Genomic DNA, 72,089 nt, shown 5'->3' with positions numbered 1-72,089 from the left:
ACTTTAATACTCAAAAATGATGATGAGGATGATGGTGGTGATGATGGTGATGATGATGGTGATGGTGGTGATGATGATGATGGTGGTGATGGTGATGATGGTGATGGTGGTGATGGTAGCGATGATGATGATGGTGGTGATGGTGATGGTGGTGATGGTGATGGTGGTGATGATGATGGTGATGGTGGTGATGATGATGGTGATGGTGGTGATGGTGATGGTGGTGATGACAATGATGATGGTGGTGATGGTGATGATGGTGATGGTGATGATGATGATGGTGGCGATGGTGATGATGGTGATGATGATGATGGTGATGGTGATGGTGATGATGTGGTGGTGGTAGTCGTGGTCACAATCTTTGTGTAAAAGAAAAACAGGCTGTATTTTTAGTACTGTTTCTACTAGCAGGAGAAAGTGATCCAGACGTTCTTGCATTGAACTGACCAGCATGAGTCAAATAGCTGGGAGAGTTAGCCCAATAAGAAAACACTTGTAAGGAATAAGATTTCTTTATCCTCAGATACCAATGCACATCAAAGTTTAAAAAAAATTTTTTAATGTTTATTTTTGAGAGAGAAAGAGAGACAGAACATGAGCAGGGGAGGGGCAGCAAGAGAGGGAGACACAGAATTTGGAGCAGGCTATAGGCTCTGAGCTGTCAGCACAGAGCCTGACACGAGACTTGAATTGACGAACTGTGAGATCATGACCTGAGGCTGAGCTGAAGTCAGACATTTAACCAACTGAGCCACCCAGGTGTCCTTTTTAAAATTTGTTTAATGTTTATTTATTTTTGAGAGAGAGAAAGAGACAGAGACAGTGCATGAGCAGGAGAGGGGCAGACTGAGGGGAGACACAGAATCTGAAGCAGTCTCTAGGCTCTGAGCTGTCACTACAGAGACCAACACGGGGCTTGAACTCAGGAACCATGAGATCATGACCTAAGCCAAAGTCATATACTTAACCAACTGAGCCACCCAAGTGCCCCTCATCAAAGTTTTTATCATAAGCAATTGAAGGACATAAAATACCCAACTACAACTACAGTGGTCAAGACCCATAGTTTTTTAAAGTGTAACATTAATTCCCTCAAAGTTTTAGTAGAGGTTAGCCACAAAATGAAGATAGGCAGGGCATTATGAAAGAAAATACACATGGAAAGTGTTAAGGTAAAGTTAAAGGGACTTTTAAATTATAGTACATATAGGAATCTTTAATATGCTAATATGCTTTGTGATTTTCCAAGAAAGAGATCTGTGTATACAGCCCTTTAACTAGAGCCCTTGACTAGAACTTCTAGTCAAGGCAATCCAGGAAAAGTGGCAAAACTAGCATTATATGAGGGACAAGCCTGAAGAAATGTTACAAGAATTTGATGACATGAAGAATAGATTCAAATGAATTGTAATATGTTACTATTTAAATTTGTGTTTTTGTGTATAGAATTATCATTGCTATCCAATGACTTAAAAGAGCCTCACAGCACCAAGTAATATAATAAGGGATTACTGAGCTGGTTATGAGGAGATTGAATTTTAATTCCTATTTTAATCATCTTCTTGATCTAATCACAGAACACCTCTGAGGTCTCACTGATTCATTCATTTCTTCAGGGAACACTGAATGTCTCTGTTATAAGAAACATTGTTCTAGCTGCTAGGGATATAGCAATGAACAAGAAAGATCAAGTCCTTAACATCATAGAACTTACATTTTAGTATGGAAGACAGACAGTAAATATATATTTATAATTTATATTATATTTATTTATTGTATACATTTATATTATATATATATATATATATATATATACTGTTTACAGGCGGTAAATATTTCAGCTGATTTTAGACAACATGAAGAATAATGTTGGATAAGGTGTTACAAAGTGAAAGAGGGGAGTAAGGGTTAGTTACTTTCTCTACAAAATGAGGAGGCTGAACTCCACTAGTAATTTTCACAGTTTTTAAGTAATTACATGTAACAAAGACCAAACAAATTAACTTTTCAACTTTCCCAAATAAAGTTTATCATTCTTATTTAACAAGAAGGTAAGAGGGAGGCAGTTTAGGACTGGTAGAATGTTTAAGGATGTCACTACAGTTCTGGGTACTTTCAGTGTTTCACTCACTGTGCTTAGGGTATAGCTTTTATGCTCATGGCCATTATGCAAAACAGCTGTTTCACATTCATGTTCCAGGCATAGCAAAGAAAGAAGAAGGAATAAAGAGTAGTGTCTGCATTAGGAAAGTGACTTCCTTAGAAATCCCCAGGAGAAACCCCTTTCATCTTTAGGGAGGCTGGGAAACATGAATATTTTTCAGCTGACTGAGTGCCTCTGCTGAAAAATATTCAGCTACCCTGAACAGGACTGAGTAGAAATTGAATAAGCAACTAGTATGCTGTATTGCTTAGGGGACAAATGTATGTCTACTTCAGCATCCAAAGTACTCTTGTAATAATAATAATATTGAATATTGCAAAACAATATTCATACTGTTATTCAGCATAAAACTAGTGGAAATATTAATAATAATATAATAAATCCAGAGATGGGTAAATCCTTCTCATCTATAACTCCTAAGAAACTCCTAAGGAACACAAAAAGCAGTATTCATTCTTCAGCTGTCTGTACACATTCTAATCTCACAGACAGCTGGAGAATACAAAACTCATCTACAAGGGATTATATGTATTATTAGTTAGATATACTGCTTAGTTATGCTAGGATATATTTTAATTATGTTTATAGAAGCATTCTAAAATATAGTTTATACAAAATGCTTTTTTTATTTTATCAATTTATGAATATTCAATTACTTCTTCTAAGATTTAAATCTTATCATGCCTAAATCTTCTACAAACTATCTTTCAAAAGACAAAGACATTACCTATTGACTTGATAATTTCATTTTTTTTTAAATTTTTTTAACGTTTTATTTATTTTTGAGACAGGGAGAGACAGAGCATGAACAGGGGAGGGTCAGAGAGAGGGAGACACAGAATCCGAAACAGGGTCCAGGCTCTGAGCTGTCAGCACAGAGCCCGACACGGGGCTCGAACTCACGACCGCGAGATCATGACCTGAGCTGAAGTCCGCTGCTTAACCGACTGAGCCACCCAGGCACCCCGATAATTTCATTTCTAAGGAAATACCTTAAAGAAATAGTCCTCATAATAGAAAAGGCTTTATTCATGAAAATTTTCACTGGATAATTATACCTATTTAATTTGGAAGCGTTATAATTATCACTATAATACAGTGCAGAACAGAGTGAAAAATAAACATTAAATAATAAAGGATTATAAGGGTGTGGATTATATTGGGCATTTTTAAATGTAGTCAAGTTTTAACTAACTTTTATTTTAGAACAGCTTTAGATTTAGAAAATTGAGATCATACAAACAGTTCTCGTATGTAATTTGTCTGATGTTTTTCTCACGATTAGACTAGAGTTATGGGTTTTGAGAGAAAAATCAGAGGTACAATGTCAATTTCATCACAGCATATCAGACGTACATACATACTATCAATCTGATTTATGACTGGTGATGTTGAATTTGATCATTTGGCTCAAATAATGTTTATTAGTTTACTGTAAGGTTACTTACCTCTCACTTTTTAAGTATTCTTTGTAAGAATGTGACTACTATGCACAGCCATACTTAAGGAATAATCACACTGCCTCTCCTTTAGGGTGGAACATCTTCATAAATTATTTATAAAATTTCTGCATTAGAGATTTTTCTTTTTTTCTCCCCATTTAATTTATTCAATTATTTACTTATATCAGTATAAACTCATAGATATTTTCTTTATACTTTGAGTTATAATCAAATAATACTATATTTTGTTGTCAATTTTTTCTAGCTTTGCCCATTTAGGAGATCTTTCAGTTGGCTCCCATGCCCCTCTGCCATTCCCCCATCAATGTGGGTTTGGGTTTGCTAATTTTTTGTCTCTTTGTGTGTGTGTCTTCAAGCACTCCCTTACTTTCTAGAATATAAAGATGAACTTCAAACTCATCTTGAATGTTTCCTTCTCTAGTTCTAGAAACACCTATGTCTCCAAGGAGCTTTGGTATTAGAAAATATCAAGTATTGAATGGCATTAGAAATCAAGATTGGGAGCGCCTGAGTGGCTCAGTCAGTTAAGCTTGGCTCAGATCACGATCTCACAGCTGGTGGGTTCAAGCCCTTGTCAGGTTTCTGTGCTGACAGCTCAGAAGCCTGCTTCAGATTCTGTGTCTCCTTCTCTCCCCCCCGCCCCCACCCCGTTCACACTCTCTCTCTCAATCTCTCTCAAAAATAAAATAAAACGTTAAAAAGAAAAAAGAATAAATCAAGATTGGGTGTTAGATGTACTAATTAGTGCTAAGCTGTCTTTTCTGTTTTTAGGCCCTGTCAGCTGACAGAGCAAATATATGTATATACACAGATCTACAATGTTTCCATACATAATTGCCTACACATGAATGCTTACTAATGTCTCCAACTCTTATCCATTACCATACGGATCATTCTAGCCTCCTGTCCTCAGTAATCTATAAGTTGCCAATCCACCAGTGAGAAACTTGGCTTCTCTCCCTTATAATTCATTCACATATCATTCAATTCCAATATACAGATACAGAAATATCATATTGCTTAACAGACAGAGTCACCCAGGCGCCCCCAGACTCAGACATTCTTAATGTCTTTGCACCTTACAGGAACCCTATCTTTGTTAAAGATATTAACGTTAAACAATATATTAACATTAATCTTAGCTTATGCTTTCAATGCTCATTAAAGAACAGTGATTTCTCAAACCTTTTAAGAACTTGGACTGCACAAATTCTTAACGTGAATTTGATGGGGAAAAAAGAAACTTTATTGATGAGAGTCCAGTGCTTATGTATTTTTCCTTGTGTCTTTGGTATTAGAATCCACTAATTTCCAAATTTACTTGTATTAGCACCTTTTTCCAATCCCTATCAGAGAGACTGTTTCATACAATTATGGTAAATTTCTATTCTTTTGTCACAGTCTACATTGCTTCCTGAAATCCCATGATCTTCTAAATGATTTGTTAATAAAAATAATTTGCCTATATATTAAAGTGCACTCTTGGTGTTATAAAGATCTATAGGTTTTGACAGATCTATAATCTCACAACTCCATCATTACAGCATCACACATGAATAGTACTGTGGTTTAAAAACAAACAAACAAACAAACAAACAAACACCAACTAACTTCACCTACTTATCCCGACTCTGTCTCTTCCTGAACTCCTGGCAACCACTGATCTTTTTTTCTATAGTTTTTCAGAATGCAATATAATTGTGATCTTACAGTATATAAACTGTTAAAATTAGCTTATTTCACTTAGAATTGCATTAAAAGTTTATCCATATCTTTTCATGGCTTGATAGCTTACCAATTTTTATTGGTAAGTAATATTTTATCATAGGAATATAGCAGAATTTCTTTATACATTCATCAAATTGAAGGATATCTTGATTGTTGCCAATTTTTGGTGATTATTCATAAAGCTGCCGTAAACATTTGCCTGTAGGTTTTTGTGTGGACATAAGTTTTCAATTCAGTTGGAGAAGTACCTAGGAGCACAATAACTGGGTTATATGATAACACTATGTTTAGCTTTGTAAGAAACTGCCTGTCTTTTTTTTAATGTTTATTTATATTTGAGAGAGAGAGAGAGAGAGCACACAAGCAGGTGGGGGGCAGAGAGAATGAGACAGAATTTGAAGCAGGCTCCAGGCTCCAAGCTATCAGCACAAAACCTGATGTGGGGCTCAAACTCATGAGGTGTGAGAACATGACCTGGGCCAAAGTCAGACACTCAACCAGGTGCCCCTGAAACGGCCTGTCTTCTGAAGTAGCTGTATCATTTTTGCATTCCTACTGGCAATGGATGAGAGTTCCTGTTTGTCTGCAACCTTACTAGCATTTGATATTGTCAGTTTGGGGAATTTAGCCATTTTAATAGGTGCTTAGTGATATCTGTTGCTGTTTTAATTTATATTCACTAGTGAGGAGTGATGTTGATAGTCTTTTTCTATGCTTACTTGCTATCTGTATATCTTCTTTGGTGAGATGTTTATTGAGATCTTTTAGATGTTTAATTGGGTTGTTTTTTGGTTTGTTTTGTTTTTTGAGTTTTAGAAATTCTTTGTATGTTTTGGATATAACTTCTTCATAAGATGTATGTCTTAAAATATTTTATCATAGTCCATGACTTATTAGTTTAATTTGTTAGTAGTGTCTTTTCACAGAGCAGAATTTCTGAATTATAATAATATTCAACTTACCAATATTTTTCTTTCATGGATTGTGCTTTTGGTGCTGTATCTAAAAAACCATCACCAAACTCAAGGTCATCTAATTTTCTGACATATGGTCTTCTGTTGATCTTTGTGTCTATTGTTATCCTGAAACTACACTGTCTTGATTACTGCAGTGTAGTCTTGGGATAAGTATTAAAGTCAGGTAACATCAGTCTGCCAACTTCATTCTTCCTCAGTCTTCTGTTGGCTATTCTGGGCCTTTTGCCTTTCTGTAAAAACTTAAATATCAATTTGTAAATATCCACAAAATAGCTTGTTGGTATTTTGATTGGGATTGTGCTGAATCCATAGATCAAGTTGGGAAAAACTGACATTTCCAATACCTGAAAATAAAAATCTATTCATTTACTTAGATCTTCTTTGATTTCTTTCATCAGAATTTTGAGTTTTTTCTACATATAGACCCTTCACATATTTTGTTGGATTTATAGTTAAGTATGTCCATTTTTTTGGTGCTAATAAAAATAGTATATTTTTGACTTAAACATGCAACTTTTCATTGCTGACATATAGAAAAGCAATTGGCTTTTGTATATCAGCCTTATATCCTGTGATATTGCCAATAATTGTTACTTAGTTCAAAGATGCTTTGTTTTGTTAGTCGTACGACGTTCTTTGTTACATCTTGTAATCTGCAAACAAAGACAGTTTTGTTTCTTCCTCCTCAATCCGTATATTTTTTATGATGTTGTGATTTATATATTTTGGCTCTTGTCCATGTTTTCTGGCTCACAGCCCCCAAAACCTTTGGAATTTCCTAACTCATAAGAGCAATGGGAACATCTTTTGTTATAGTTGGTCTCTTGTCCTTAGTTCTTAGATACTCTGTTCTGGGCTTTTCTCTTTATATTTTAGTTGTGTACGTTTCTATTCACGTATCTTCAAGCTCATTGATTCTTGCCTTGACTTTGTCCATTCTACTGATGAGCCCATCAAGACATTCTGAATTTGTTTTTAATTTCTAGCATTTCCTTTGGTTCTTTCTTACAGTTCCCATTTATCTGCTTACATTACCCATCTATTAAGGTGTACTTTTTCTTTTTTTTTAATTAGAACCTGTGACATATGAATGATAGTTATTTTAAATGCCTTATCTGATAATTCCAAAATCTGTGTCATCTCTGAGTTTGGTTTTGATACTTGCTTTATCTCTTCAGTCTGTGAAGTTTCTTGCCTTTTAATATGCCTTGAAGTATTTTAGTGAATATCAGACATAACACATTGGATAATAGAATATAATATAAATGTGCCTTTATCATGACTGCTAGGTACTAAATTGTGCCCCGCACCCCAAATTTATATGTTGAAACTCTAACCTCCGATCTGACTGTATTTGGGAATAGGGGCTTTAAGGAGGCAATTAATGTTAAATGAGGTCATAGGGTAATGTTTTAATCTGATAGGATTGAGGCTTACTGTCCTTATGAGATATCTCTCTTTGTCTCTGTCTGTCTCCCTCCCTTACGGTCGGCCCCTCCCCCTCCCTCTACCCTTCCCTGTTTCTCTCTCCCTCCACTTGCACTTCTGTGCACACACAGAGGAAAGACCAAGTGAGGGCACAGCAATAAGGCAGCCCTCTACAGGCCAAGAAAATAACTCTCATCAGAAACTAAACATGGACCGTGCTGGCACTCACATCTTAGACTTTCCAGCCTCCAGAACTGTGCAGAAAGAAATTTTTGTTGTTTAAGTCACTCTTAAGGTATTTTGTTATGGCAGCCCAAGCAGACTAATACAATGATGTTTCCTGTTAATCTGGATAGGAGTTGGTCTGTGTTTAATGTTGCTAGAGGTGCCAGAGGCTTCTGTTTGGTCTGGTGACTGTTTTTGTCTCTTCTGTTGATTTCATTTCCCTAATAACTCCTTCTTAAACAGCATCTGCATCTTGCAGCTCTCAGTTGTAATCCACTGCTGTTATACTGGAGCCCTGTTGATGCAGTGTTAAGGTGCCGGGGAGGAAGGGTTTTCTGTAGTCTTAGGACTCAATCTCAGACTTTTAATGGGCCTGTGTCCTTGGGCTGTGACCTTGACAAGTGTTTCTTACCTCTGGTTATACTTCAAAATGGTTACTTTCTCCCTCAGAAACAAGAGAGGACTTTTCTTGGATCTTCACCAGGAGAAACTGGTAGGGTATACGTTTATGGCTCCAGTGGCTTCTGCCCCAGATAAACTGAATGTTTCTGTGATTTTCTGTTTTCACCTGCACCTACATATTTCAAGGTGTGGTGTGCCCTGTAAACTAAATTATCTGATGGATCCAAAAATAGTCATTTATTTTTTACTGCGTTCAACTTTTCTCTTGTGAACATGGGGAGTGATGACTTCCAAACTTTTCATATGTCAAAGTGAAGACCAGAACTTGATCACTCACTTACCAAACAGAGCATTACAGCACCTGAGCTTTATCAAATTTCACTACTTTTTCTAGCCACAATTCCTAAATAGGTCTCTTAAACCTTATTTGGGATGCATTTAAATCAATATGCCAACTTTTTGTTGCTGTAATTTTAAAATCTTGGCATGTATGGCATATACTTAAATAAGATTAATGCCTATATTTTAACTTTTCTCAAAAATCATTAGATCCTTAAGGTTTCTTGAAGCCTACAAAATACCAACTATCCTAAAAATAATAAGATATAAAATTAGATGTGTTTACTGGCAAATTTTATTCACAAATTCAAAAGCTATTTACCAAATATTTTAGTCACTAGTAATATTCCTAACTTCAGTACAGAAATCTTGCTTGAGCCTAACAGAGATTGTATTTAAAAAAAATCTTTTACACTGCAAATGAAAATTTTTACTCAAAAAATGAATTTGTTCACCTTAACATAGTTATTATAAACAAATTGTTAGTCAACACAATAAAAACTTCAAAAGAAATTCATTTCTGCATATTACTCATATTGTCCTTAGGGAACACTGACTTCATAAATAAAGAAATTTAATGTTCTATGTGAAGTACCGTGAGCAGAGGCAAAAATAAACATATATTCTTACACTGGCCATCAGAGAGTCCAAGAGGATGTTTCATTGTATAATTCCTTTGAAAAACAAAATTACTTATTGTTATGAAAGGTCATCTCAAAAAAATAGACAACCATTCGTAAATTTTTGTAAACAGTGGTATAATTTATGATCAGAATAAAGGTCTTACCATTCAGGCTATTTGCCAATACTATCATGTTTGTGAATAAATTACACAAATTAAAGCTTGTAGCTATGCACTTACCTAACAATTTATATTTTTCATTCTCTACTAAATTTTTAAAAAATTTTTTTTAATGTTTTATTTATTTTTGAGACAGGGAGAGACAGAGCATGAACAGGGGAGGGTCAGAGAGAGGGAGACATAGAATCTGAAACAGGCTCCAGGCTCTGAGCTGTCAGCACAGAGCCCGACGCGGGGCTCGAACTCACGGACCGCGAGATCATGACCTGAGCCGAAGTCGGCCGCCCAACCGACTGAGCCACCCAGGCACCCCTCTACTAAATTTAAGTTAGGCAGGTGGTATCCTGGAGACAACATCCTTATAAATCTCTGATTTGATCATGGACAATTGGACAATTATGCCACATCATTTCACAGAATTAGAAAAGCCCTCCTACATTGGTCAATTCTCCAAACACTATGCTTATCCATAATTTGAATAATTAAGACACTTACACTGTTCTAAATCTTATTTATCTCTTAAAAATATACCATGGAAATTCTCCCAAGCCCACATTACTGAAAGAGGAAAGGAGCTTGTGCATTGGTGGATACTTTGAGATACAACTCAAGTAAAAGAAGGATGGTAATCCCAAGTACTAAATCTTATCATAATGGTTACCAATTGTGAGCTAACTTCAGTTCAATTTAACCCAATAAATATTTACTGAGCACCTGCTTATGTGCAGTACACTTGTTTGAGTTGTTCTCTCAATGGGAAAGTACCTGGCAGGTTCAAGTCAGAAGGTTAAGTGGAAGAGTCAGAATGAGAGAGGGGAGGAAGTCAGAGAGATGATGGGGCAGGATTGGGAGTGGTTATAGGGGGAGGAGGCAGATCATATAGAGCCTTGTAGACACTTGTAAACCCTCTGGCTTTCTCTCTGAGGGAAATGGAGAACCATGGTAAAGTTTTCAGCAGAAGAGCAAGATGATTTGACTCGTGTTTTAAGAGTGTCATTTTGACTACTCTTTGAAAATGGAAAATAAAAGAAAAAGAAGAGAAGCAAGGAGAATTTTTTGGAGGTCAATGCAGTATTGTAGATAAGAGGTAATGGTAGTCTGAGCCACAGTGAGAGAAGTGGAAGTAAAGGTAAACTCAAAAGAGAATTTCTGACTGATTGGATGTGGAGTGTGAAAACAAGACCCAGCAGTGATCCTATGCATTTTGACCTGTTCTGTTGTAATGATGAAGTTGCCATTAGTTGACATGAAGAAGGTTTTGAGGGGGAGCAAATCACCAGTTCAGTTTTTGATATGTGCATCTTAAGATCCCTAAAACAGATTGTATGTTGAACTGGATAGGCACAAAAAACCCAATACCTATAAATTTTTTCCACATAAATCTCTACTGTAGGCAAAAAAAAAGGGGGGGACCCATAACTGAATGGCAACAAACCCATTCTTTCTAAATATTGTTTTCTAAATAATAAAAATATGAATAAAAAGAAAAACAAAATTGGGGTGCCTGGGTGGCTCAGTTGGCTGAGCATCTGACTTCAGGTCAGGTCATGATCTCGTGGTTTGTGGGTTTGAGCCCTGCATCGGGCTCTGTGCTGACAGCTCAGAGCCTGGGGCCTCCTTCGGATCCTGTGTCTCCCCCCCCCCCCCCTCTCTCTCTCTCTGCCCCTCCCCCACTCACACTCTGTCTCTCTCTCCTTCAAAAATAAATAAACATTAAAAAAATTAAAAAAAAAGAAAAACAAAGATCACTGGCTTTGAAACTCTTCAGAAAAAAAAATGCTTCTATTCACATAACATTCTAAATGCTTTTGAAAATTTGAGAACTAATTAGCTTTATCACTATAAAGAGATAGAGCTTGTTTGGAAAAAAAAAAAAACTAAAGGAAAAAATGGAGAGTATTCAGATAGAGTGGACTGACTGGTCACAAATTATATTCTATACTATAAAAACCTCCTTGGGATCTGAAAAATTAATGGTTGCTGAGTGTCCAAAAGCCATACAAGTACTTCTGCAACATTTGAAAATAAATTAATAATATAAATTAAACTATATGAAATTGTCAATATTTTCAACTTTCATCAATTTTGAACTACAAAATAGCAATTAAATATGGTCCAATCTAACATATAATAAAGTTGCAAAGAAACAATCACACATTAGACAAAGGGCATGTTTTGCTCATTCTTTTCTGTTCAGAAAATAAATATTAACTTTCCACTGCCCATACAGTGGTACCAAACAGTAACTCAATAATTCATTTCAGCCAATATTTGTTGAGTTTTCATTCTCATCAAGGTCCCTGATAGATGCTGCTGGATAAACAAAGATGAGGGAATATAGAGCTTGACAAGCTTACAATATAATGAAGATGAATAGAATGAGCACCAAAGTAATTGCACTGGAAGTTAGAGCGAGTGGGATTCCAAAAAGGAAATTTCCAAATTTCCAAGTTAAAGAATGTTTTCATGCAAAAAGTGACATTCAGCGGGAGGGATGAAGGAGCTGGAATACTTCCAATGAGACATAAAGAAATCTGAGGGAGATTAACACTGAGCTTTAAAGCTGTGTTTTAAGGGTCTTTGAATAGAAAAGGAAAGAAAGAAAAGAAAAGAAAATTTCTCAGGGCTGAGAAATGCTTCCATAACTATGCTAAAGTATCCCCAGTGCTTTATTTATTTGTTTCTTCTCATTCATTAATTACTCTGTGTTTCTGCAATCACTGTGGGGACCTAGAAGGCAAGAATTAACACTTCCACTCCAATTTCTTTTGGAACAAATTCAGGAGGATAAGCCCACATAATACACAGCAACACTAAATAAACCAGTAAGTATCTCATTAAAACTTGGAAGAATAAAATCCTAAAACGAGTTTCTTTGAGCAAGGAGTGGTACATTGTCCATTACTACTAATTTAAAATATTTAAACTATTACTTTCTCTTTATTTAAAAGGCTGCTTTTACCCTGTTATTTTAATAAGCATAAAATATATTAATAAATACTTTCATAATTCACAAGTAACCTCAATTACCTATCTCATTTTTTCCATAACTTATCAAATTCCTTAAATACAAAATAGAGGTTTTTAAAATTCGAATCCTCATCAGTGGGACATTGATACTCTTGAAAACAAAGTATAAGATACAGAACCCAGTAGATGAGTATATTATTTCTCTCTTTTTGGAAACCTTAAACTATGTACGTAACATGTCATATATATTTTTTCTTATAAAGATTCTTATAAACATATAAAAAGCTTATTTTTAAAATCATATTCTTATTTGAAGATTAGGAAAAATACAGAAGTCCTTCAAAAAGGGAGAATTATGAATAAAGAAGATGTGGTATGTGTATGATGGAACACTACTCAACAATGAGAAAGAACGAAATCCTGCCATTTGCAACAATGTGGATGTAACTGGAGGGTATGATGCTGAGTGAAATAAGTCAGTCCAAGAAAGAGAGATATCATATGTTTTCACTCATATGTAGAATTTGAGAAACTTAACAGAAGACTACAGGGGAAGGGAAGGAGAAAAAAAATAGTTTCAAACAGAGAAGGAGGCAAACCATGAGAGACTTTAAAAAAAAATTTTTAATGTTTATTTATTTTTGAGAGACAGAGAGACAGACAGCATGAGAGTGGGAGGGGCAGAGGAAGAGAGAGGGAGACACAGAATCTGAAACGGACTCCAGGCTCTGAGCTCTCAGCACAGAGCTCGACGCTGGGCTCGAATTCTGAACAGTAAGATCATGACCTGAGCTGAAGTGGGGCACTTAACCAACAGAGCCACCCAGGCACCCCAAGAGACTCTTAAATAGGGAAAAAACTAAGGGCTGATGGGGGAGGGGGAGGGGAAAATGGGTGACGGGCATTGAGGAGGGCACTTGTTGGGATGAGCACTGAGTGTTTTATGTAAGCAATGAATCATGGGAATCTACTCCCAAAGCCAAGAGCACACAATATACACTGCATGTTAGCTAATTTGACAATAAATTATATTTAAATAAAAGTTAAAATTAAAAAAAATAAAATAAAATTACTCCAGACTTTTCTTTCTACAAAACTTGCTCCTTGGTGAGGCTGTATCCCTAGAATGAAAGCATAGCAACCATCACAGGCTTGCACATGACTGGCACTAGAAAAACATTTGTTGAATTGAATATGGTCTGATGAAATCTGTAACAAGTATGGACAGAACCAGTCTTAGTTGGGGAGTCAGGGAAAATTGGGGACAGAAACCCCTGCCTAGTAAGACCCTAAAGACAGAGGGAGAGTAAAGTAGTGGGTGACTGAGAAACAAATAAGGGAACTATAGAAAGAATGAGATGTGAATAAGGAGGGGGTGGAAAGAAGGAGGCTCTGCCCTGATAGAATTGGAGAGAAATGGCAACAAATCCCTGCCTCATAGTGCTGGACAGAAGTCACCTGTGGCTTGTGAGGGCCATTACTAAAACCTTATGCAGGATAATTAAAAAATGCTCATTAAGATTCATTCATTTTATGGGGCATGTGGGTGGCTCAGTCCGTTAAACGTCTGACCAGCTCAGAATTCATGGGTTCGAGCGCTGCATCGAGCTCTGTGCTGACAGCTTAGAGCCTGGAGTCTGCTTCAGATTCTGTGTCTCCCTCTTCTCTCTGCCTCTCCCCCACTCATGGCCTCTCTCTCTCTCTCTCTCTCTCTCTCTCTCTCTCAAAAATAAATAAATATCACAAAAAGAAAGACAGCACTACTTATTAAAAAAAAAGATTGATTCATTTTAACCAGTTTGACATTGAATCTTAAAATATTTTCAGTTTAATCTCCTTGTTTTTCAGAAAAAAACAAATTCAAGTTTAGAAAGGTGACCTGAATTTTAACAATAAAATTACATAAATAATCTGTCTTCAGCCTCATAGGAAGGAATGTCTTTTAAAAAGAAGACTGAGTGCATACTGGCCATGTATTCAGCCAAGATGTTGCTGAGTTGGGTAGAGCTGGCCATAGGAGATGAAAGCATGAGCGGCTGGGGAAGAGGGGAGAGAGAGAGACAGGGAGAGTGTGAGAAAGAGAAAAGAAAGAAAGAAAGAAAAAGAGCAAGCAAGTGAGTGCACAATGGTTAGGAATAGATTCACTTTCTTTTCAAGTTCAGGTTTGTAGTTATCAATCCAGAAAAAGAAGGATTTGACAGCTACACTAGTCAGTTGGATTCTTCTCCATTAGGGACTCAACATATACACAAAACAGATATTACCTTGGTTTTTCATCAAACCATCAGGTGGAAGAATGTGCTGGGTCTTTGCCAAGGCAGAAGGGGCACGCTGCAATAAGGAGTATCATTCTTCACCAAGAACTGTCCAGTGACTGAGTGGGGTGGGGAAAATGAGAATGATAGAGTTGTAATTTAGTCTCTGTGTAACAATGTAAATTGTCGTTCTTTGATGAATGGAAATCAAAATTTCAAAGATTAGTGAAGATTCGTATTAGGATTTCCGAAGCCAGGGTCCCCATCTAACCCACATAGAGTGAGAGTAATGGTGGATAGGATGACAGGAGCCTGGGGCCCAGCTTCTGGAGTATTTAGGGTAGCCTTGTAATATACATAAAGTTAGTCTCATCTAGCTTCAAATGCCAATGATACCCATTTCTAGTTATGTGAGCCTAAATAAGACTTTTAATGTCTGTCTAAAATGTGAATAAATTCCATCCTTCATACACTTATCGTAGGGATCAATTGGTAATACATGTGAAAATTTATGGCATACTTTTATGCACCTAATAAGCACTCAGTGAATATTTTCCCCTCCTTTGTATTCATGCAGTATTGTATCCTCCCTGGAAATACTTAATGTAAGGGTATCACATGAGAGCCTTCTAAGCATCTTTAAATCTAAGGAGCTGCAACAAGGCAGGGCACACACTAGGTAGATACAACTTGCCAAGGCAGCGGAAGTCCTTTGGCAGCTCTTGGAACCAGTCCTGCTACAGACCCTTTCTGACCATGATGCCTTCTTGAAAGTGAAATGGTTACAAATGGAATTTGTCCCTTAAGCTGCAGAAGTGGGAGGTAGGGAAGTGGGTGGAAATATCCAACAGTGTTTCATCAAACATATCAGAGCATTCTATGATCTTGCCATTTGGAAGGTCTAATTTCCGCTGGAGTTTCAATCAGGAAGTTGCTGTTTCAGCCAGTAGAGTGACATTTAACTGTTCCCATTCCCACATCCAGAACATATAACAAGGCAGAATATGGAAGGCAGAGCTCTAAGATCAGAAAGCTAGGAAGTCCTAGCATCAGACGGGCCCACACAGAGAAGGCTCATGCGTTAATACATAAAGATGTTTTACAGAGCAGATAAATGGGAGACAGAGTCCCCGAAGCAGTGCAAGTTACAACAATTTGTTACTCAAAGTCTGAGCCTTAAGCATTTCAGACTGGAACTGAACAATGCCATGCAAAGAGAATGGGATTTGGATATTCCTCGGTTTTAGTCTCGGTCTGCACTTACCACTGTAAGGTGATGGGGATGAGATTTGATTCCTGAGCTTTGACTCCTCAGCTGCAAGGTGGTAAAATGCCCACATTAAAGGGCTGTTGTGTGGAGTACATGAACTAGTTGTATAAAGTGCCAAGCATGAGGCCTGACAGAAAGTAGTACCTGAATAAGCTGTGGTGGTGTGGAGCAGCAGCAGGGGGAATAAAGTCCAACAACTGGAGAAGGAGTCCTTCTCAAGTTCTCCAGGAACTAAAACTTCTGGACAAGTAAGTCCAAATCCAAATGACTCAGAGAATGCCAAGGTTTCTGGTGGGGAAATCCCACTCAGTGAATACAGGCAGAGGGCAGGATTGAGGCCAAAACAGCACCCACATCAATATCAGGGACCAGCTGGAATGGACTGGAATGGACTGGAATGGAAGCAAATCAAAATTGAAGTAAAAAAGGATCCTGGGAAAGTACTGAGAAAAAAAAAATCACTAAATGGGGAGTCTGCCTGGATCACAACCGTGACACTAGCTGATCAGATGACCTCGACAGGTCCCTTCATCTCCCTGTACTTCAGTTTCCCATTTGAGAAATGACAGCGTTATGTAGTTGATTTGGATAGTCCCTTCCAGAATTCAGCACTCTGTGAATCTCTTTTGTTACCCACTGTAACAACAATGAGGGTCTCCACTGGCCTTGTGCACACTTAACCTTGGCTATGCAGGGGACCCAAAGCATTTCCCCCAGACCTCAGCATCGAGGCAAGTTGGAGAGTGAAAAAAAAAAAAATCTATCCTCAGACTTGCCCTAGGAATTTTTGCCCAGAGTTACGAAAAAAGATAAATCCCAGTACCCTGAAATATTTTATATGCTTATTCCAAACATTATAATGCTTCGTGGAAGTCTGAGGTTTTCAAAGTGAAAACAAAACCTATTTTGAAAGAAAAAACTTACTCTTCAGGTTTATGTACTTCTTAAAAGTAAAATGGAGTCTGGAAATTTTTCCTCTGAGATTTCACCAACAGCCAAACACAAATATTACTTCTTTGACAAATAACAGTTCTGTATTATGACTACAAAAAAAAAATTCTTGTCATAAAAATCTAATCTTGGGGAAATATAACTCTGTCTGCATGAAATAGCAATAATGGAACCAATATCTATCATTTCTGTCATTTATGCATTTAATTGCTTTACCAACAGCTCTATGAAAGGGCATATGACAGACGTGAACTGGCATTTGGCTCTCCCTTTTCGGTTTAAGAAAATTAAAGTAACTATTGAATCTCATGCAAAAAAGGCAGTTATCTTTTGAGAGTTTTGCTTGTGAGTCCACCCAAAAAACTGAGAAATACGCTGTACTTGTCAGCTTTTGCAGGGCTCTGACTGAAACCAAGAGGGAGTATTTCAAAGCAAACAGCAATAATAGTTGGTGTCAGAAGTGAAAAGAAATAAATTCCTCATTTTTGAGGGTCCCAAAGTTACAGCCTGCAACCCAGATCTACCACCAGTGGCCCTGCCCTTTTCCAAGGCTGGCATTCACCTATGGTAAGATAATAAATTTGCATCATTTTACATTAAAAAAAGTCAATTGCTGGTTCTTCATTACATCTTTTCTTATAACACGGGTTTTCTAAGATGCTGTAGACACATAGTTCTTCCCAGATTCTCTGGGTATTCCAAAAAAAAAAAAAAAAAGAAGATGAGAAGCCATCTACTAAAAATGGCTGGAAGTCGTCTGCATTACTACTATATTACTACAATAGTAATATCATCATGAGTAGAGAAAAGGTTGCCCAAACTATTTAATGCTTAATAAATAACCTTTGTAAAGATCATACTAGTACATAAATCGGGACCTTAGAAATGTTACACTCACCTCTCCACCAAAACTATTTCTTGGACATTTTGACTGGACAAAGTTTGAGGACAAGAGTGGCCCATCACCACCAAATTGATTTTTAACAAGTATAAATTATGCCTCAGCTAACTCCGTTATATTATCAAATGGTGGAAAAGTGTAGAAATGTGAAAAAAGCGTGGACATGTCTTTTTTCAAAGAGCCATACAAGTCATCAAGGCTTGTCAGCATGAGTAATTCTGATTCCCTGTCATGAGATATAAAATATGTCTGACATAGTAAAAAATTAATCGTTACACAAACATACAAACACAAATAGAAGAACTCTGGATCACAAGAGTAATGAATTGCAATATGATAACCTTAGGTATATACAAAACTATTATAAACAAAAGTAGTATAGAAAAGATAATCTCCAGACTTTCAAATCTCAAAGATAATAACATATTTTATATAGATCTGTATAATAAAAAAATAACAATGAGACAATGGAAAATTTTCAAGCAGTTCATAAATAAAACATATTCAATTAGGTTAAATATTTTAATATTTTATTATAATAGTAATAGCTGACATTAGCTGAACATAAAATAAGAACTAGATGCCATATTCAATACCTTAAAATGTATTATCCCAAATAATCTTCATATAACCCTCAAAGCTAAGTACTATTTATACCCATTTTACAAAGGTTAACTTCCCACAGTTTTACACATTCTGGGCATCTTCACACCAAAGGTGTCTTATCCCTACCTCCTATAATGTTTGTTTCTGGACTTTCTTTACCTTCGACATTGATCTGTGCTGACTTTTCTAACAAGACTCAAAGAGGTGGCTGAATGGATAATGGAAAGATCATAAATGTTAAAGAAATCACAGACGTTAGAGACTAGATGTACAGTCCTTCTCAATAATATTTGTATTTTAACAGGGTCCCTTTATGATTTTATGTAACAAATGCAGAATACTCTGCTTATTGGAAGCTACTGAAAGATTTTTTGAGAACGTAAGTCTTCTGAATACTTTCCAAATGAATGAATGTATTGATCAGAACTCTAATCGCAAGTTGACAAAAATTAACTTTCAAACCTCACAATGTCCATGACCAGAGAAAACTGACTATAGAAGTTCTAATCAGGTGGTTAAAAGCTCCATTTGGCAGCTTAAGGCAGATGCCCACCACTGGATAACTAAACTGTGACCAAGGAAGACGATGAAGAAGTTGGCAGCCTCTATTCATCCTCTAAAGGACACTCTACATCATTTCTCATTCATGTGAATCTGGCTTAAGGTGACCGAAAGTGACGGATGGCTGAGCAAAACTTCTTCAAAATTTACATGCATTCCACTTCAAATGTCTTCAAATCAGAAGTTATGATCCCAGTATAAGATGAAACTTTTTAAATTTTCAGGTATTTAAAATCACCACTTTGACAATGGAGATAGGGATGGCACACAGCTGTACAGACAGGACACAATTTTCAACTCTTAACATTCCCTATCCACGGAAATTTGGGTAAGCAGCAATCTCTCCAACTGGCCTGGCTATTTTGAGGCTCAAAAGAACTAAGACACTTAATAAGTATTACTTCTCCCCCTTCACAGAGCCAAACAAACAAAACCAATTAGATGTAAATTTGCACACACACACAACTTCTCCAGCTGGTTTGGTGAAGTTAATGCAGCCCTTAAAGGATGGGCTTAATCCTCACTGTGGCTCAGATGCTGCTGAAGTGTGACTTAAAACCTGTGATGCATTTGACAAGGCCAACATTACTTGGGGCTATACAGAAGAAAGATTGCTTCTTTCCTATTGCACTTCTAATTCAGCCCCAAGTTTCTTTTCTCTCTTGATATGTTTCTTTATTACCTTCCAAATTCAGACTCTTACAGGGTCGTTGTTTTATTCATGAACATTAAAGCTAAGCCATTGTTATCCTAAAACACATTTGGGTAATCTCTAAGGGGAGTAAGAGGCAATGGTGTTGGGAGGGGACCAGTGAGCAATCGCCTACATCTTATTTTGTCTATTATCTGTTGTAGTGTCTTAAGCAGAAAATTCTCAAAACCCTTTTTTTGTGTGATGATTTCAGTAAAGGAAGCATGACAAAGCAGCTTGCTTTTAAAGATAGGAAAAAGAAGCTGTGGTTAATTCCCATTAGAAATCTCATTTCATGAGCAAAGTGGGTTATCCTAATCAGAGATCAGTATTTGGTCCCAGGAGAGCCCCCAGCTGACCTCACTGAAGCTTCCTGAAGCTAAAGCCCTTTCATGCTGTCACCAAAATGCTGACCTGCAGGTGTCCTCTGAAGCTGTGCCCACAGTTCTCTGAAAACTAAACATGCAGTTCCAACACTATTGGGCTTTTTCTTCAGCTCTTCAGAAAATACTTGCAAAGGTGCTGCTGCAACACAAATTAACTTCTTTGCAATTTAAGTAACTGGTCAATAAAGTTTATTCTGAATGAACAGTGATTTGCCATCTAGTTTCCTCAATCTTCATAATACAGTTTTCCAGCCAGCTTTCTAATTCTCAGATCTGAGTAAAATTACTGTTCATCCAGAGCTCTCATTATGACATTTGCAGACTCTTTTTGTTCTTGGCTTTGTTCCTGGTTATTTCCTTGGGTGGCTGAACCAAAACTGAAAAAGACGAGCAAAAAAAAAATGTAGCAGGGAGAGCACTGGAAAATCTCTCAGCGGAGGCTGAAATTTACTTCTAGCCTCACCTCTTTCTAGCAATTTATGATCGAAGGGTCACTTCCCCATCTGTAAAATGGGCACAGTACTTGTCCTGTTTATTTTTTTTCTAACAGTAACCCTATTTCAGTTTTGTGGGATAACTGTATGGTTTAAACAAAAATGCCAGTCACCCTTGATAAAATGTGTTGCCTAAAAACAATCCAAAAAGAAAAATTATACACATACACACATGTAGCATAAGAAATTTAAATTTTTCTGTCATACTTTATACATTAGATTACGTGACCTGTATTTATCTTTTTTATTTAAAAAAAATCAGGATTTACTTCAAAAAAGTCATTGGTATATTTAAAAGAACTACAAGAACAAAGTTCCTGATTTACTAAAAGTCTATAAATAGCTATTAACATAAAGACTATTCCTACATTCTTTTAATAAAACTAATCCAATTAAAATGGGCAGAGGACATGAACAGACATTTCTCCAAAGAAGACATCCAGATGGCCAACAGACACATGAAAATGTGCTCAACATCACTCATCATCAGAGAAACACAAATCAAAACTACAATGAGAAATCACCTGACACCTGTCAGAATGTCTAAGATCAAAGACACAAGAAACAACAAGCATTGACAAGGATGTGAAGAAAAGAACCCTGGTGCACTGCTGGTGAAAACACAAACTGGTGTAGCCAATGTGGAAAACAGTATGGAGGTTCCTCAAAAAGTTAAAAATAGATCTATCCTATGATCAAGTAATTCCATTATTGGGTATTTACGCAAAGAAAATGAAACCATTAATTAAAAAAGATATATGTACCCCTACATTTACTGCATTACTTACAATAGCCAAGACATGGAAGCAACTCAAGTGTCCATCTATAGAAGAATGGATAAAGAAAATGTGATATAAAAGAATATTACTCAGCCATAAAAAAGAGTGAAATCCTGCCAAGTTCAACAACATGGATGGATCTAATGCTAAGTGAAATAACTCAAGAGAAACACAAATATAACATGATTTCATTCATATCTGCAATTTAAGAGGCAAAACAAAGAAAAAAAGAGACAAACAGGGGTGCCTGGGTGGCTCAGTCAGTTAAGTATCTGACTTCGGTTCAGGTCATGATGTCAAGGTTTGCCAGTTAGAGCCCCGCATTGGGTTCTGTGCTGACAGCTCAGAGCCTAGAGCCTCTCCCTCTCTCTCTACCTCTCTCCTACTCTCTCTCTCTCTCAAAAATAAACAAACATTTAAAAAAAATAGAGGGACAAACAAACAAAAAAACATATTCTTAAATTTACAGAACAAACTGATGGTCACCTGAGGAGAGGTGGGTGGGGGGATGGGTGAAATAGGTTAAGGGGATTAAGCACACATTTCTCCTAATGAGCACTGAGTAATGTACAGAATTGTTGAATCACTGTATTGCACACCTGAAACAAATGTAACATTGTATGTTAAATTACACTAGAATTAAAAATTTTTTAAAAATTAAAAAATTAAACCTATTTAAAATCATGGAAGAACATTTTCTTTGCTATTTTTTTTTACTTTTTAATATGCTTTTATAATTGGCACTTTTATAAGGCAATCAAAATGTGCATGGCATGTCTTTTTTATAGCATTTGGAGATGACTCTTGCATGAGAACCATCTCTAGATTTGATTTAATTTTTAATTGTTCAAAAGCAAAAATTATTTTAAAATGAAAGTCAAAGAGGTCATAACACAACATTACAAATATTCTAAAGGATATCATTACTTCATATGTCAAACAGTTTGCATAAGCATGTTAATTGCTTCAGAGGTACGTTTATTGGCTGATTCCATGAACAAAATAGTAGCAGTTTTTCAACAGTGCAACAGGGACTTATACAAAAGTTGTAATGATGAAATGATTTCAGAACTACATTGGATTGAAGGGATCGATGGGGCAGGAGACATTGGGAAGGGTAAAGTAAAGGAGAACAGGAGTCTTTTCTAGCTCTGCTACAAACTACCTGTGGACCACTGAAACATTTTCATGATTAATATAATCAAGTTGAATAATTATCTTAAAATGACTTTTTCAACCTAGACTGTGTGGCACGTTACTATGTTACCCCAGAGGGAATTTATCTGGACAACTTCCTAAATAACCCAGGGAAACCACCTGCAGTATCTCTAGGATCCGGTAAGTTATCCACCAGGTTAATTCAGCCACTGATTTAAATTATAGCACAGAAGAGTTTAATAGATCTAAACTGTAGTCAGCAAGCAGTCCTTCCACAGCCACAGAGTTAAGATGTTAGTTTGTAAGATCTTAGACCGAGATAAAATCCAAACATGAAGCAAACTGCCTCACTGACTTTCAAAGAATATTTCACAGTTGGACTTACAGAAACACCATTACTTACTCTTTTGGTCTAAGCACCAAGAATCCCTCTTATCTAGCTGTCTATGACATTTGACATCAAAAGGTGAAATAGTTGGCAGTGGTTGTTGTCTGGGGAGAGGAATCATAGGAAGTCTACTCTATCTCATTCACCTCTGTTGTTTTGTTTTTAAAATTATATTGTTTTTATAATCACAAAAAAGTCTACAGATACAACAAAAAATACTTCAAAGATGAAACAGTTGAATGGGTAATTACAACTTTTTGCCCATATTTTGTAAAAAACAAACAAACAAAAACATAAGATAATGAAACATAAACCTGGAGAGAACTGTCTAAAGATAATGTTACAAAAACTATTTGGAACAAAAACCCCTGGTCCAGACAGCAGTTCCTGCACTGCTTATTTGGTTTCCAAGACCAGGTGTGTGAGCACCATGAGACTTGAGGCTTTTTATAGAAGAAACCAATACATCTCTAGCATTTTTGTTAAATCACCATATTCTTGTTTTATAGTGTGGTAGATAACATGTGGCAGCTGTCCTGTGAGCCCTGTCCACTTTCCCTACAAAGATCAACAGACCACCGAGCCAATCCTTCAAGCCTACATTTTTAATTACAATATTGAAATAGGAAGGTTTGATTTTGAGAAGAACTCAAGTGAGAAGGTGCCTCCCTGAAACTCAGTAGCTTTGGTACTTGATGTTATAGGCTCTAAATTTCCATTGAATTAGTAAAAGCCTCCCATGTATTAATGAGTGAGTTTAGCACCACATTATGTCAAAATTTCTCTGCATATTAGACTTCAAAATGCAACATGAGCTAAAACAATCCTGAATAATTCAGATCATATCATGTATGTCAGACTACAAAAAGAAAGATATTTTATCTCGAACATGAAAGATTCTAGCATAAAATGTCATTATGTTGGGACTAGAACAAAACAAAAGCATTTTAGAACACACATTCTGTGCTTGAGTATCTATCTGAAAGAAATTCTTTAATAACATAAACTGATAGAGCATATCAACTAATGTCCTTCCTCACCACTCTAGTTGTCTCCAGGGAAGTAACACAGAATTGCTAGTCAAACAACTGTCCATGGACTGCCTGCCGTGTGCCAACATGGTGTGACACGCAAAAGATGCAAGGCACAACTCCAGATCTCTAGTGCGTGAGTAAAGAATGCTACAACAGAAAACATTAGGGAACACAAGACAGGGCCAACATTGCGACACGGGCCACAAGAACTGTTGGAGAGCTACACCTACCTGTGCCATAGGCTGCAAGGGAACATAGGGAGCATTGAATTCTTGATCCCCACTTCCTTCTTCTAAATCAATCTTATACATCACTGCCAGAATTACCACCTCAAAGTGCAGCTCCTATCACATTACTCTTTCCCTCCAAAACTTGGGTCTTCCCCAATGACTCGTTTGGTTGAAAATCTCTACCCTGGTATTACATTGGTCTTCCAGCCATCTTACCAGCATCCTCCTGTTATCTCCTCACTCCAAAAGCTTCAGAGTCTAGGCAGGCCTGTTGCAAAACAACAGAGAGTATGAAGAGTAGGCGTGACTACCTAAGGACATTCAGATTATAATTGGTAAAGAAATATTGTACTGGTCAAACAAAGTCTGTAATCTGCAGTCAACCTGTGGGGCCTCCACACTGCAAAAGAGGACATAATGAGCCCTTTTCCCTGAGCACCATTTCTTTCCTTTTGGTTTTCCTTGGCCTTCAATGCTCATAAACCCATATCTTCACCTTCAGGGATGATCTTTCATCTGCTTCCTCTAAGAAGCCTCCCAAATCTTCTCAAACCTGATATGATCTGTCCTTTCAAGTTTCATACCTTTGGCATTTATATTACTTGTTCTTTTAAAAACAATAATGTATGCACCTAAACTATTTTCTTTACAAAGCAGAAAGTTCCTTGAGATTAGAGAATTTCTTACTCATCTCCAGGTACACTGCGTCAACACATTTACAATAATCTAAAATGAAAATGCAACCTGAGAAAATAGTTTTTAAAGTACTGCTCATGTTACTTACAATCTATATGACACAGAAAGGCATGTGCATGTGGAATGATTTTTTAAATTAGTCACATGGGAATTAAATAAATGGCAAGATAGTCTATGTGGAAATGCCAAGTAAATGGTATACCAGCAGGACATGGTGTCAGTTTCAGAGGAAAGTGAGACCACTGAGGACTGGGCTGGACATGAAAGGCTTTAGGAGGTGGGATGAGACGGGACCTGAGCTAGGTACTGAAGGCCACAGAGGGTCTAGATATATAGGATAGCAAAGGAGGTATTTCAGGAGAGGAAGTTCTGATATGTGACCTTGACAAATTCACCTATCCTCTCTCAGTGAAGGCTCTGATCTGCATGATGGAAATATCTAAGTGGATAATCTCTAAAGTCTAATTTCAACAATATGGATAAAGGCAAAGTGCATGGTGTATTTGGAGACAATATGTCATAGAGGTTGAGTGTGGGTACAGAAGTCAGACAGACCTGGGTTTGTCCTGGTACTGCCACTTCCTGCATATATGACCTTAGAAAAGTTGTATAACTTATTTACACTTCAAGCGCTTCATCTATCAAATGAGAATGATACTAGTAATACATACTCTATTAGGTGGTTAGAGAATTAAATGGGATAATGCAACAAAGTACTTTGTACAATAGTTAGCCTTTTAAATGCATAGTAAAATCCAGCTATTATTTTTATTATAAGAAATATGCCTATTTGAGAATCTATAAGAACACTGAGTTAGACTTTTCCTAATTTCCCAGAACTTAAAGCTAAGGACCAACAGCCAAAAAAAGCACATTCTGAAAACCCTTGAAACGTTAGACACTCCTTTAAGGCTTTTTAGAGGTAACTAAGCTATGTTATCTATCCTACAACCATTACCTCATGACAGTCTACACTAGCAGAGGAATGTGCAATGGTGGGGGTATGGGAGTGGAGGAAATTTCAAAAATATAAGTCATCTGCCAGGGCAAGAGTTTCATATTATTTTCCCCTCTCCTCTCCATAAAAGGGGGAGGGGTGCTTAATCCTCCCCCAAAGCCAAGTGATGTCATCTCCAAGAGATTTACTCAGTACACAAGGGTAACTGATCTTTCATTTCATGTTTGGAATATATCAGCATATAAGATGATTTGCCTTTGGAACCTCTTTGAGCTGAGGAAGAGGACAAGGGGGACATGGGGATAAGGAAGGGAGGTGGCTGTAGAGCAGCTAACAATCCCACAATTCGGTAAGGAAAACACAGAAGGCATTGACAATGAGTTGATAGTAGAGAAACAGGTACAACCCCGGAAAGAAGATTACAATGACCATCAAAGAAAAAGGGATTTCCTCCCCCTCCTTAACACACCTAAGGATCTAGAACCAGGGAAAGAAGATAAAGAGGAGGGCAAGAACATCCTAAAGATCTCCAGGACACAGATGAAGCCTATTAAATGGAAGGGAGGAGATAAAAGTAGAGTTTTATTTATTTTTAAGTTTTTTAATGTTTATGTTTTGAGAGAAAGACACAGAGAAAGAAAGATAGAGAGAGAGAGAGTGTGTGTGTGTGTGAGGAAGAGGTGCAGACAGCGAGAGAGACAAAGAATCCGAAGCAGGCTCCAGGCTCCAAGCTGTCAGCACAGAGCGCCACGTGGGGCTCGAACTCACAGATCGCGAGATCATGACCTGAGCCAAAGTCGGATGCTCGACCAACTGAGCCACCCAGGTGCCCCATTAGGTGTCTGTGCTGACAGCTCGGAGCCTGGAGCCTTCTGATTCTGTGTCTCCCTCGCTCTCTGCCCCTTCCCCCACTCATGCTCTGTCTCTGAATCTGTCTCTCTCTCTCTCTGTTAAATATAAACAAACATTAAAAAATTTTTTTTTAAAAAGTAGAATTTAAAAATTGCACTAGAGGGGAGTTTTTAAGAACTAGACTGACCAAAAAGCCATGGAACCTGATGGATTTGTCATTTAAAGAGCTTTAGCTTGCTGAAGAAAATGGAGAAAATGTGATTTCTCCCCAACAAGCTCAGTTATAGGTATAATCAACCCAGAAAAACAATAAGATATTATACTGCACAGGTAAATTGAGCCCAGATTATGAGCATCTTGAATTATTAGCATTTGAAATTTATCCTGAAGGTCATGGAGAATAGCCAAGGTTTGGGACCAGGTCAGTACAGACCTTCATGAGGATTAATTGAGTTGTAGCGTGTACGGTAAATTAAAGATGCAGAGCCTACAGACATGGAGCCTGGAGAGGAAGTTGTTACAGTTAGTCTGATGACTCATAGTCAGTGAGGCTTTTACACCCATGTGATGACTACTGAAATGGAATAGAAAGGACAGACAGCACTGGTGTTTGGCATGCAGAATTTAAAGATCTTGGCAACCATCCAAATCTGGAGATAACAATAAAGGATAGCCAACTTGATTTAAGGTTTTTGAACTTAGATCATGATTACCATTGTCCACTACTAACAGCCCCACCTCCCCACATCTTGTATCGGAAAGAGAAAAAATAAGCTATGGATGGTAGTCATTTTAAGAGAAAATATGAAGAGATCAAGGTGGCTGGCCTAGAGTGATTTCTCCTTTCCAACTCATAAAATCTTCACTCCTAACCCCACAACTTCCTGTGAAAGATGCTGTGACCATCACTCCCTTGTTCTCCCTGCTCTGAGAATAAAGCTGGTGTAGTATGGCAGAACTTACCTAATGCTGAGGCAGAGATAAAGAAGATACATGGCTCGCTAGGGCATTTGACTGTGAGTCCAGAAACATGAACAACGAGCCAGATTTCCTGAAGCTTAGATCAGAGGACACTGTGACACATCACAATAGCTGCTCTCTGTGGGTTCCCTTGAAAATTTTTGGCTTCATCCACTTCACACATCCAGTATATGGACATTTCCAACACTACCAGCTGCAGAAACCAGCAGCAGAGGAATATTCCCCTCACATATTTTTGGCGGGTAAAGGGGTACACAATTACCCGTTGAAGAGTTAAAGCATAAGCACTCACCTTTGTAATAATCCTAACTTAGTAGGATGATGGGGTAGGCCATTTTAAGTGCTTGCTATAATCAAGATGCTTGGTGAAGAAGAAACCACACAAAATCAATGTTTCCAATTCCAGAATTCATAATTTCAGACCTGAACCAAGGTCACAAGCACAGACCTAGGGAGCCTCATGGCCATCTGCTGCCACCTCCCAGTTTCATCCATTTATTCAGTCATTCCAAATATATTTATTAAATGCCTAGTTTATGCCAGGCCCTGTGATCTCAACTGGATATAGCAATAAACAAAAGAGATCTGCCCTCAAGGAGTTGATAGGCTTGTCAAGAATATATCAGAGACATAAAGGCAAATGTTATACCTGATTCAAATGACCAGAGCTGCTTCTTGGAGTTATCAGCCAGCACAGATTCAAAGAGTCAGAGAACGCTTTCCAAAATTCAGACATAAGCTGAACCTAAGGGAGGAGGAGGAGTCAGTGAGGGAGAGTCATGAATTAATACTCCAGGCACGTGCAAATGCTCCAAGGCAGGAATACACATGGCTGAACACAGCATGAGCAAAGGTCAATTAGTATTAGTGGGGAATAGAGAAAAGATGGTGTGGGGGTTGACAGAGGAAGTGGGGCAAAAATTAGGAGGTCAAAAAGATATTCCAGGAGCCATATCATAAACAAGGGCCTTTGTTAAAGAATTGACAAGGAATCCAAGCCATCAAATCTATTTGGGGAGGCAGGTAACTTTGGACGTTAAAAGAAAACGAATTAAAGAGAATATGATTGGCAGCTGGGAAACTACCGGGGGAGAACAGGGGTGGCTTATGGTAGCAGAACTGGAAGAAAGGAATAGATTCCAACACTAGCATCAAGAATGATTTGCAGGCCGTGGTCCTAATTATATGTGAGAAATGAGGGAAGGAATGGAGTCATCCTTGAGTAGATACATGGCATGATGGTTCAGAGCAGAGGCTCTAGGTCTCCCACTTATTAGCTGTGTGGCTTTGGCCAAACTTCTTAAGTCCCTTGATTCACTCATTTGTAAAATGGCAATAATGACAAGACTTGTGTTACAGAGTGGTTATGAAGATTAAATATGGTAATGCACATAATGTGTTCAACTATCACCTGGCACATATTAGATGCTTGTATTAGTATATAGACTCACTTGCTACTGAGCCATCTCACTGATGGCCACAGGTCCTTGATTTTGTTGCTCTGCCATCAGTGAGATCATTCATGCACATGGCCCATGAAATCTCCATTCCAGCTAGTGGGGGAAAAAAAAAGAAAAGAAAAAAAGGTTTAAAGGAACAGCATGCACAGCTAAAATTCAGGAGTTGTGTCACTATAGAAAAGAAGAGGATGAAATCAGGGGACAGTGAACAGCTAGCAACATTCAATGTATATCAACATTATATAAAGATAGAAAATAACTGTTTGAATGAGAAGAAAAACTGGAAAAAAGAATTTCTAGTGCATGAGACTTGGTGAACTTAAGACATAAAATATCTCCAATGTTTTACTGAAGGAGAAGGATTTAGACAAAACTGTGCTATAGAAGGATAATGAGAAACTCAAAAGATTTGATCTCCATGTAATAAGGATATTGATAGAATTAGTTAATGTATTTGGAACAAAGATAAAGGAACCCTCAAATTTGATTAATGAACTGTTTTCCAGGAGAGGAAAAATATATCTGATATTCAGGTAAAAATGAATAAGCTCACAAGGGAGTCGTTATGGATTCCTCTTTTTATAAAGCAATGTTTGACAGCATGGAGAAAAATAATGATTTTCTTCTTATTATTAAATATCTTCACAAGAAAACAAAATCATGAATGATTATACCAGTGTGTGAACAATTGCTTTTAGGTACTTCATGACCTATGTGATATCTCACCTGAGACTCACAACCCAGAAACAAGTTGCGCTGGCTCCTTCATGATTGCAAAGGTTTGCCACCCCCATGTGGTGGTCCTCTGTGACTGCAGGAACCATTGGTCATCCACTGCACTAAAGATTTATACTTTTCAAACCCCAACTCTGACCCAAGATCTTTATCTCTGATCCAATATGGTGGACTAACAGTTACCTTTCTGTCCTTAGGATTATTCTTGCTATTAAATCTTGGTCTCAGTGAAGTCTCTATAGAAAACTTCACTTTTTATACATCCCTGAGTAATGGAATTGAATCTATTACTCAGAATCTATCTTATTTCCATCCCTCCAGACTATATGGGTCATTTTTAGCTCTTTATGGTTTGGCCAGAAGCAAAAATCAACCATCCTAACTGCCTGTGGTCTCAACAAGATAAGATATATGACTTTTTGTGGATAGGGCACTTTCCCAAGCAAGAATACCTTGTACATTAGGCAAAGAGAAGGACCCTACTGGGGCAGCCTGCGCAAGCTATAAGGTCTCCCTGAGAGTCCCTCTTCTGACCCCTCAGCACAGTTAAGAAGACATTGCCAGCATTTAGCCTCCAGATCCAGGAAAGATAGCACAGGGCTTAGATGAATCATTAATTCTTCATTAATTCTTTTGTGATTAAGAACTAGACTGCCAGTCCAAATGGCCTCTGGCTGCTTTTTTTGTTGAAGTCCAATCGTGTAATACAATGTTTCTGCCCATTGCTACCAAAGGGAGAGTGCATTGAAATGTCCTCCACCCTTCCCTGCCTACTGCAAATACAGTCAAGTGGTCAGTGGAGATTTCTGGGGATTAGAAATCAGCAAATTGGCCATTTTCTATTCATATGTAGATTAATGTGATAGAGGTTTGTAGTATAACCTTGAACAAGGAAAAGATTGCACCATAGCAAAGACTGTAATGGTTACTATTTTCAGGAAATAGGATTTAAGTCATGTTAATGGGCAGGAAGGAAATCAATCCTTACAGTGGCAAGGTGTATTTATTCTCAGACACTTAAAAAAAAATAAATAACAACCACCAGGGCGCCTGGGTGGCTAAGTCGGTCAGGTGGCTGACTTCTCAGGTCATGATCTCATGGTTAGTGAGTTTGAGCCTCACGTCAGGCTCTGTGCTGACAGCCCAGAGCCTGGACCCTGCTTTGGATTCTGTGTCTCCCTCGCTCTCTGTCCACCCCCACCCCCACTCCCACCTCACTCGTGGTCTGTTTCTCTCTCTCTCTCTCTCCCTCCCTCAAAAATAAATACACGTTAAAAATTACAAAAAAAAAAAAGAAAGAAAGAAAGAGAAAAACCACCACCATCCACAGGACCAAAGCTCTCCCCCCATTCCATCCCAACCCTCCCTCAACTACTCAGATCTTTCCCATCTGCAGTTTTTTTTCAGAAGAGAAAGCCATCAACTGTCAGTGGATGCCTTGAGGTTCTGGAATTATGAAAGAACTAGTTCTAGTTCTAGAACTAGTTCTAATGAAAGTGATTTTCATTAATCCATAGAGAAGTAGGGGCACTGAGACAGGAAGGAACATAAGAAGGGCTTAGGTAATGAGAGCAATTGCATCAAAATCAAGCACTGTTAATCTTTTATCCAATTAGTAAAAATTACATTTTATTGTAGTTTTAGTTTTCATTCCTATTATTACTAGAGATGAGCATATTTTCTCATGTTTATTGTTCATTTGCAGTCTTCTGTAACTGCCCATTCATATCCTTGGGTCTCCAGCCTGATGTTAAATAAAAGTAATGAGTGGGCATCCTTGTCTTTTTCCTAAATTTATGGGAAATTCCTCTAGTGTTTCTTAATGAGTATGATTTCTGCTGTTAACTACTGATTTAAAAAAAAAACTTTTAAAACTAAGCATATTTCCTTTGATTTACAAGTTACTAAAGATGTTCCTCAGAAATGGATGTTAAACTTCATCAGAGGACCTTTCTAGCATCTATCATGTACTTTCTCTCCTTAATTACTGATGTAGTGAATTACTTTAATAGATTTCTAAATGCTAAGCGATCTTTGTATTTCTGAAATATAGCACAGTGTTGTTTTAATATTGTGCTAGATTATATTAGATGGCTGTCATTAATATTTTTGTTTCTATGTTCATATATAGGAGAAGTCCACAAATTTCCTTTTTTTTGGTGCTCTCTTCCAACATTTTTAGAACTAAAACATACCATTTTCATAGTATGAATTATTAATTTGTATATATTTATCTATGTTTTGCAATAGCTTTAATATCTCAAATTTTTGTGCCTTACAAATTGAGTTGGATTTGCTGTCCAAACATTTGGATCTGATACCTATGGGTCAGGGGTGAAGAGGGGAAAGAGCTCTTTGATTTATAGTTTCTAACTATTCTTTAGAGTTTCTTTAGTTATAGTTTCTAACTATTCTTGAGTACAAATTGCTAATTTTTTCAGGAAGGGTATTCATTTGAGCTATATTGTCAAATTTATCGATATAAATGTATGTAGTTAGTACTCATTTAAAATAGTTAAATTTCTTCAAAATCTAAGTAAATAATTTCCCATCATGGATGTTGTGTATCTGTGTTGTTTAGATGGACTTTTTAAAGAAATAGCTCTGGAAAGAAAAAGAAATCACTCTGAAGATAAATATTTTCTTTTCTGTTTCATTAATTTATGCTCTCATCTTCATTAATTCTGTTTTTTTTATTTCTTTAGTATTGCAACTTATCTGCCTTCTGAGGCAGAATGTATAGCACATACATTTTGAATTGTTTTGCTTTCCAAAAATATAGTTTTAATACATTTTATTTTTTACTCCTATTTATTTATAAAGATTAATTTATTGTTATAACTTTGATTTAATAACATCATAATTTCAGAGTACTGAATAGGAATAATTGAAAAGTTTTCATTACTATCCTTGCTACCACATAGTTTTTACTTGCCTCGTTAACCTGAGTTTTTAGAAGAGTTTTTTTTTTTAAATGCTTTATTTGCAATTATTTTACTATCTTCCTTTACTTTTTTTTTTTTTTTAACATCTTTTAGTCATTGATTTCTTGTTCTATTGCTGTAGTTTCAGGATTTCCACCTTAGGGGATGTATTGACATTTTTTTCTTTTGGCCTAATATATAATCAATTTTGTGTGTGTGTGAATGTTTCATAGTCAACTTACTTTTAAGTGGAGCCAATTGTTAGCAATTTTCTATATTTACAATTCAAAAGAAAAGAAACAGACACATAGAAATTTAATTTTAGAAACAGATTTTCAAAGCTATATCAAGAAAAATATAGCCTGAGATTCAAAATAGATTTTGATAGATCATTAAGTTACGGAGTTCAGCAGTCCCCAGATCTGAGCCTTCATCGTCCTTACTACCCAAGTCACTGTTATGGACTGAATAGTGTACCCCAAAATTCATATGTTGAAGTCCCAGTCCTTAGTACTTCAGAATGTAGCCCTATTTGGAGAAAAGGTCTTTAAAGAGATGATTAAGTTAAAATCGGTCTCTTAGAGCAGGGACCTAATCCAACAGGACTGGTGTCCTTACATGAAGAAACACCAGGAGTGTATGCACAGAGAAGAGGCCATGAGAGGACACATTAAGAAGATGGCCATCTGTAAGGCCAGGAGAGTGGCTTCAGGAGAAACTACCCCTGCAGAAGCCTTGATCTTGGACTTCCAGCCCGCAGAATTGGAAGAAAGCAGTTTCTGTTGTTTAAGTCACCCACTCTGTGATATTTTATTATGGTAGCCCTAGCAAACTAATACAATCATCCGTAGACCACAGTTCCCATACACCCTTTATAACTGAGACCAAGTGCATTTGTTACTGTCAGCCAAACCTGCACCATTGCTTTTCTTAGGGTAAAGAAATACCTCTCAGTACTCATGTGTTCATCAACATTAAAAAAAAATGGTCCAAAATAGATCACTTTACTCATTATGCAACTTGCCTGTTCCCAATAGATATTAACACATTCCTTTACTTTGCTCATTCTTTTGTCTCTGCCTGAAGTTTATTAACCCCACAGCTGAACAAACAGGTCACTAGCTGGTCCAAGGCTATGAATTCAAGTCTCCTAACTCTTGGCTCCACATCCTTTCCACTCACAGAAATACTCATTTCAAAGACTTAAAGATTTGTCTAAAGAATTTACTATTCTCTCCAGCCCTACAAATAGAATTGCATGATAAGTAAACAAATATCCTTCAAGCTTTTGTGAAAATGAACATTTCTGAAGTCCTGAGGTCTGATACCTTTTCATATAAAAGGAATCAGGATTACTTTAAAATAACACAATCTAGGAAAAGGGTACTTTTCAGGCATATCTGTACGTACAATTCTGAAAATGCTATTGGTTTATACAGGTCAATCCTCTTCTGGTGAAAAACAGAATTTCTTAGCTCTGAAATATTTAAAGATGTAGCCAAGGCAGAAAGAACATTGAAAGTTTAAAGTTGAAATTCACTTGCTACAGGAACAGCTTGAGGCCTGTATTACCTTTAATATTCCTTTGACTAAAAGCCATTATATAATTACACACTGTCTTTGCACTATAAATCAATAGAACTCATATTAAGTAGCTTTCCTTTGAAGGGACTGAAATGAGAATAGGATTGAGAAAGAGTGAACAAGAGAAAAGGCATTTGTTGTTTTTTCCTGTTTAAAATAACTTTTATTATTTTTTTGTTTCTTCCACGTCCGTTCAAAATAATGCAAATAGGGAAAAAGGAATAAAATGCCCATCTATAATCTCACCAGCCCCAGTAAAAACCAGAATTCCTAATTCAATGGAAATATATGCAATCAGTTTTATAGAGACATAAATATTATTTTTAATTGAAATTGTTTGAATTGTATTTTAAGTTGCATGTACCTAGACGAAGACCCTGAGACAAGGATTTGAGTGCTAGTCATTCACCTGAGTGATGACATCAGGAAACACAGGTAGGAAGGTAGAAAAGTGAGTCAGGGAAGACAAAGCAGCCAACAGAGGGTACATTACCTGGGAAGTCATCACTGTGGATTCTTGGATCTGATCCCAATGAGGAACTCTGGGAGTCAGTATGGAGCACTTCAGCAAAAGAGTGTGTGACCTGGGCTATTTGTACATGAACTCCATCAATTATTGGGCAAGTACGCATCCAGGAGCCTTATTCTTTAGCATTCTGGCCTGCTAAGCACCTGGACAAAGAAAACTCAGGCAAACAGAAGTAGAATCCAGCAATTAGAAGTCGAGCAAGCATAGACTGAAATAGTGAGGGTGAAGGTACATGGCTGTGACACACACAGCATCTACCACAATTTCACATGTTGTTTGATAACCTGCTTCATTTATATATTATACATTGGATTTCTTATATGACATTAAATAGTCTGAGTAAGATGTTGTCATTCTTTTTGTCTGCACATTAGGCTACTGAGTAACTACATCAATCTCTGTTGACATTTGGGGTTTCCACATGTTTCATTTTAATATAATTATTGTGATAAACATTCTTGTATTATAATGTTTTATGCAACTATAGAAATATTATTACTATAAATAGCTACACTTGAAGTCACTGCTCCAGAAGATATGCAAAATTTTATGGCTTTTGGTTTGCATTGCAAAGTTGTTCTCTGGAAAGATTATATTAATTTACACATTAGCAATGTGTTGTATTTCTATTGTTTTCTGCCCAATATTGACCAAAAGGGACAGGGCTGCCCCAAAGGGCCATGGTGGTGATGGCAGGATGGGTATGCTGTCACCCTACTGGGTGTAGACGACAGAACATCCAACCAGAGGATTTTCTCCAGCCTTGAGATCTAATATAATTTGCCTTGTTAGGTCTTGGACTTGCTTGGGACCTGTTGCCCCTTTTCTCCTCCCCATTTCTACCACTTGGAATAGGAATACCATTGTGTTTTGAAAGCATATCACTTGTCTGGTTTCACAGGTTCACAGTTAGATTAGAATTTTGCCTTAGCATTAGTTGAATCTTGAATCTCACCCATATCTGCTTTAAAAGACACTCAGATAAGACTTTGGACTCTATTAGACTTTAGAGTTGATAATAGAATGAACTAAAAGTGTTGGAGCTGTTGGGATGGAATGAATGTATTTTTCATGTAAGAAGGACATGAATTTGAGGGGGAGGGTGCTATAGAATGAATTGTGTCCCCACATATTGAACCCCTGAGGGTGGGATCTTCAGCATGAGATTAGCACCCTTTGAAGAAGAGACTTCAGACTCTGTCTCTTCCGCTACCATGTGAGGACACAGCAAGAAGGTAGCTATCTGCATGCCAGCAAGAGAGCTGTCACCACCACCTGACCAGGTTGGCACTCTGATCTTGGACTTTCCAGCCTCCAGAACTTTTAGAAATCAGTTGTTTAGGTTACCCAGCCTACGGTATTTTGTTATGGCAACCTAAGCAGACTAATACATGTGGTTTAATTCCAGGTTTGAGATTTGCTGCCTCCTAACTACATACTGACAGGCACAGATATACCAGGGGAGAACAAAGTTGGAAGGACAAGATAGTTGAGCTGGTGGGATATGGGGAGTAAGTGTGGGTGAATCTTGACTGATACAAAGCAGGAATAACACAGACCAAGGCAGATATATTTCCCCCTTTTAACTCTCTTCCATGCACTGAGGTGGGATTACTCCTTACAATCTTCTGGGAAGTACTAAATATTAAGCAAACATGCCCACTGAGAAACCTACTGGCTCTGTTCCACTCACTCTGTTCCTTGCCTCAGTTCCTTTTTTCTCTTTATCTTACCACACACAAATGCTTGTACCTCTTTAGGCAGCAACACTTTGACTGCTCCTCAGGCCCTCCTTTCTAAAGGATCTGTGTTAACTAACACATCTCTTATAAAGACTTTACATTTTGATGGAAAAAAAAAAGTCCAACAAACTTCCAGAAAATAAAACTAATATGTCTAAAACTATTGAATAGGGTCATTTTATGTTTGAGATGGCTATTCAGATATTATTATCTTTTAGAAAGGAAGCAATAAAGTTTCCAATCATACCTCTGAATAAAACATGGGCTGAATAATAATATATTTAATTGGACTTATATTCAAAACTATATTCAATTAATGTGAATTAATGCCAGAGTATAAACTTGATGAGAAGTCTCAACTGTAGAGTTCCTGAGCATATTCATTTTGTTGTTTATCTTTGACACAAATTTATTTTAAAATAACTGAGCTGAATGTGCAAATAAGAGGAGATGGAGAAATACATATATTATATAATACAACAAGATTTAAAGTGATCTTTCTTTAAATAATGTAAAGTATCTCCATCTTACAGAGAGTGCTAAAATGTATTGGCAACATTAATTTTCACAAAGTTAAATCTGAAGCCCTACATTTTGGTTCAGAAATTCAAACAAAAACTGGATAAAAAGAATCTATTTTAGCACAAAGATTAAATCTAGGGATTTTTGTATTACAAAATTCATGTGAACATCTTTGAGGATCTAACCTAGTCTTATGCTGTATTAATTAATAGGAGTACTTTGTTCAGATGATCCAAAAGAAATAGTCAACCATGCTCTGTTTTGTAGAATTTTTTTCAGGAATGTGGTGACCAGCCAGAAGCTGCCATGAATAAAAACACTGTGAAAATGGGGGCTCCAGGGTGGCTCAGTCGGTTAAGCGTCTGACATCGGCTCGGGTCATGGGTTCGTGGGTTCAAGTCCACGTCAGGCTCTGGGCTGACAGCTCAGAGCCTGGAGCCTGCTTTGGATTCTGGGTCTCCCTCCTTTCTACCCCTTCCCCCCCGCCTCTCTCTCTCTCTCCAAAATAAATAAGCATTAAAAAAAACATCGTAGGGGCGCCTGGGTGGCTCAGTCAGTAAAGTATCTGACTTCGGCTCAGGTCATGATCTCGCGGTCCGTGAGTTCGAGCCCCGCATCAGGTTCTGTGCTGATCGCTCAGAGCCTGGAGCCTGTTTCAGATTCTGTGTCTCCCTCTCTCTCTGACCCTCTCCCATTCACGCTCTGTTTCTCTCTGTCTAAAAAATAAATAAACGTTAAAAAAATTAAAAAAAAAACACTGTGAAAATAGTCAATATATTTAGGAAAATTCAGTCTAAAAGATTAAGGTCCAAAAAATATGTCATATGAAAAGTGAATAGATGAAAGGACTAATAATGTTTAAGCTAAAGAAGCAAAGACTCCTGAGGGAGTTGATAACTATCTTCAAATACTTGAAAGGTTATTATTAGAAAAAAGATACAGAGTTGCAGATTTTAGGTCATTCTAGGAGAGAAATTTCCATGATGATGCCCCACGATACAATGAGATAACTTATATGGCAATGAACTCTCCATGACTAGGAGTGTCCAAATGGAGGTTGGATAAGCATTTAATTCAGACATCATTATTCTGCATTATGGATGGCATAGTGGAATGTGATTGCTATGGCTCCCTTCACCTTGAGGTTACCTGCTTGAGGATCCTCAAAACACCCTTTTTTTATTTTGAAATTTTGAAAATTTCAGGTCCTACAATCTATAAAATATCATTTAAAACATATCATGATGTGAACTCACCTCAGTAAATTGTGTTTAAAAAAATAATTATAGGGGTACCTGGGTTAAGTGTCCAACTTCAGCTCAGGCCATGATCTCACGGTTCGTGGGTTGGAGCCCCGCATTGGGCTCTGTGCTGATAGCTCAGAGCCTGGAACATGCCTCAGATTGTGTATCGCCTTCTCTCTCTGCTCCTCCCCTGCTTGCACTCTGTCTCTCTGTCTTTCTCAAAAATAAATAAACATTAAAAACAAATAATAATTATTAAAAAACCCACACATTTTCAAAGCTTAAGATAACTATATTATGCAACTGAACAAAATGTGCTCTTATTTTAAATGTCATTGGTGAAAAGGAATAATTAATATCCAGGAAGAGAAGATGGACTGTGCTGATATAACTAGCAGAACTGAAATTTGATTTAGGTTGGGGAAAATATATCTGAATTTTTATCAAAGCTGAGGCTATCACAGCTAGGGTGGGAATTCCAAGGGGCAGGAGGGTAGCACAGGGATTTTTCACCCTAAATCAGCAGAAAATGATAAAACCAAGGGAGTGTGCATAGCCCAAAATCTTTACAGAAAACCTAGGTCTCCAAAGCCAGGTGTGAAATTAGAAGGATTATGCAATGGGAAGACAACACAAACAGGGATCAGGAATGAGGTGTGGAGCCAAGAATCTGGACAGGAAGATAAAAAGAGTGTCTGGGTAATAGCTGAAAAATATGTTCCCTTGATATCCATTTAGATAAAGTTTTCTGAACATGAGGTTGGAATTCATGGCATAAACAATGAAAAATAAATATGAGAAAGAATTTGTTTTATAAATTGTTCTCAAAGACTTCTTCTGTATGAGATTATAACCATCTGTTTTTTTTTTCTTTTTCCTTTGGGGGGGAGGAGCTGTTTATATATCCTCTTTTATGAAATAATGATAATTGTAAATAATTTCATTTTGTTTTGTTTAACACAGTCATTGGCAATAGGAAATACTAACAAACCTATGCCAATTTCTTCATTTGTTTTCCTTTTAATTTCACTGGTCGGTGAAATTTACAAATCTGGAAACAATCAGCTCAGACCATCCATTCCTGCTTGCAATTTGATTTTGTGAGGCAAGTTAGGGTAATAAACTGTGTTTGATTTGAAAAAAAAAAAGTTTGAAAACAATTCATTTTGGCAAATGCAATCAATAACTATACAAATTAATGCCTTCATACCACACAACCATACTAATGTTTAAATATTCAACATTTTAAAATAACTCAAAATATTATAAAGACTACCTAGAGTTATTTTTTATTTTATTTTGTTTTTCTCTGTTTATTAACGGTATTGGTGAATGCATGATAATTAGCGTTATTGCCCTGTAAGTAGTATGCGCTCGTTTACAAAGTACAAACAAAAGAAAAGAAAAATCAAAGTTAATAATTTTTGATATCGAATACAGCAGACTTCAAATATTAAACAAAATTACCAATGGATATTTCTAAATGCATATAAGAACTTCTTATAATATTTCAATCTCAAATAAAAAATATATATGGCATAAATTACAGCTTGAGTCATGAAACTATGATGGAACCCTGCTGGGTATTTATTCAAACCAATGTATCAATTCCTTTGAAGATTAAAATACATCATGAATATGAACTTTATGCATATTTACACTTGTAGAATTTAAGAGGCAGTGCATCAGCCATTATGCCACAGACAAGCATTATTTTTCTGAGCCTGTTTCCAAATCTCATTATTAGGCAAAAAATGAGACAATGAATGACATACAACTCTGTTGTTTTTATCACTGAAGATTTTATCAGTCATGTCAAAATACTAAGATGAAATCAAGCATAATTTAATGTAATAATATTCTCAGGCAAATGATTCAAACCACATATCAAAATCTTATACTGTTTTATTTACATTGTTATCTTCAATTTTCACTGTGGAAACATGCTATAAAACAGAGTTCAGATTGACAGAATACTAGATAATATATTTCCTAGTCTCATTTCTATATAACCACCAATATTATAGATGTACACATCAAAAATGAAGAAATTAAACATGAAAATATGATATATAACTTTCATATAGAGCATAAAAACAGCATCTCTGCAAGAGCTGAGTTAGAAGCCCCAAAATAACGTGTGTCATTTTCTTATATTAACATGCTCCAAATTAAGAAAGCAGCATGTTAAGTGTAAATCTTAATTTATGAACTGCCTTTGGGAATGAAATAAATTCTGGGTGACTAAGTTGTTTTAAAAATAACTTTGCATACATTATTTTAAACAATTTGAGGAAAACCTTCATGCCACACACTTTCAGCCTGATAATATGTCACCCAAGGAAGCTGGTTTATCATGTAACAGTCACATGAAATCATTTCATTTTTCACATAATTTTCCTCCTAATACTATGCCAAAATCTGAGGAAGAAATGGAACTATTTCTCTGCACAGCTTTTCCTCAGCAGACTGCCATTGCCAGGAGCGGTAGGTTAATAATAGATGCTCAGTGACAGAGTACTATTGGTGTTTGGCTGCACAGAGCCTGAGGTTAACACAGGGTCACTTAGGGTCATTCTGCTCAATAAATCTACAATAATATTTTGCTAGATATCTCTTCCATGGCGTTTGAAAAGTTTAATGTCTTCTCTCAGATTTCTGAAAATTCCCAGGAGTTTACATTCCCAAATCCGATTCCAAGCTTCTACTCCTAATTTTAGCTCAGTTTCCATCTCTTGCAGGCTATTTCTATTCTGCCCGGTGCCAATGCAGATGTGGAAACCAACACTCTTCCTTAATTCTGCAAAATTTACAGAACTCATTTGCTTTTGTGTCTCTCTTCTCAAGATTTGAGGTGTTGGAAGTGTTTACATCACAGAAACACAAATAACTTAACATTCAGTATTAGGGAGTCTTCTTTCTCAAATACCTCCTCCTTCCTTATCTTTCCCTCTTCCTTCCTTCTCCTCCTCATCACCACTTCCTGGATTTTAAAAACCTATACCCTGGGCTCCAGCCTCCCTGCATGCTATTTTATTTTCCATTCTAGCTTCCTTTTCCCCTCTTCTTTATTATTTCCTGTCTTTTTTGACCCTTAAGCAAGTAAAATAGAAATAGCTCATTTTTTAATGCAGATTAGCTCAAATTCCTCTTAACACTGCCCATGACAGTAACTATAAAACCAACATCAAAGTAATTCATTTAGGATTCAAAGGTGTTTTTCAGTTTAAAGTCTCCCATCTAAAATTCAAAATTACTTGGACTAATAAAACCTTAAGTTGCTGTAATTCAAATATCCTCTGCCACATGACCATGATGAGGAATACATTCTCTAAAAATGACTTCAGGCAAGCAGCTTCTATCAAATACACATATCTGAGGGAGCTGGAGGCATAGGCCAAATCACAGCATATAAGCAGAAATCAAGGTTCATGAGCCTGGATGTGCTTGGGTATGTGTGTGCATCTGAGTCAAATATTCTTACCTTTCCCTTATATGCTAAACCACTGGGTTGTGGGCATATCAGTTACTAAGAGTATCTTTTAAAGTTCCAATGAGTTTTCTCACAATTTACTCAGATATATAATACTCTTTTCTCTATTTTACTAATAATTGCTCAAAAAAGCAGATAACTTGGTTTCCACTCAATCACAAAGGAGTACCAGAAGAAATATTTTAAACAAATGAAAATAAAAGCCCAATATAATATGATTTGGTGGGCAGGGGCATCGTTATGGACTAAAAAGAATAATCTAAGCTTCTACTTGAAGAAGCTAGTAAAAGAAGAACAAATTAAACCCAAGGTAATTAGAATGAAAAAAAAAAAAGAAAGAACAGAAACCAGTGAGATAGAAACTAGAGATAAATAGAGAAAATCAATCCAAAACATAGTGAAAAACCTCTAACTAGACTGATCAAGAAAAAGGAATGAGGGGAGAGGTGCCTGGGTGGCTCAGTAGGTTAAGCACGTGACTCTGGATTTCGGCTCAGGTCATGATCTCATGGTTTGTGAGCTTGAGCCCTGTGTTGGGCTCTATACTGACAGCGTGGAGTGTACTTGTGATTCTCTCTCCTTCTCTTTCTCTCTCTCCCTCTCAAAATAAATAAATAAACTTAAAAAAAAGAAAAAGCAATGAGGAGCAAAGCAGGAGAGAGGAGAGGAGGGGAGAGAGACAAAGAGACAGACAGAGAGAGACAGATAGACAGACAGAAGGATATTGGGAGAGACAACACAAATTACCATCAGGGATGAAATGAGAGAACATCACTAGAGACTGTCCAGACACCAAAAGAGTGATAAATTATAAATAATTTTATGAACATTAATATGACAACTTAAATGAAATGTCATGCGCCCATCCTCAATCAATCACTTTAACCTTATGAAGTGCTTTGATTGGCCCAACTTTGGTTACATGTTTACCTCTTTCACTGGAGGTTCATTCAGATTCACTCAAACTACATGGGTTAGGAATGCAAACGAGGTACTTACCGAGTAGGTGAAGAAAACATATCTACTTCACCACATGGTTCATGTTTAACCATATTATTTCATCTTTGCCATTTGTACCATTGAATGGTCCCTGCCTTTAAGTCAATTTCTCTATACCTTCCTCCAGGGGAAAATGTAGAATATGAACCAATGAGATATCTTGCCTAGTTCTTGCTCCAGGATCTTTCTCTTTTTGCTAGGCAAGGTCAGTTGACATTTTCCATAGTTCTTGACACAAATTCATAACTGCTAAAAGTTAAAATCCTGCAAATCCAATTCTGTTCCAAATTATAGAATTAATCTTGAACTTGGTCACTGGAAAGTCAAGAAGTTAAAATTTTTCACATGAGGTCTCTTCACCTAGTTGTTCTTTTTTTACTTTGGGTCCAGGTATGCCAAGTTCCTTGGGAACTTTCTTTGGTCCTAACATCATGGTCCAAAACTATACTCAAATAAGTTTCTGTAGGCTAAGACAACGGCTCTGCTTAGATCTTTCCATCAGTGCTATTCTCAACCCTCAGCGCTATAGCTGGGCCCTACCCTATGAGATTAGATTTTCTAGAGCTAGCTCACATACACAGTCACTGTGCCTATCTTCTAGCTCTGCTCCATAGCCCGTTCTTTCACGTTGGTTTTGTAGTTGTGTACTCTTTAACCTATTTTTCTGTTTGAGTTTTCCATATTGCTCTAAACTGAACATTCTGGCATCAGTTTTTATATGATCAGTTTAAAGAGCTTTCTCTGAAATTGCTTAAACTTTATATATCAGGCTCACTGCCTCATCTTGTGGTTTCACACCTGAATGATCCAAATCAGTATGATCTTGAAAAAGTCAAACACTAACATGGTGACAAACATTCTTCTCGGAATTCCTTATTGGCAAAACTCTAGCAGGACTTCTATCAGTTCAAGCCCATGTCCCTACAATGATGATCCCAGTCTCCTTAAAATGCCCAAGAAAGCCCAATGCTCCCAAAAGAAATTGCTGTTTGTTCTAGCCAAAATCTGACTATAGGATCCCGATCTCCTTTTTCTGGAACATTTGCTTTAGAAAACTTGCAGCTGTAAACCTTTCCTCTAAACCTTTGAGATGTATCTTCTATAACCCAGGAACGTCTTTCTTGAAGACCTAGGAGCCATTCTTTTGAAATGTAATCAACAAGATAGCGTCCATCTGTGTCTCCCAATACCTGTGTGAGGGTAGGAGCTTAACTTTGATTAAGTACCAATTAGCAAACGCAGCTGGCCTAGTCACATAGATAAACCTCCCCAACCCCAACCAATACCTTTCAGTACTTTTCCTTTAGTATACTCCAACATTTAAAAATCTGTTTTAGCAGATATGAGCTCAGTTTACACTGAAGTCTCTATCCTACTGCAATAGCCTGAATAAAATCAATCTTTCCACCTTTAACAAAAGGCCAGTTGTTTATTTCTTTTACAATGGCCAAATTTCCCTGTCTCACATATAACCTTGCCTTCTACTTCACAAAGAAAATTTAAATTATCAGTAGTGGCCTCACTCATCTTTCTGATTCCCAGTCAACACACTAGTGCACACTGACACACACTTCTGCCTTCTTTCTTCTGCTTTCAGAGGTGATGTCTTTCCTGTTCAAAGCTCTTGTGTTCATTGATCTTTCCCTCAGCTGGAGCCACCTTTTTAATTCCCCCTTTTATATATCACAGCTTGAAACAGGCTGCTTCTTCTGAGCCTATCAACATACTCAGGGTCTTCCATTTTGAAAAGATTTTAAATTCTCCCCGATCCTATGTACTACTCCTGAGGCCATCAGATTTCTCTCCTTCTCTTTTTATCCATGATTCTTCAATGAGTGATCTCCGCTTTCAACTCCCATTTTTTGATATCCACCCATTTCTCATTTCACTGAAATACAGCCTCTCAACAGATCTCAGGGAATTGCTCTAATTACTAACTTCCTAAATGCTGATCCCAAGGGAAACTTTTCAGCTCTTCTTTGTTGGGCTTCTTTGTTGTATTTAAATGTGCAGTGTCTTAACTAATTCCTATAAATTTTCATTTACTCTCTCGACTCTAAGACTATATATTTTGCCTTTATTTTCATTCTCCTTTATGGAATCTTCTTTTTCCATAGGCGTATAACATTGAGATCAGGTTTCCTCTTCTCATCCATTGGTCCCTCTGTAAACAATATCATTAGTCTTATTGTTTCATTATCTATTGTAAAAAAAAAATCAGTAAAATACAAGCAAACATAGCAAAAAAAAAAAAAACGAGTCCATCCTAAAAAGTCTGCTATATTGACCAAATAACTGACCCAATCCATTTCTCTAGAATAGAAATATTAAGGTAGCAAAAATGAAACAGAGTACTTTATACCTGGAAAATGTTTTTTTTTTAATCTCCTCAACACTTTATAAATAAGCAAAACAAATTCAGGGGGATTAAATTCAAAGTCACATAGTAAAAAGTAATATTGGACTTTAATTTCTTTTTCCCCACCCTAAAGTCAATATTCTTTCCAGTGTTCAATGATTCCAAGTCTTTTACAAATGAGACTATATTTTCAGAGTGTAAAAGAAAAACACTTTACTGGAAGCTTAAATTTATGCAAATGAAAATATATAGTTTAATGTACTCACTTATCTTCAGAATATTAAAATGGACATCAAAATAGAAAGAGGTATTATGACAATCACTAGGTCAGCATCTTAATAGACATTTCTCTACCCTTACCTTGGCTTTGACATATTATATATGTTAAATTTATATATAAATGTCTCCAAGTGGTCCAGAAATTCTTCCTACACAGTGCAAGCCAAAGTCTACAGGTAAGAGGCAGCAACCCTCTGCGCAAAGCTTGATGTCACAATATCACCATGGCAACAATATCCCTGAAGAGAGGAGATGCAAATTTTGTCCTGAAAATTAATCAGCTGCAGTGACAATCTTATTTACTATCTCTGGCAAATAGTACAAATCTACATAAGACCTGTGAGAATCTTCCAGTACTCGTTTCCATTAAATAAGACCACAGATCTTATTAAGTAAACAATTTTCCCCAAATCAAAATCATAAACCTATTCCTAGGGCATCTTGTGGAAAGTACCCATTTATCACATGTACTATAAACTTTTTTTAATTGAATATAGTGGTAATCTTTCCACATATTGGCTCTCAGCTATCTTATTTTTTGACCTGACTTTTTAAATGTCTATTAGTTGCCTCCAGATCTATGCATAATAAAAACAACTTGAGGAATAGGATGTGAAAAGAGTGCAGAATAAGAAAATCCATCCAAGATATATTTTAAAGTAAGAAAAATGCATATTTTTCAGTCTAACCTATGGTTGGAACTGTCAAGACCCAGCTGAAAACAATGAGCTCATTTCATTGAGAGATGGTAGGGGTAGTGGAAAAATCAGACTCCAGAGTGAAATAAACTAGTATTTAGACCCTAGTTTTGCTGATGTATAGATGTAAAATGGTCAATTCTCTTAATACCTTTTAATCTCAGTTTCTTCATGTAAAATGGGGATTGAAAATACCCCAATTTTTCAAGATCCTTGGGAACATTAGAGATAATGTATATGAATTGCTTGGTATGCAGTAGGTGTTCAAAAAAAAAAGGCAAAGGAAAGCAAATTATCGCTATTTATGAGACCATCTGTACTTTGTTTTCACCAACACCTGAGCTCCTGGATTTCTTGCATACACCTGACAGCTTGAGCCTGGACTGACCCTCTGAATCTAACACTTAAGATTATCACACTGAAATACTGGCACCTAGAAATATCTTTTGCTGGGCCAGACTGTGCCCCCTAATCTTCTCTGCTCACAGATGATGGATCCAGCTCATTCATATATGTTCCTCTTTGCCTTCCCATTGCAGCCTTGAAGGCTCACACTGACACTTCCTCAATGTCTTGGCTCATAGCTAAAATGGGGCCCATAAAGCTAATGGAAGAATAATACAAGTGTTATAAGCCCTGGACATCAGGGCAGAATGAGGTTATGTTAACCATTTGCTGCTCATCACCATTCCTTGTCCTCAGAGTTCACCTCTGGTGCCAAGTACCTTGGTTTATGACAGCTCAAGTCTCACAAGTTTCTAGTACAGGCTTTCTTTTCTCCATGATCTTTCCCAGTGTGACTTTCTAGAGTTCACTTGCTAGAAGCAGATTTCACCTTATGCCTTTCCACAGAATACTGATAAACTCCTTCACAGCAAGCTCTCAATAAATTACTTAGTTTACAACATTATCTCTATTTGGTGGAGTTGAAATTCTAATGAGATAATCTCTGAAATTCAGAATAAGAGGAAAAGTTCTCAGACATATAGTTGCTATCTATCCTTATAGCTAAAATATGAACATGCAATCTTCTTCCTCTGAGTATAATTTCATTATGCAGAAGCAATTCTGTATGCCTAAAAATAAAAATAATAATATCAATTGCTGGTTATTACATAGTGTTGAGGGAGTGGAATCTTAGTAGAGACACCCAACATGAAGTTGGAAAAGCTACTCTTTAATCCTTTAAAAGTTCATGTGGTTGCAAGTAACACATCACAGGAAATATTTGCAATCTTCATAAACTTAGAGATATGAGTCTTAATGGATAGGAGGAAACAGTAAAAGACAGGGCAGAAATAAAATACTTGCTAGCAATAACATGTAGAATAAGAAGCTGGTGATTAGACTTAAGTGTTCCAAAATTCTCGTATAGAGTTATTAATTAATATTAAGCATTATTAAGCTATATATGCATATCAAAATTTGACTAGCAACCTTTAAAAAAACAAGCAAAAACAATGTATATAACTTCCAAACAGAAAGAGCCAAAACCTTATCAATTCAATGAAAGTGAGACAGGGGGAAAGTGGAGGAAAAGAAAAAGAACAAATAGGAAGCACCATAAGCACCATATAAGATGTTAGAAATAGACCCAGACTCACAGTAATTTTAATAATGTAAATGAGCTAAAAAAAACCAACAAGTTCACAGTAGACTATCATAGTAGGTAACAAAATTCGCAGGCTGTTTATGGTAGTCAAAGCTGAAACATAAAGACACTAAAAGGGTGAGAAAAAAAGGATGAAAGCTGGTGAAGCTATATTTTATCAGAAAATATTCTTTAAGAATGAAAGTATTCTTGAGGCACCTGGGAGACTCAGTGGGTTGAACATATGACTTTGGCTCAGGTCATGATCTCACAGTTCATGGGTTCAAGCCCCACATTGGGCTTGCTGCTGCCAGCTTGTCAGCATGGAGCTGGCTTTGGATCCTCTGTCTCCCTTTGTCTGCCCCTCCCCAACTTGCGCCCTCCCAAAAATAAATAAATATTAAAAAAAGAATAAAAGTATTCTTACTAATAAAAATTGTCACTAAAGATTATAGTGGAGTAGTTCTAAAATTACATTAGGTATATTATAGAATTGAACAAATAAGTAAATGTGGTATTTTGGGGAGCCAGGTTTCTTACAGTGAAAGAACACACAGGGACCACACACACACACACACACACACACACACACACACACAAAGTATACATATACACATGCCCATATACACATGCACATACATATCTATACATATTATATACATATTATATACATTATATATATTATATACATATTATATACATTATATATATTATATCTATACATATTATATACATACATATATATACATACACACACACACATATATATAAAATAAAAACCAAAAATACAATAAAATAAAATAAAATAAACACACTTCTTTAAATCAAGAATGATACAAGTAGGCTGGCAAGTTTGCTGGCTTGAAAAGTAAGCCTTCTAAAAAATAACAAGTAAATGAATGAATGACATAACATATGTGGGACAATTTTTGGGGGGAAAATTACAAAACTTTTGAAAGTATTAAATTAGATAAAGAATAAATATATTATGCATATAATAACAAAATAATATTTAAAGATATTGATCTTTCCAAATTGTCCCATAAATTTATTAATTCCAATCAAAATCTTAAAACAAATTTTTCATGGAAAAATAGAAATCAATTTAAAAATTTTTGTAGAACAGAAAAAAAATGGAAAAAATATTACAAAAAACTCATGATTAAAGGAGGAAGCATTACCCAACAAAATAGCAAACAAAGATTATTAAGCCAAATTCATTTGGAGAGATGATAGGAAACCCTGGATTTAAAAATTTAACAAAATAGGGGGTGCCTGAATGGCTCAGTCAGTTGGGCGTCAGACTTCACCTCAGGTTATGATCTCACAGTTCTTGAGTTCGAGCCCAGCATCAGCCTCTATGCTGACAGCTTGGAGCCTGCTTCGGATTCTGTGTCTCCCTAGCTATCTGCCCCTCCCCCATTTGCGCACGTGCACTCTGTTTCAAAAAAAAAAAAAAAAAAAAGAATTTAACAAAACAACCAGTAGAACACAATCCAGACCTCAGAATCTTACCAACACATATAAAGAAAAGTGATCCCTAACAAAGTGGCATCATAAATCAGTGGGGAAAGGGTGGACTTCAATAAATGGTACTAAGGGAAAATTTCAAATAAAAAAAAAGTGAAATCAGATCCCTACCTCACATTATGCACAAAAAAACCAGTAACCATAAACATGTACCTTTGCTTTTTACAAAGGAAAACATGACAACTTTCAGAAAAGATTGTCTCCCTCTCCCACTGTCTCCTAATGTTCTCTGCGTGCTACCTGGTGCAGCCTGGCACCTCTTTTGTAAAACAGCTGCTAAAGCTATAGCATCCAGGGTGCCTGGGTGGCTCAGTCGGTTAAGCATCAGACTTCTGCTCAGGTCATGACCTCGTGGTTTGTGGGTTCCAGCCCCACCTCGAGCTCTGTGCTGACAGCTTGGAGCCTGGAGTCTGCTTTGGATTCTGTGTTTCCCTCTCTCTCTGCCCCTCTCCTGCTTGCACTCTGTCTCTCTGTCTCCCATAAATAAATAAATATTAAAAAATTTAAAAAAAGCTATAGCATCCATCTCAGCCAATGAAAAGCCCATGTACAGTCTCAGGACTGAGAACACAAATGAGGTTAATTTAAAGTGGCAGGGCAGGCACTGTAGTGCTGTTTAAGATTAAAATGTTTATACCATTTAGTACACTAATGAAAACATATTGTGAACAACTGGGTTTTTCAATAAGGCAGATCAGCTCTTGATTTGGTGGGCAGCCAATCAATAAGGCAGATACAGAGCAGAGCTGGAAATGGAGAATAAAGATGCCAGTGGGGTGTCCCAGCAGCAGACAGGTGTATCTGCTAAACAGAAAGAACCAGCTACTTTTCTCCAGAACTGTGCTCCCATGTAAGGCAAAGTATTCTAAATTGAAGAACCACAATTTGGTTCCAAGACACTCTGCTATGTTAGGTTTTCTTTAGTCTTTTATTTTCCCCTCCTGATTTGTTTTAATTGTACATAAGACAAGTGACATATGCACACAGGTACACTGCATTTTATTTTCCAAACAGACAATGATGTGCAAGGCTGGGTATGAAAGGACTTCTCAGCTCTTAGAAACTCCTATATGACTTTCAGTCCTTTGAACTTTTGTAATTAGGCCATCATCAATAAACCCTTGTCAAATTATCCTAACTTGAGTTGTGACTTCTGTTTTCTAGGACTCTGATGCATACACCTTTTTCCACAGGCTTCACACCAAATCAGAATCTTTGATGGCAAAATTTCTATGACTGTCCACTGGTCGGTGTCATCTGTTCTGGCCAAGATCTCAAATTCTGAATCCTCAGAGAAGGGACCAGAATTAGATAGCCAGCAGCCTCAGAGCCCAGCCAACATAAACTTGAAAGTGTGTTTCTAGAAATTAGGATGACAGCTAATGAAGTGAGTTCCTGGGAACCACAATTCTACATATAGCAATATGTTCACACAACTCTTACAAGCAATCTACACACCATGGAATGGAAGAAAGCATATTAAGCCCCTATTTACTCAGTAACAGATTTCTTAACTTTCTTTCATGAACTTAAAAGCTTATATAAATAAACTTTCTAGACTCCTGGTGTATGAAGAAATTTGTTAACGAGGAGTTTATTCATTAAGTAAAGTCACAAAACCTTACTGTTTACATATTTTAAAAATAAAGATACAAAAAGTAATCACTAACAAAAAAAATAAGATACAATATTTTTCTGGTCTGAAGATCCCTTTACCTTCAGACACTGAACACAATATTAACTCTGGAATTGCAAGGTCAGGAGCAAGGATATCAGATCCCAGAAGTTTTAGTTCCTGGCCAGCTTGTGAAGTTCAAGATCCTTAAGCATGCTGATCACAGCTGGGAGGATTTGTTTTGCTCTATTATTTTTCTGTGCTGTCAGATAATTAGCAGTACTTAAATTCTATCTTTTTAAAGCTCTCTGTTTTTCTCCAGCCTATGCGTTTTATTTTAAATGTGTCTCTAATATTAATGGCAGAAGGTATTTCACAACTCAGCTCCGAGTACTTTCCCAGTGCCATCTACTATTGATCTCCCTAACAGCCTCTCCCCAACCTCTCCCTGCTCCTGGCACAGCCATACACTGATACTCCTACTACAGATAAGGTTGCTATCCTTTCTTACCCATGTACCTCATGTCTCCCTGTCTGGAATTCCCTCCCCACCTTTACATTGAACCCTTTCTAGGAGCTGCCTCTTGATATTTTCCTTCCACTCCTTTTCACGCTGAACTGTCTTAGGGCTCTAGTATATTCAGGGACCAGAAGTCCCTTCCTTCCTCCCTACATCTTCCTGGGCAGGTGATGTCTGCCCTGCCCTGAAATACGATATTAGATTTCAGTCAACCTTCTTTGCATGTTGTGAGAAGCTGCTTTGTGTCAGGTACCCTGCCAAGCCCTAGAGATTCAAAGACAGCCAGGGTGGCATAGTAAAGCTGGAATACAACGGACCTTAGTCAAAGAAGCACATTACAATGGTCCATCCTGGAGGCACATGAAAAGGCTCTCAGAGCACAGATGCTGTAAACAGGAAAGATGACTGAAGGCCATGAACTGTGGGCAGGAAAGAGTTAAAGATATTTCCCACTGGTCCCAGTCTGCACCGTTTCATTGCAAAGTCACATGCATACAGTTTCTGTTCTGTGAGAATGAACACAGAAGACAAAACAAAACAAAACAAAACAAAACAAAACAAAACAAAAAACCCCAACATCTTAAACCAAATACTGTGTTTTCTGGTGGAGGATACCAATCTTCTTGCTGCCCTCTCTTTTTGTCCAGAATCATAAGGCAAAGACTGATATCCCTATGAGAACGCAGGGCCGCTCTGTGACTGTATCAAATCTCCTATGACAGGTCTGCATTGCACAAGGTCTCTCTCTTCTTTGGCATTTGGCATAGCTGCAATTCCGAATTTTTTAAAATGCGATAGCTTGATGATTTTCTATAATGTGACACTGTAATAGTCACAGATCAGGGCTTGCTTGTTTCTCCCATCTTTGCATCTTTAGCACCCATCACAAGGCCTGCCACATTAAAACACTCAATAAATAGGTGTCAGAGAAGAGCCAATAAATGATAATACCATTATCAACTAGGTATCTCCATAAATTTAGATACAATGTTTCATATAATCCTTACAGTAATCCTTTTTTAAATATAAGATCACTGAGTCTTTGAGAGCTGAAAAATGGGAGGTTTATGATTTGAACCCAGGTCCACCTGGCTTGCTGCAGTCACACTCTTAGCTACACTGTCATATAATAAGATCTATTAGGGGAGAGGGTTGATACAGCAAGTTTCCAGAAACAACAAGGGCTGGAAGCAACAGACAGAATGAAAAGTCATTTTTAGCAAGTCCATCGGACACCGAATGTGGAAGTGCCGAATTCCTGCTGATTTCCATTCCACAAAGACAAATTGGAAATCACTTAAATATCCAAAGTAAGAAAATTGTTAAGTCAGTTATGGCTATGGCACATCTGTGTGGTAGAATACTATTTAATCATCAAGTCATATTTTATGAGAATACGGGGAAATGTTCGAGATATATCATTAGATAGAAAAGGCAGATTATAAAAAAGGCTATATACTACAACTTGGCTTTATTTTGTTTTGTTTTGATATATTCATTTTTTTTAATTTTTATGTTTTGAAGTAATACATGTATAGAACTTAAACACTAACATACTAGTACAAGGCTTGTTACAAGAAACAGTGATCCCTTGACTCTACTTTTTTTCCTCAGTAGCCCTTCTCTAAGAATAAATCAGAGATAAAGAATATTTAAATTCTTTAACGGTTTCTTCTTGCATTTGCCTTCATGTTTCAGACCAGTACCACCAAGAGACCAGGCACGGATCTGGTACCAGATCCAGGCATAGTTTCAGATCTAGGCACGAATCTGGTTCTAGCAGATCAGATCACTCCTGCTGGACAACACAAGTATTTCTTTCTTGGGATCTTCTAAGACTGAACCATTAATATGGTGCTTACTTGCTGATGTGGGATGACTCATTTATATCAGACACAGGATAAGTTCAGACCCTGGACTTCCAACTTCCCACTGTTGACCCTTGGCTTAGAGCTGCACCTAGAAGCCTGTGCAATGGATCTCACCCATCCATGTTCCACTTATCCTGCTATTTCAGGTCTACAGCATCCAAACATGGGCGTGTGGTTTTGGTGGTGATGGCAGAAATTCTTTCGCCTGTATGCCCTCTGCCACTGGCACTACCCACTGTCAGGCAGTCCTACAGAAGTGCTGTGCCCCCCCACCCAGGGTTCTTGAGACTGTTGCTCCTGAATACCAACAGGCCCCTCTCATCCGTTTGCTCTAATTGCCTCCAGTGCATGAAGACATATCAATCTCCAGGGTCAGTCTTCAGCTGTGCTAGACAAGAGATAATCTCTGTTAATGCAACACCCCATCAGCTTTTCCAAGTCACTGGAAAACAGTATTCACAGAAAGTAACGGTTTAACCAGCATTAAATACGTAGAATTAGGGAACTGTAAAGTAAGATCTATATTATTTCAATACAGATTCTGAAGAAATAGTGCCTTATGAGTAATAACAGTACTGCTATCTTTTTTCTCAGGACAGTGAAGAGATATGAAATTAGCCAAGAATGGAACTGTTGACAATAAAGAACACAATGCTATGGTTTCTGTGCCTGAACTAGAAGAGGTGTTCCTGGACACTATGATACTTCCTAAATGTAAATACCTCTTCTTTTCTCTACATCTGCAAATAAATCAAATCCTGATATCTTTCATGGGCCCATGAACTTTATCACACACCTTAAACTGAATTGTTTATGTAAAAAAAAAAAGGCACTTCAAAAGTATTATCCTGTATCCTACATACCTTAGGGGAGGCTCTATTTATAACTTGCAGTGTTGCTACTTCAGGATTTCATAATTTTAGACATTATCTATTGAGCTCCTTCTCTAGAATATCAGAAATGATCTTTCTTAAACTTCTTCAGCTTCACATATATATCAATTTATATACATGTGTGTGTGTGTGTATAAATTCCGACACCAAAGTAAATAGCAGGTTTGCTTCCACAACATTGCTAACATACCAGAGTCCCCAAGGAAGTGCTAGGTTTATTTTCACAGCCAATTTTTGCCTTTTGGATGCCCTGGGTCCTGGCTTCATTCCCAGATTAGGTCTTGGCTCCTGCTAAGAGTCAACCAACTGCTAAAAATGCAGAGACTTAGAAGCCAAAGGACTGGAAAAGAAGAGCTTGAAGAACGAGCCAGCCTGTCAAGGATCCAACAGGCTGTAACTGGTGGAGGGGGGCTCCTGCCAACTATCACAGGGATTCCAGAGTAGACCACAGAACATCTGGGACAGGCTGCGGAAGTTCAAGGGTGGAACTGTTCCAAACGTGATTCCTGACTGTAATCTAACTCCAATTCTTTTCATCTGATTATGTTTCATGAGTTTCTTACTTTGTCTCTTCCTCTCATAGTGTTTTTTTTTTCTTTTTCCACACCCTTCAACAACAACTACCACTATCAGCAGATAATAAAATTCCTTTCTGCCTTGTTCAATGGCCCCAGCAGAACATAAGTTCACTTTATTAGTTATGCCTTACTAGTTGCCCTAAAAGTCTATACCCAGGGTAGAGCATAAGCCTGAGAAGTTTATAGGTCCCAATAAGATTAGCCTTCTACAAACTCTATAGAAATCAGAGCTCCTTAGGAAGCCCAAGACCTTTGCTGAAGTATGAGGGTTATACAGTGTCAGCTTTCCTATGTTCATAGATGCAGAGCATTGAGCAATAAAGAACAAAAAGAGTGTTGAGGAAACAATATGTAGAGGTGGGGTGCTGAGCAATAAGGAATATGGGGAAACAGCCTGTCCTAGGAATCAGAGGCAGCAATTTCAACTACAACCCTCCAACAACCCCATCTCTAAATATAGGTGGGAGAAAAGCCTCTCATAATGGAATGACTGGGTTAATAGTAGCATTTTGCCTCAGGAAGCATTTTCCCTTTCGGAAATGTTCTCCATTCTGATTTATTACTTTACTCTTAATTTAGCCTAGACCAAACATTTAATTTTAAAAGTATTTTTCTGGGACATTCTATATGCCTACATATTTAAAAGTAATAAATCCACAAGGAGTCATTGTGGTATCAGAAGTGTCTTGACTGTGGTAGCAAATACATGAATCTATGCAGGTAATAAAATGTACAGAACTTAACACACACATACATAACAATGAGTACAAGTAAAACTGGGGAAATCAGAATATAATCTTTGGGTTGTACAAATGTCAGTATCTTGGTCGTGATGTCATGTCATGTTTTGCAAAATGTTATCTTTGGGGTAAATTAGGCAAAGTGTACAAGAGATCTCTCCGTATTATTTCTTACATCTTCATGTGAATCTGCAATGATCTCAAATTACAAATAATATTTACAAATAATAATGAATCAGGGGTTCCTGGGTGGCTCAGTCAGTTAAGCATCCGACTTCTGCTCAGGTCATGATCTCATGGTCCGTGAGTTCAAGCCCTGCGTCGGGCTCTATGCCGTCAGTTCGTGGAGCCTGCTTCGGATTCTGTGTCTCCCTCTCTCTCTGCCCCTCCCCCATTCACGCACTGTCTCTCTCTGTCTCTTAAGAAATGAATAAACGTTAAAAAAATTTAAAAAATAATAATAATGAATCAAGCTAACAACACGCTAAATACAATACAGTCTATCCTCATCTTTTAAAATATGCCACATAACTACCTAGAATTTCAGGTTTCATTTTGACATTCTCTCACACCTTGGAGTTTTACACTCTGGGGTACCCATCCCTGGTGTACCCCTCTTTTCTCACCTCAGGCTGCACCTGCACTGCACAAGATGACTGAAATACACACTGTGGATCTTCAGTGGAACATACCCCTTTCACCTGTCCATATACCTTTCATCTCTGACACAGCCCCTCAGAGCCCCACAAACTTGAAATTCTGGAGACCTCAGTGCTCAGAGCTGGGCTGTGGGGCAGAGTTGGGGCACTTTAGCCTCTGAATGGATGCATCTCCTTGACCCTGTTAACTTCACATCTTGTGGAGGGCCATAATCAGAAAAGGACCAGGGTGAGGCCCAGGCCAGGGGTCTCTCTCGTCAAAGTCTAAGTGGGGGAGGTGTCAATCATTATTACCATTTTGTAGATAAGAAAATAGAGACTTAGAAAAATTATGCCTCATGCAACTGATAACGATGAAGCCAGATCTCTCAGGGTTTAGGGGTCTATTGGAAACTTGAGTAAAACATTCACTCCACTGTCATTAAGGAGTCTACCGAGGGCCTTCCTATCTTTTCACAGCTGTCATAATTATAAGCTGGATATACAAGTTGTCTTTCTCAGGATTTATATAATTAATTTAATGGGACAGATTAGTATGAAATTGAATTCAATTCAAGAGACATTCATTGAAAACCTATGCCACAGTTGTTTAGACACTGCTCATTATTTTCAGGGCCAGCTCATTTATCTTGATTAATTCAGGTGCCAACTCTGCAACATAAAAAATAGGTGCTAAACTTAAATAAATGTATTATGCAGTCACCATTACAAATAGTAATGCTTTAGCAGGCATTCCTGAGACACTTCTATGCATTTTGTTCTATTTTTTCATTATTTCCAGAAATTTCTCTCTAGTTCTTAAATAATAAGATGATTAGATAGAATGATATACAAAATTCACCCTCTTTTCCTCCAGATAGAGAGGTGGAAATGAGTTAGACAAAGTGGAAGGTGGATAGTGTAAAGAAATGGAAGCTGGCAAGAATAACAGAAAGCTTAAGAGTTAGAAATGCTTCCTAATTTGTCAACTATAGCCCTCCTAGGACCTCTCAATACAAAACTTTAAAAAATATCAGACACATTCTTCCTTCTTCTGGTCAAAATATCCTATTCTGTTCCTTTGGGTGTCCCCACTATTTCCTACTGATAGAGTGGTTTAGAGATATTGGACTGACTTTACCCTACATCATGTTGAGTGAGCTGAATGCTCTATCCTGTCAGCTGGGGAAAAACAAATTCTCCTTCACCCTCAGTGGGATTATAAGTGGAATCCCCAGAAACAAGGACAGAGGGAACCTTCTTGCCACAGTGCACCATGAACATTTATCTTGTATCTCTTCCAATAGTCATTTGTGGAGATGAAGTTGTAAGAAGAAAATATGTGAACTTGAGCTCATGGATTTGGGGCATCTTTTCTAGCAGAGGCTTCCTCTTCTGGATTCTCTGCATTCCATTTAGATAAGGTTTTGGAGTCAGATATCTTCAAGTAAGAAAAGTGTTACTTTAGTAAGATAGCATCATACAAAATTAGGAAATCATTCTCAAAATAATGGATTTAGTTGGGAGAAACCAAGAATGTTAATGTATGTGAAGTTGCCTGCAATATTAAATAAAATATAAAATATACTGGACATGGATTAAATCAGCCAATGAGATGAGCTGGGGATCACAAAGCATTGAACAAGTGGAGAGGAGTGGAATGGTGCCAAACAAGGAGCTCAGAGTAAAGATGAGGAGGCAGGAATTCAGTGATATATATCAGTGAGGCAGAGATGGGTCTTCTAGACTGGACAACTGCTATAGCAGGAGTGCCTCCTCTCTCCACACTTGCCACCTAGTCTACTAGTCTCAACACAGCCACCAACTCTGTCCCCTATTCTAAAGGTTTCCTGATAAGATAATAGAAACTTAGAAAAAGTTTCCTATCTACTTGAAACTCAAAGACTTACCATGCCACCCAGTCTTACATGATCGGGTCCCTGGCTCTCTCTTCAATTACACTCTTCAATCTTTCTTTCTCCTAGTTTACTTCCCTCATCCCCTTTGGTCAGCTTACTATTTCACAAATACTTCAAGCATGTTCCCACTTCAACAACTCTGCATTTGCTCTGTCCTCTGCCTGAAATGTCCTTTCCCTAAATAGTCACACAACTTCCTCCTTCAATTATTCAAGTCCGTATTCAAATGCCCACATGATCCAGGAAAGCTTCCTTAACCACTCTATCCAAAATAGCACATATACTCACCTAAATTGCTCTCTCTCCTCCTTGCCTCCTTATTATGTCTTCACAATAAGGGTTACTAACTGATAGCATGTTATTTTGTTCATTCCTTGTCCGAACCCCATACTGGCTTTAAATTCCATGAAAGCAGAAACTTTGTTTGCATTGCCTCTGTATCAGCAATGCCTGCAACATACCCAGCATGTGGTAAGCACTCAGAAGCATTTGTAGAATGAAGAAATGAAGTATGGTGAGTGGTTCATAGTGGACTATTATGTGAAAGGTAAGTTTGGCCAAATGAATGAGGTAAAAGCCATCAAAAGGTTTGAAACATAGCATGAGTTGACAAAATGGAGGCAATGGATTTTCTGAAGAACAGAGTTTAAGCCTCAGGATCCATCATAGTTCCTAGCACACAGTAAGATGTTCATTTATTGTTTTCATGATGATGTTAGATGTTAAACAAAACAGAGAAATTCCTTTTCTGTCACATGATGGGACAAGGAAAATGCACTGACCCAGAATGAAAGATTGACATTCCCCTGCACAGAATATAGGAGCTACTATGAACTGAATTGCTGTCCTCCCAAAATTCATATGTTGAAGCCCTAACTCCCAATATAACTATATTTGGAAATAAGGTCTTTAGGAGGTAATTAAAATTAAATAATATCATAATGGCAGAGCCCCAATCAGATAGTAATGTGGCTTTTTAAGAAGAGGAAGAGCGATGTCTGGGTGGCTCAGTCAGTTGAGCATCCAGCTCTTGAAGTTAGCTCTGATCATGATCCCAGGGATGGGAGACTGAGTCCTGCATCGGGGCTCAAGAATCCTGCTTGGGATTCTCTCTCTCTCTCTCTCTCTCTCTCTCTCTCACTCTTTCTCTCTCTTCCTCTCTCTTTCTCTCTCTCTCTCTCTCCCTCCTTCCCTCCCTCTTCTTCTCTATTCAGCTCACATGTTCTGTCTCTCAAGAAGAGGAAGAAGGTGGAGGAAGAGGAGGAGGAGGAGGGGGAGAAGAAAAAGAAGAAGAAGAAGAGCTATCTCTCCCTGTCCCTCTGTTTCTATTTCTTTTTTTTTTTAATTTTTTTTTTTAACATTTATTTATTTTTGAGACAGAGAGAGACAGAGCATGAACGGGGGAGGGTCAGAGAGAGGGAGACACAGAATCTGAAACAGGTTCCAGGCTCTGAGCTGTCAGCACAGAGCCCGACGTGGGGCTCGAACCCATGGACCATGAGATCATGACCTGAGCCGAAGTCAGCCGCTCAACCGACTGAGCCACCCAGGCGCCCCTCTATTTCTTTATCTTGTGAAGACACAGCAAAAAGGTGGCCATCTGCCAGCCAGGAAAATAACTTTCACCACAAACCAAATCTGCCAACAACCTCAATCTTGGACTTCCAGCCTTCAGAAAGGTAAAAAACAAATTTCTGCTCTTTAAGCCACTCAGCTTGTGGTATTTTGTTGCAGCAAGCTGACCTGATAGGAGTCTTCTGGTATTTCTATTTCACATTATTAGAGCTTCTTTCCTGCCGATGAAGTCTTCTGGGAACTCTATCCTGAATGAAATAAGATAGCAACTGGTGATGAGCAGTAAATGGACTGTTTCTCTTGGAGACACTGGCTTTAAATCACATATCTATCAATGAGGCAGCCAGCATAAGGACCCCATTATAAGTGCCCCCTGAAGACTCATTGTGGGAAGAATGTCTAATTTCCCTTGGGACAAGTAACCAATTTTCAGTTATATTATGCTTTCTCACAGATGAGGAGAGTTGTCCTCAGCTGTTTATACCAGTGTTCTAAGATACTCTAGAAAAAGCATTTTAAATGGCTTCCATCATCAAAGCAATATTTGAGTCAATGTGTTATCTGTATATTTTTTTGTAACAAAGAGTGTGTAACAATTTTGTAGTCATAAAAATTATTAAAAATTATTAAAAGTTAATTTCAAAAGAAAAGCAGGATACACATAAACACATACATTATTATTATTATTATTATTATAACAAATGTTGAAAATATATGAGAAAACAGCCCAAGAGCAAATCACCAACAGTGGTTTGTCTTGGATGATGTTAGCTAATGCTTACTGAACACTTTTTGGGATCAGATGGTTTACCTGAATGGCTCATTTCATTTCTTAGCAACCATATGGTATAGTTACTATTAACATTATGTCTATTTTACAAATAAAGAAACTGAGGCACAGACAAGTACAGTACCATTCCCAACATCATATAGTTTGGTGGCACCGTTGGGATTTGAACCTAGTCAATTTGACACTAAAATCGGTGTTCCTACCATACACATACTGTCAAAGATACAGTATTTTATTCCTTTGAGTTTACTTTTACAGTGGAAAAAAAATAGGATTCTCCATATTTCTTGTCTGTGCATAGAAAAAGAAAATAGTATTAAAGGATCAATATAAAAAATTCAAGGCAATGGACAAAATATACACTAAAATCACAACCTGTTTATAGAATTCTGCCTTGCATAAATAAAATTCCATTGCCCACTTCTTGCTGAGATTGTTTTTAGAGAACAGACACCTGCATAAGTCCTGATGGAATGGCCCTCACCTTGGAAAGATGGCCTGCTGTGACTGCATCTGCAATCTAATCATGATTTTCAAAAGAATTAAACTAGAAAAAGAAAACCAGAGTCTCATGAAGTATGTGATTTGAAAAAAATAATAATGGTGAAACCAGTTTGTCTTTTTAAAATAATTAATTGATTCTGTTTAATTTTTAATATTTTTCTAAGGGAAATATATCACTTAAAAAGTATAGATTTTTAGATGTTATATTTTTCTGAAAGAAACATTGACCCTTTAAGTAGGAAAAATTAAATAAGGCATTGTGGTATCAACTGAAACTCAGCAACTATAAGGTTTTTTAGAAAGAAAGCTACAGAGGGGCACGTGGGTGGCTCAGTTGGATTAATTGTTCGACTCTTGGCTTTGGCTCAGGTCATGATCTCACGGTTCGTGAGTTCAAGCCCCACATCGCTGCTTGGGGTCTCCCTCTCTCTCTGCCCCTCCCCGACTCATTCTCTATCTCTCTCTCTCTCAAAAAAAAAAAAAAAAAAACCTAAAAAAAAAAGAAATCTACAGAGAAAGGAGTATATTGAAATCTGTATATGAGGTATCTGGAAGAATCAGTGACTATAGGCTCCATTTTACACATGAATCAGTTTAGATCCAGATCTAAGGAGGGCCATAATTTGGGGTGAGTTCTGGTAATATAGTCAAAGTGATATTGTACACTGCTACCATCCATGAGGTAGTCCAGTGTCTTACCTGCATGTTTTGCATGATCTTAGGAAGAGGTCAAAGATTTTTTAAGTTTACTTCCAGTCAATATTACATTATAAAGAAAAACATACATATATGGGAAATAAGACAAATAATATTTATTTAGAATTGGAAAAGATATATCTCATTAACTTTTGACAAAAGATCACTGAGTGCTATAAACCCATTACTTACCATACTTGGTTGAAAGCCCCCTGCTTGCTGTCACTCGGCCACTTATCCAGTATTCTATATATTTTCGTGATTCATTTATTAAGTTTAAATTAACAGGAATATGTTATAGACTCTCCTGTAAAGAGCACATGTTTTATAAGTACACACTTAATAATGACTAACACTGTTTCTTCTTTTTGCTGTTAATTTCTACAGAGTTGATTAAATTGCACTCTTAACATCCACTTAAGTGTGTTCCAGCGTAGAACAAAATGTTCCCAAATTACATGTTCTGAACTATAGAGAGTCAGCTTTGGTCAATTAGGATGGATTCCTCCCTCTCAGATGTTGATAGAATACGGCTGTTCCATCAAATGCATAATTATAAATTAATGGTTTTAACCACGAAATGAAATCACTAATGTAGCCATATATAATATTTCTGAGGGATACATGTCTCTATCACACTAATTAAGGCATATCTGAATGATCTGTACAGTCAAAATTTGTCTATGCAAAAAAAAAATCCTAAAGTATATAATAAAAACGGATCTAATGCTGAATCTTGAACCCTGTCTTATTCTAGCTGTAAAAACTGTTACAATCCACAGAAATATGGTCTAATTAAAGAAAATTTCCATGTCTCATCTCACTACAAGATGATTTTACAAAATAATTTTGCTTATTATATTTAATAACTGGACAGTTAAATATATTTAGGAGAAAGATGTAACTTTTTTTATTTTAAAATGTTAATTTTTCTAATGCAAGGGATTTTCTCCAATATTTTCTTTTAGTTGTCCACTTTTAAATATCTAGGAGCGTTTGAATAAAAAGTATGAAGCACATTCCAATAAAGAATTTTAATTTGTGGGGCGCCTGGGTGGCTCAGTCGGTTGAGCAACCGACTTTGGCTCAGGTCATGATCTCACGGTTTGTGAGTTTGAGCCCCGCATCAGCCTCCATGCTGACAGCTCAGAGCCAGGGGCCTGCTTCGGATTCTGTGTCTCCTTCTCTCTCTCTGCCCCTCCCTCACTCATGCTCAGTCTCTGTCTGAGAAATAAACATTATTTTTTTAAAAATAATTTTAATTTGTTTTGTTTCTTCTATTCCACATATGAATGAAATCCTATGGTATCTGTCTTTCTCTGACTTACAAAGGACAAGGGTGAAAAAAAAGAAAGAGAAAGAGAGGCAAGCCAAGAAGCAGACACTTAACTATTGGGAACAAATTGATTCTAGAAGTTACTAGCGGGGGAGGTATGTGTGGGGTTGAGTTAAACAGGTGACGGGGATTAAGGAGTGCACTTACGCTGAGTACCAGGTTAGTTTGGAAGTGTTGAATCACTATATTGTACCCTGGAAACTAATATTACACTGTATGTTACCTAACTGGAATTTAAATAAAAACTTAAAAAAAAGAATTTTAATTTAAATGCAGTGGAAAGTTCTTAAAGGGTTATCATAAAACCAAATGAATGAGATTTACAATCAAAAGATCATGGCCACCGGTATAGCGAGAAAGAGGTTTAAGAGTGAAAGCTGAGAGCTGATTGAAAGGCAGTTTCTCCTTCTTTCCTGGGAAAGGATGGTATATGAACTGGGGTTGGTGGCTGTAAGAATTCACAGAGGGGGGCACCTGGGTGGCTTAGCAGGTGGAGCCTCAGCTCTTGGTTTCAGCTCAGATCATGATCTCACAGTTCGTGAGTTCAAGCCCTGCATTAGGCTCTGTGCTAACAGGGCAGATTCTGCTTGGAATTCTCTCTCTCTCTCTCTCTCTCTCTCTCTCTCTCTCTTAAAATAAAAAGAATTGACAGAGGAAGTGGATATGAAATATATTTTAGAAGTAGAATTAACAGAACTTAGGTTAAATCATGTAAGTCAGTGAAATGACTCTTAGGTCTTTGTTTTGTTTTGTGTTTTGCTTGACTGGTTAAATGAATAATGGTGCCATTAAATTAAGAAGGCTGAAGGAAGGGTAGAACTGGGAACATTAAGATTCTACTTCTACATGTAAAGTTTGTATTACTGTTCAGCTATTTAGTTGAGTTTTCAAGTAAGCTATTGATATGAAAGTTTGGAACTGATAGGAGATACAAGAGCTGGAGATATAGACATAGATTCATCAATATCAGATGGTATTAAATCCATGGGACTAGAAGAAACGATGCAGGGAGTGATGATAGTGAACAAATAACATTTGACTCTGTTCAGATGCTCTCTTTCATTTGGGGGTCAAGTAGAGGAAAAGTTGCAAGTAAGGAGACCAAGAAGTAGTAGCCAGTGACACAGGAGGAAAGCCAGGAGAGTGTGACATCCCAGGAGAAAGAGAAGAAAGCTTTTTCAGACACATTCACTAACGTGCTTATTTGAACCAGGCCTTTTAGTGGCTCATACCTGCAATGCAAAAAAGTTTTAAAAAGGAAACATAAAGAATAACTTTGTAACAGGGGAAAAAAAGAGAAATAATTTGGATCACGATTAAAGAGACAATTTAATCCCTTTATTGACTAAACGGGCATTTACTAACTACAGGTTAAACTGGGGGCTTGCGAACCTGAGACCAAGGGAGAGGAAGTTGAGAAAGCTGTTCCCAGACATCTCCCCATGCCAGTATCTGGAAGAACAAACTTAAAGGAGTCTTTTCCACTTGCAGGGCAGTAGTCACTTCAAGTCACAGCTTGCCCAACAAGTGCTGAGGTTAACATTCAGAAACAGGAGAAAACGACAAACAAACAAAGCAGGGTATGAGAGCGATGAGAGCAGTGCTCCCTCCCTCTCTTCGCCACCCCACTCATCTCCCATAAAGGACTGCATGAAGTAGCCAGATAGTAGGTACTGTAGGGACAAATACAAATGAAATACAGGAGGCTTAATGTTCTCTCTTGCAAATAAATGAGATTTCCCTGTCCTCCTTTTTCTTTGAGCATTTACTTAGAAAAATTATAACTTTAAGTACTATCTCCTTTGAAATGTATGTAAATCCCTTTGAAGACTAGATCAACATTTTGTCAGCTTTATAATCTGGGAAACTCTTTCTCAAGGACTCAGAGCCATCTGTTTGAAATGTAAACATCAAGGAAGGTAACGCCACTATCTCCCACTTTCTGTGGGAGGGTCACTTCCCTGTGCAGCTTGCTCCAGTTGCAAAACTGTCTCATGTTATAAAGACATGAAAAGTTTGGTTTTCCTCTGGATAAACACAGCACAGATGGTCACCCCAATTTCTAAGTAAGGTTGGGATGAACTGTATGTGACAAATGGTGTTGTCAAGACCGCTTATTTGAGAACTAGTTATTTTTTATTTTGAGAACATGTAAGTAATGGGTTGTACCTGCTTGGTTATATAAAAGGTTTGGGGGTGGGGGATGTTCTGTCTTTGCAATCTGTTAGTTGATCTCCTGAGATACACATCACATTCTGTTTTAATGCTTATTCAATAGTAAAGCGTCTTCCTTCTCAACTATGTGGAGAGGATTTCTGGGTTGGAGGAGATTGTGTTTATATTATAATACCCGGTTCCCATTTAAATTAACCATCTTCCTTAATGAAAATTAACAATAAAAACCCTCCTATTCCTACCAAGTGATAAAGGAAAAAAAAACTGGTAGGTGGATTGTGTACAAGGAAACTTTGCAGATTTTCAACGCACCAATCCCGACCAGACAGCTTTCCTAACTTTTTTTCCCCCAAAATGATACATTACATAACATGGTAATTAACATCTATGCTATATAATGAGATAAATTATATGGAAGAATAAAAGGTTTTTAAATTAGAGGAAAAGTACACTTTAAATAAGTCAATTTTATTCTACAATTAAACAAATACAGACTGAGTACTTTCTGTGTTTCATTTGCTGAGTAGGCGAGGGCTAACCAAACCGACTGAGATAGCTGCTGTTCCGAAGGTGCTCAGAGTCTAGCTGGGAAGAGACTCTTGCATCCTTAATTAATTTTGAATATATAAATAGTAACAAGTAGAAATGTCTTAATTCCGAGTAGAAACGTCTTAATCCCTAAATAGATAATTTCCAATTATATCTATAGATTGTTTCAGTCATTTTGCTTTCATTTAATATTCTAACTCTTTTTCCAATTATGATGAGATGGGAGGCCAAAACACTAAGCTGTGAGTAGGAATTTAAACTGTAAAAGTTTCGGGGCGCCTGGGTGGCTCAGTCAGTTAAGCATCCGACTTCAGCTCAGGTCATGATCTCAAGGCTAGTGAGTCCGAGCCCCGCGTTGGGCTCTGTGCTGACAGCTCAGAGCCTGGAGCCTGTTTCAGATTCTGTGTCTCCCTCTCTCTCTCTGACCCTCCCCCGTTCATGCTCTGTCTCTCTTTGTCTCAAAAGTAAATAAATGTTAAAAAAATTTTAAAAAAATAAATAAACTGTAAAATTTTCTATGTGTCTAAGTTATGGAGGAGAATATTTTTAATAAGTGACAATCTTGGACAAGAATCACCAAGGTTTTCCTAATGGGAAGGATGAAAAAAACCTTTAATTCCAATGTAGGTTAAATTCAATCTGTAGCCCATAAATTATGGTGGAAAATGGAAGGAAAGAAAACAGAAGTACTATATGGGTCTTCAATTTGTCCTCCTGGCCACAAAATGCAACCATCCAAGTTGAATTCCTATTCCAAACAGGATTTTTTAAAAATCAAGAATGCAAAACCAGTGCAGCCACTCTGGAAAACAGTATGGAGGTTCTTCAAAAATAAGAAGAGAACTACCCTATGACCCAGAAATTGCACCACATTTACCCAAAGGATACAAAAATACTGACTCGAAGGGACACATGCACGCTGGTATTGATAGCAGTGTTATCAACAATAGCCAAATTATGGAAAGAGCTCAAATTCATTCATCGACTGAAGAATGGATAAAGAAGATGTGGTATATAAATACAAAAGAATATTACTCAGCCATCAAAAATAATGAAATCTTGCCATTTGCAATGATGTGGATGGAGCTAGAGTGTACTATGCTAAGCAAAGTAAATCAGTCAGAGAAAGACAAATGCCATACGATTTCACTGATATGTGGAACTGAAGAAATAAACCAAACGAACATAGAGGGAAAACCACAAAGCAGACTCCTAACTACAGAGAACACACTGAGGTTTACTGGAGGGGAGGTGGGGGGAGAGATGGGTTAAATGGGTGATGGGTATTGAGGAGAGCACTTGTGATGAGCACTGGGTATTGTATGCAAGCAATGAATCACTAAGTTCTACACCTGAAACTACTATTACACTGTAGGCTAACTAACTGGAATTTAAATTTAAAAAAAATGATTAAAAAAAAGAATAGAGCCATATTTGAAAATACGTGAGCTTTCACAGAGTCAGAATGTTTTGGCTGCTGGAAGTCCTGCCTCAATGTTAATTGTTGCTGATGGATCAGGGTGGTGGTTGCTGAAGATTGGAATGGCTGTGGCAATTTCTTAAAAGAAGACAACAATGAACTTCACTGTGTGGACTGACTCTTCCTTTCATGAACAATTTCTCTGTAGCATATGTTGCTGTTTGATAACATTTTACCTACAGTAGAACTTGTTTCAAAATCGGAGTCAATTCCAACAAACCTTGTCGCTTGCTTTATCAGTTAAGTTTATGTAATATTCTAAGTCCTTTGTTGTCATTTCAACAGTATTCACGGCATATTCACCAGGACCAGGTGCCATCTCAAGAAACCACTTTCTTTGTTCAGCCATAAGTAACAGCTCCTCATCAGTTAAAGTTTTATCATAAGTTTGCAGCAATTCGGTCATATCTTCAGGCTCCACTTGTAATTCTAGTTCTCTTGCTATTTCCACCAAATCTATTGTTACTTTGTCCACTGAAGTCTTGAACCCCTCAAATTCATTCATGAGGGTTACAATAAATTTCTTCCAAACTCCCATTCATGTTGATATTTTGACCTCATTCTACGAATCATAAATTGTTCTTAACAGCATATAGAATGATGAATGCTTTCTAGAAAGTTTTCAATTCACTTTGCCAAGATCCACCAAGGGAATCACCATCTGTGGCAGTTATAGTTTATAAAATGTATTTCTTAAATAATGAGGCTTAAAAGTCAAAATTATTCCTTGATCCGTGGGCTGCAGGGTGGATGTTGTGTTAGCAGGCATGAAAACACTAACCTCATTGTACATCTTATCAGAGCTCTTGGAGGACCAGATGCACAGTCAGTAAGCAGTAATGTTTTGAAATAAGTTTTTTTTTTTTTTTTTTTTTTTTGCTCTGCAGTAGGTGACATCGTGGGCTTAAAATATTCAGTAAACTGTTGTAGACAACTGTTGTAGATGTGTTGCCACCCAGGTTTGGTTGTTCCATTTAAGGAGCATCAGTCGAGTAGATTTAGCATCATTCTTAACAGCCCTACGGCTTTCAGAATGATAAATAAGCATTGAATTCATCAGGCGCATTAGCCCCTAACAAGAGAGTCAGCCTGTCCTCTGAAGCTTTGAAGCCAGGCATTGACTTCTCCCCAGTTACAAAAGTCCTAGATGGCATCTTCTTCCAATATAAAGCTGCTTCATCTTACATTGAAAATCTGTACCCACCTTCATTAATTACCTTATCTAGACCTTCTGGATAATTAATTATCTTATCTAGACCTTCTGATGCAGCTTCTACATCAGCACTTGCTGTTTCATCTTGTACTTTTACATTATGGAGACGGCTTCTTTCTTAAACCACATGAACCAACCTCTCTTAGCTTCAGACTTTTCTTCTGCACCTTCCTCATCTCTCAGCCTTTGTAAAAACGACGACAGTCAGGGCCTCACTCTGAATTAGGCTTTGGTTTAAGAGGACTTGTGGCTTGTTTGACCTTCTATCCAGACCACTCAGACTTTCTCCCTATTAGCAACAAGGCTGTTTGGCTTTCTTACCATTTGTGTGTTTGCTAGAGTAGCATTTGTAAATTTCTTCAAGAACTCTTCCTCTGCCTTCACAACTTGGCAAAGTGTTTGATGCACAGGTTTAGTTTTTGGCCTAGCTCAGCTTTCAACATTCCTTCCTCATTAAGCTTAATAATTTCTAGCTTTCAATTTAAAGTGAGAGACATGCAACTCTTCTGTCACTTAAACACTTAGGGGCCCATTGTAGGGTTATCAGTTGGCCTGGTTTCAATACTGTTGCGTCTCAGGCAAGAGAGAGACCCAAGGAGAGGGAGAGACACAGGGGAACAGCCAATTGGTAGAGCCATCAGAACACAAACAACATTTATCGACCAAGTGTGCCATCTTATGTGGTCATGGTTCATTGCACTCCAAATCAATTACAATACATTTCTGATCACAGATCACCATAATAAATATAATAATAATGGAAAAGTTTGAAATATTAGGAGACTCACCAAAACGTGACACAGAGACACAACATGAGCAAATGCTTTGGAAAAATTGCACTGACAGACTTGCTCAATGAAAAATACTCACAAACCTTCAGTTTGTAAAATATGCAGTATCTGCAAAGTACAATGAAGCAAAGCAAAATAAAACAAGGTATGCTTCTATCTATTTCCTTCCATCTCCTTGAATAGGAAAGAAGTTAAATAAGTGATTCTGAATCTTTCTGGGCTCAAGAATTCTCTACACCTAAAAATAATTGAGGACCAGAAAGAACTTTTGTTGATATGGGTTATTTCATATTTCCTTAATATTTACCTTGTTAAGGAAATAAACTAAGAGTTTAAAAAAATGTTATTTACTTTAAAATAACAATAATAAACATGTTTTAACATTAAAAAGTTTTTAAAAATTGTCTATATTTTCAAAAAATAGTAACAAGACTTGTGACTTTGTCCTACAATTTTGAAAACCCTTTAATATCAGGCTTCATAGAAGACAATTAAATTATCATATCTGCTCCTGCATTTATCTGGGTTTTTTCAAAATTTTTTAGTGTTTATTTATTTTTGAGAGAGAGAGACAGACACAAGAAGGGGAAGGGCAGAGAAAGAGGGAGATACAGAATCCAAAGTAGGCTCCAGGTTCTCAGCTGTCAGTACAGAGCCTGACATGGAGCTCAAACTCACTGACCGTGAGATCATGACCTGAGCCAAAGTCAGATGCTCAACCGACTGAGCCACCCAGGCGCCCGGGCCTTTATCTGTTTTAATATGCTGTTTTGGATGAAGTATAATAAAGAAAATATGGTCTCACACAGACATGTAGTTGGACAAAGAAGTAGTATTTTAATAGCCTTTCAGATAATTATGAATATTCTTCTTTGACACTATATCAAAACTCAATAGGTGTAGCTTTTTAGGTGAGTTGCTCTATGGAATATAAAGCCATATCACTGAATTTTTCATACTCTATTGTGTTAAAACCCATTCATCTATTTTATACTTTGAACAGATCCTTTACTGATGTGCAACTTTGTAATATCACACATTAATCATTTGTAAAATATTTGTTCATGAGACTATTGCAGGTGTCCCCAAACTGACATTTTATTGTATAATAAAACACATCACATTTGCTGTTATAGCAAAAGATATAATAAAAAAAGAGGTTTGGGGAGCTTTCAAGTTCATGTGACATACGCCACAAGGTACTAGTACAGTTTGATCAACTAAAGAACTATAAAAACACAATGTATTATTTTATGTGCTGAGGTCTGCTAATGCTAGTATCTTAGATGTACCCACTTCATAATAATAGGAATGACTATAAAGATCCTAATAATACATAATAATATAATCTTAAAATGATCTGATGTCTGTGATTTGCTTCAAAATAATTAAAAGGAGGGATGGGGCGCCTGGGTGGTGCAGTCGGTTAAGCGTCCGACTTCAGCCAGGTCACGATCTCGCGGTCCGTGAGTTTGAGCCCCGCGTCAGGCTCTGGGCTGATGGCTCGGAGCCTGGAGCCTGTTTCCGATTCTGTGTCTCCCTCTCTCTCTGCCCCTCCCCCGTTCATGCTCTGTCTCTCTCTGTCCCAAAAATAAATAAAAAACATTGAAAAAAAAATTAAAAAAAAAAAAAGGAGGGGACATGGAGGTCATTATAGATAAAACAAGATTAGACATGGGTGGAAAGTTATTATTAATTATATTATTCCCTTTACTTGAGTTCATGTTTGAAATTTGCCAAAATAAATATTAATATATAACTTGAACTCTTCAATGGAGTTACTTTTCTTTTTTGGATCATAACATGACTAATTAAGATCCAAACTTTTAAAATTCAATTTGACGGGTTACACAACTAACAAAAGATCTACCTTACGATGATTTGGCACTATACAGGAGTACTTAACATTGATTTCTCATACTCTTCTAAAATAACAATTTTCTTTCACAAATATCATCTAACAAGCTTAGTCCTTACCTCAGGTCACAGGCAAAAAATATCAGGTAATTCTACCTATAGTTTACCAAACAAAGTATCCTAATAAATGTTCAAATTATTTTCCAGTATTGGATTTTAACTTACAAATTTACATAGGAATATATTTTTTTCACTTGAGGAAAATAAAATATTTTTGCAGGTGCTCTTGTTAAACTGATTAATGTATTGTTTCCTATAACCTAGACTTCTCTTTTTTTTCTCAATTTAAGCAATAATTCCAAAGTGATTTTCATGTCTAAATGAAAGGAACTTTTCATTTAAAAATTAGGTTAATTTACCTATTGAATTTCAAAGATTTAAGAACATATCTGAAGAGATTGAATTAGTAATCAAAAATCTCCCAAAAAACAAGAGTCCAGGGCCAGATGGATTTCCAGGGGGAATTCTACCAAACATTTAAGGAAGAAGTAACACCTATTCTCTTGAAGGTGTTCCAAAAAAAAAAAGAAATGAAAGGAAGACTTCCCAACTCTTTCTATGAAGCCAGCATTACCTTGATTCCAAAACCAGACAAAGACCCCACTACAAAGAAGAACTATAGACCAATTTCTCTGATGAACATGGATGCAAAAATCCTCAACAAGATATTAGCCAAACAGATTCAACAATATATTAAAAAAAATTTTCACCACGACCAAGTGGGATTTATACCTGGGATGCAGGGCTGGTTCAATATCTGCAAAACAATCAATGTGATTCATCACATCAATAAAAGAAAGGACAAGAACCACATGAGCCTCTCAATAGATGCAGAGAAAGCATTTGACAAAATACAACATCCTTTCTTGATAAAAACCCTCAAGAAAGTAGGGACAGAAGAATCATACCTC

At 37.1% G+C, this 72,089-nt stretch overlaps 2 long non-coding RNA genes across 2 annotated transcripts; both read right to left on the bottom strand.

Annotated features, from left to right (window-relative positions):
- Positions 1–24,352: 24,352 nt before the first annotated feature.
- Positions 24,353–35,312, bottom strand: LOC125909025 (uncharacterized). Its single transcript, XR_007453522.1, has 4 exons — positions 34,886–35,312; positions 29,141–29,242; positions 28,339–28,434; positions 24,353–24,470 (listed from the first exon to the last, which is right to left on the bottom strand). It is a non-coding gene; the product is annotated as an uncharacterized LOC125909025 (long non-coding RNA).
- Positions 35,313–42,940: 7,628 nt separating this feature from the next.
- LOC125910012 (uncharacterized) lies at positions 42,941–61,991 on the bottom strand. The gene is made up of 4 exons (XR_007453824.1): positions 61,910–61,991; positions 59,896–59,975; positions 45,641–45,798; positions 42,941–45,085 (listed from the first exon to the last, which is right to left on the bottom strand). It is a non-coding gene; the product is annotated as an uncharacterized LOC125910012 (long non-coding RNA).
- Between the last annotated feature and the right edge of the window lie 10,098 nt (positions 61,992–72,089).

The sequence above is a fragment of the Panthera uncia genome, assembly GCF_023721935.1.
Source record: "Panthera uncia isolate 11264 chromosome B3 unlocalized genomic scaffold, Puncia_PCG_1.0 HiC_scaffold_1, whole genome shotgun sequence".
NCBI lineage: Eukaryota > Metazoa > Chordata > Mammalia > Carnivora > Felidae > Panthera > Panthera uncia.
This window is presented reverse-complemented; position numbering and strand designations above follow the sequence as displayed.